This window comes from Lissotriton helveticus, chromosome 7 (assembly GCF_964261635.1).
Source record: "Lissotriton helveticus chromosome 7, aLisHel1.1, whole genome shotgun sequence".
In the NCBI taxonomy this organism is placed as follows: Eukaryota; Metazoa; Chordata; class Amphibia; order Caudata; family Salamandridae; genus Lissotriton; species Lissotriton helveticus.
This window is the reverse complement of record NC_136068.1, coordinates 453,574,022-453,646,110: the sequence shown is the minus strand read 5'-3', so window position 1 is coordinate 453,646,110 and position 72,089 is coordinate 453,574,022.

The window sequence follows — 72,089 nt, the reverse complement described above, 5'->3', positions numbered from 1 at the left end:
TAACTAATAAAAACTACTTGAACACAAACATGTTTTTTGAGGGGTGCAGTATCAAAAGAGGTGTTGGGGTGCACTATGAAAGGGGTGATAGGCGGTACGGAATGATGTGGCTTTGGGGCTACTCATAGTTTTTATACTGCTCCCCTTCCTCCGTGGGGGAACCCCAAATGCATAGGGGGGACTTGGGGAATAGGCCTGTGACAGTTTCTATTACAATCCACAGGGGGGTGCCACACAGACGTACTGCGGTTATGATATTGAAAGGGGCCCCTAGGGGTGTAGAAGGACTGGTCGCATGGATTTCTTGTTTGGTACCCTCTTCTTTATTCACCTACCACAAGGGGGCACCCAAAAAGGGACAATTGGTGTGCTGGTACTGAAAAGAGCTATGTCAGCTAGAGAAACAGAAGGAAGGTGAGCTTGGAGTAACACTTGGAGGAATGGCCATCTGAGCACATTTGGACTCCTCGCAAATAGAGGGAAAGTGGGTGAACAGCCTGGGAGATTTGTGCTATGACATCTGAGGGCATCAAAATTTGCTAGGTAAGGAGGGGGGGGTTGACAAATGAGGCTAGGAGAGCGCCCCTGTGGCAATTGGTTGGATGGGGCTTAGAAAATAATCATGGCATGCAAAATTGGCAGCAGTGCATGGATTGGCAGCATCTGCAGACGTTTTGGGGTGCTCGCCAAGTGATTTGTCCTCCTTAGATTGGGCATATGATCCACAGAGGGAAGGTCAAGCTATATGGAGGCAGATCATGTATATCTGATAACAAGAAGTTTAGTCTGGGCGTGCTGAGAGGGGCAGTGTGGAGTGGTAAGTGGATATGGCAGACCGAGCAATGTGCATCCAACCGGTCAATGGAGACTGAACAGAGGCAAAAGCACCTGGTTACTGGGTGAATGTAAATGGAGGGCCAAGAGGAAGGGTGTTTATGGTCATTCAAAGGCTCGAAAAATGGTTAGGTTACTAGTGGGGAACATATGAGGGGCAATGAGAAGTGGGTATGTAGAGGTCACAAACTATATCAAAGGCACAGAGGTGTGGGGGATCAGGAATCCCTGCTAGGTTTTTTTATGCAGTCTATATTTATTTCTCCAGTGTCTTTCTTTTTTTTATCTCAAATCTTTTTTATTGAATCAGTTTTCACATATACAATGTATACAGTTGTCTTTCTTGGGCTGCTCTAACAATGTTTACTTGGCCCAGTGGTACCGAAGAGAGAGAGAAAAGAGAGAAGAAAAACGGAGAAGAGAAGAAAAAGGGGGGGGGGTGTTCTTATTGCTTCAGATATTCGTCTAGGGCTTCCCACATGTCCTCTTTGGCTGTGTGGTTTGCCGCCTTGTGTTTGGCGGTAATGTTGTCTGCCCCTCGAAGGAAGGTTACCCAGTTAAACCAGCGTTTGAAGGTGGCTTTGCTGGTAGTCTTCCAGTACCCCAGAATGGTTTTAACAGCAGCCGCCAGGAGCACGTCGACTAAGTCCCGTATTTCTTTGGATTGGAGCTGTGGCTCTAGGAATCCGGTGACTATCCCTGCTAGCCCTCGTTGTATCTGGCATCCCGTGATTGTGTCTATTAGGTTGTATACTTTATTCCAGAACGCTTTGGGGCATTCGTATATCATGTGGGCTAGGTCCCCCCTTGCTTTATGGCAGTTCCAGCAGACGCTGCTGTCGCTCGCCCCTACCCTTTCTAGTTTCGTAGGTGTCCAGTGTAGTCTGTGTAGTATCCAGTATTTTGTTTGTGCTAATTGTGGTGTGATCTTGTTTTTGGACGCCGATGTCCATAGTCTGGCCCTCTCCTCTTCATTTAGCGGTCTCTGGATGGTCTCTTCCCAGAAGGCTATTGTTTTGTTGTTAAGAGTAGTGGTGCGTGGTGTGATTATTTTGTAGATCTGCGCTGTTTGGTGGCCCGTCCTGTTTAGGTTCTGTGCATACTGTATGATGGTTGGTTTGTGTTTGGAGAGGTTTGCTTTGGTGATGGCTGCTTTGATTCTTAGGAACTCGTAGAATTCCCTGTCTGGTAGGCTGGTTGTCCTTTGGAGTGTCATGTAGGTGAGTGCATTGCCCCCTACCTCTAGTTGAGCCGGCATTGTGATACCTCTGCTGCGCCATTCTCTGCTGTCTAGCGTTTTACCTTTGTACGTGATTTTGGTGTTGTACCATATTGATTCCCATTTGGTGCCTCTGATGCTTACTTCTAGTTCTTTGTCTAATTTCAGTAGTGCTATTTTTGTGTTTCGTAGTATTGCGTTTTTCGCTTCTGGGTGTCTGTTTGCCGTGAGGGACATGATCGGGTCTGCTCCTCCTAGAATGCCCCTTTCCAGGTCCAGCCATACCGGCATGTATTCTGGTATTGGTGCAACCCAGTGTAGCCCCTGCTTGGCTAGGCATGCCGTTTGGAAGGCCTTGTAGTTTGTGAGGTTCAGTCCCCCTTGCTCTTTTTTTAGCCTGAGCTTCGCCAGGCTTATTCTTGGTTTTTTCCCTCCCCATAGGAACATGTTAATGGCTTTGTCAATTTGTTTATGAAAGTCTATGGTTAGAGTTAGTGGCAGCATGGACAGCAAGTAGTTTAGCATAGGGGTGATCATCATCTTGATTGTCTCTATTCTGCCCCACCAGCTGACGAATTTGGGTCCCCATGTGTCTAGCTTCATCTTGATCTTTTTCAGCATTGCCTCCTCATTGTGCTCTAATGTTGATCTGAGGTCTTTCCCAAAGAGAAGTCCCAGATATTTTAGGGGTTTTGTTTGCCACGCCAGGCCCGACGTGCCTAGGACTGCTCTAGTGGTGTGGCAGTTCATTGGTTTGCATTCAGATTTCTCCCTGTTAAGTTTATACCCTGAGACATGTGCATATTCCTCTATTGTTTGTACAAGTGCCTCTATTGATTCTTGTGGGTTGCTTGTGGTGATCAGGATGTCGTCCGCGTAGGCCGCCAGTTTGATGGTTTGACCTTCTACTTGCACCCCCGTGATCTGCGTGTTTGTTCTGATCATGTGGAGAAGAGGCTCTATTGCCAGCAGGAATAACCCTGGAGACAGGGGGCAGCCTTGTCTCGTCCCCCTACTTAAGGAGAGTGTTTCTGATGTTGCTGAGTTAACCACCACTCGAGCCCGGGGGTTTTTGTACAGGGACATAATCATTCCTCTGTATCTTTCTCCAAATCCGAATTTACGCATACATTGGTCTAGGAAAGGCCACGAGACTCTGTCAAAGGCTTTTTCTGCGTCTAGTGCGATCATTACGGCCTTCTCTGTGCTATTTGCCGTGCGGTTTATTAGGTGGCAGAGCAGTCTCGTGTTATCCTGTGAGAGTCTGTTTTTCAGGTATCCCACTTGTGTTTTGTGTATGAGGGCGGGCAGGTATGTATTTATTCTTGCTGCCATTACTTTAGCGTAGATTTTGCAGTCAACGTTTATTAAGGAGATTGGCCTGTAGTTTTGTGGGAATTGGGGGTCCTTCCCTTCTTTGGGGATGACAATAATGTTTGCTTCCGCCATTGAATCTGTCATGCTCCCCTTCTCTGCACATGTCTGGAAGACTCTAACTAGTATGTCCTTAAGCAGCGGTTGGAACTTTTTGTAAAAGGTCACTGTGAATCCGTCCGGCCCTGGGGCTTTGTTGGGTTTTAGGGCGTCTATGGCCATCCCTACCTCTGCTTTTGTTATGTTTTGGTCTAGCGCCTCACTTTGCTCGCTGCTTAGTTTGGGTAGTTCAAGTTTCTCGAGAAGGCTCGCCCCCCCCGTCCGCTTCCAGTGCTGTGTCAGCGGTGTATAGGTCTTTGTAGAACCTCCTGAAGGTTTCGAGGTTTGTTTGTTCCCTGTGTGCGTTATGTTGTCTGTGTCGGTGATTGCTGCAACTGAGTGCTGCCTCTGTTTGGCCTTTAGGTAACCTGCGAGTGCCCTGCCTGCTTTGTTGGCTGAGCATAGGTTTATGGATTTGTATTTGTTTATCCATGTTGTGGCCCTTTCGCTTAATAATCTGTTGAGTTCGTACTTTTTCTTCGTTAGTGCTGTAAGTGCATTCCTGTCTTGTATGTTTGTAATGTGGTTGTTTTCTAGTTCTTTTATCTGTTCTTCCAGTTCCCTAATATTTTTGTTCCTCTTTTTGTTCATTCTTGCTTTAATGCTTATGAGTTTCCCCCTTATTGTGGCTTTGAGTGCATCTCACAGTGTCCCTTCCTCTGTGTCATTTGTGTCATTAAATTGGAGATATTCTTTGATTGCCTCTTCAATTTCGGTGACGTTGGCGGGGATTTCTAGTATATCGCTGTTGAGCCGCCATCCCCTGCTGGGTACGTCATTGTGTTTCCCGCTTATGGAGAGGGCGATGTGGGCGTGGTCTGAGACTGTTATTGGCCCTATCTCCGTTTTGTCAGTCATGTGTGTGTGTGTGTTTGACATGAGGATATAGTCTATTCTGCTGTACGAGTTGTGTGGTGTTGAGTAGAATGTGTATTCTCTGGCACTGGGGTGCTGTAGTCTCCATGGGTCTGATAATGCAAGCTTTGTGCATAGGTTTTTGAGTGTGTTCTGTTCTTGTGTGGCGTGGCTAGGCCTGTGCGGGTGCCTATCTATGGCATTGTCCATCACCAGGTTCATGTCCCCTGCTGTTATCAGTAGTTCTCCCAGTGGGATCTTGCTAAGTTCGCCTTCTACCTCCTCCCAGAACTTTTTGTTTGTAGCGTTCGACCCGTAGATGTTTGCTATGTGCATTGTTTCCTCGCCTTTCTTGATGCTTGTAACTAGCCTCCTGCCTTCCGCATCAGCTACGCTGTCTAGTATCTTGAATTTCCCTTTCTTGCTTATAATGGTGATCACCCCTCCTTTTTTGTTGACTGCTGGTGAACATGCCGTCTCACTTATCCAGTTTGCCTTAAGCTTGTTTGCATCCTCTATGGACACTCTAGTTTCTTGGAGGACGTATACGTCCGCTTTGAGCCTGTTCAGGTAGTCTAGTGTCTTTCGTCGCTTGACGGGGTGATTGAGGCCTTTGACGTTAAGCGATACTATCTTAATGTCAGTGGTTATCTGTGCTAGGCCTTGAGTGTTTTGTGTGGTCATGGTGTCTCTGTTAAGTAGCTGCTCTCAGGGATGGAGCCTATGTTCGACCTCTGCAGTCGGTGTGAACCTGCCTCTCTCCACCAGTCTTTGGGCCCCCCCCGGGGTCTGGGTTGGGATAGGGAAGTATGGACGAGTAGAAGAAGAAGAAGAAAGAAAGAAAAAGATAGTTGATAGCCCCACCAAGTTATGATTGTCCGCACTACATGGCCTCCCCCCTGCCCTCTCCCCCTCCTCCTCCCCCCTCCCCCTCCCCCCTGTCAATGTACTGTAAACGTGCGACAGCAACGGTTCTCCGCCCTCCGCTCCCCCCGGGTACATTAGATCTTCCCCCCGCACCCTTCCGTGCTGTGCGTTGATAAAAGGATATCACGCTGCTCCCTGAGCTATGGGCCAGCCCAATGTTCTGAGAGTTCTTGTGTTCTTGGCTGGGACTCTTGCATCCTTCATATCGTATTCCCTGAGGTAGATGTCCTTTATCGCAATTCCTTAGTTTTTATGTCCATTTATCATGAGGTAGGTGTGTCCTTCTGATTGAGGTAGCAATGTTCATTTGAGGTAAGTATCTGATCGTTCCCATATCCTGACAGTGTCTATCATCGACGACCTGCTGTACCTTTTTCTCCTGTCTCCGAGCCGTCTGATGAGTCTCTTCTCTTTGCCGTTCCCGGGCTTTTTTGTTCCATCTCTTCTTGGTCTGGCTCCTGAAGGTATCTGCGTAGCTCTGCTGGATCTTCGAACAGCCGTGTGCCTTTCCTGTCTGATATCTTCATTTTTGCCGGTCCAACAAAGCTGCAAGTTATCTTGGCCTTCTTCATCTTTTCTCTTAGTGCCAGGAACGCCTTCCTTGTTTCTACCGTGCTTTTAGAGAAGTCTTGGGTGATGATTATCTTTTTGCCCTTCCAGTTGAGGGGTTGACCCTTACGTGCAAAGGCAAAAATGGCGTCTGTGTGGTTAGCTCTCAGTGGTTTGCAGATGATAGTTCTCGGGCCTTTCATGTGCAGCTGTCTTGCAGCTGGTACCCTATACGCTTTGTCAATTTCGAATGTTCTTTCGAAGTTTAGACCAGTCAGCTTGGGTATCAGTGTTTCGAGTAACGCTGCGCATGAGCCTACTTCATCTTCCTCCTCTTCTGGTACACCTAGGATTCTGATGTTCCCTTTCCTATTTTTGCCTTCTTGCTCCGAGAGCGTTCTCTGCAGGTCGCTGGAGATCTTGGATATGTAGCGAACATCTTTTTCCATGGTGTCCGATTTGTCTTCTATTTCGCTGATTCTTCTTTCCGTCTCTCCTACTCTGCTCACTATTTTGCTCTGGTCTGCACGTATGGCTGTAAGTTCTAGTTGGACGTTGTCCATGGAGATCTTTGTGGCTTTTGCCAGGTCGTTGGCTTCGGTTATTTTTTTTAAGAGCAGGTCCATCGCTGACTCCGTGTGTTGCAGCGTCTTCAGTTTGATTGGCGAACTAGATCTTTCCTAATCTTTTTGATATCACTGGTCGTCATCCCGCCCAGGCCTCTTCTTTCTTGATGAGCGGACAGCCTTCCCTTCTTTTGCTGGTCTGCTTGTTGGGCGCTTTGTGAAGGGCTGGTTTTTGTGTTGGTCGTGACTTTATCCGCCTTTACGGTGCTCCCGAACGTGAACGTGTTGGGCCACCTTATTGTCCTTGTTCTAGTTTTCCCTGACGCCAGGGCTGGTGTCACTTATTGCTGCCACCCCTTCTGCTTGGCGCCGGTGCTTCACCCCGGCCTCCTACAGCGTCTCAGCCCCCACCCGTTTCCGTGGTACCTTCTCGTGCTTCTGGTGCCCTCTGGTGTGGGCTGTTGGGTATGGCTTCCCTTCCTAGGGCCTCCCTGGTGCTCGCCTCGTTCGTTCTGTTCTGCACCTTCCGCCTTCCCACTAGAAGTCTCCAGTGTCTTTCTATCCTGAAGATGATTAGCACAAGCTCCACTACGTTTCTCTTGGCCTCATATTCCTAATTAAGGGCTGATATTTGTGGCCTAAGAATATTCCCAAATGGGGTTCTACTTATATTTTAGGGAGAGGCTCACTAATTGTGCATATTTATGCACCGAATATAGCAAATCCTTCAACCTGCAAAGCATCATATCGCCCTTGGAAGCTTTGAGATGGTGTAAGTGTTTATATTTTGGAGAAATAGTCTTCTGTGCTTCTTCTCCTATCTGAGAACCATGGCGATGCTGTTCCTCTTCTGCATATCTCTTCAAAGAGACAGATGGCATACTCACTCAATCGCTCAGCAGCAAACGTCTATGAGTTGACCCTTTCATCTTGCTTTTTTCCTTCCGTATGTCCCTCCTTCGCCACAAATACAGGCTAATCATCCCTCATTACTCATTCACTCACTAGGGTAGTCTTTCACATCATAGGCCTAGAAAAAACCAACATGAAGAAGAGGTACGTCCGCAAGTAGATTGAAAGCCTCTCTCTGCCCATATGGTCATACTGCTGCCCTCTAGTAATGCACGTGGCAACTGCAGGATAATACGGGGATTGAGAAGAGGGCTGTGCTATGCAAATAATGTCCTCCCATGCTTACTTTCGTCTGAGACAGTCACAGGTTCCCATCATGATCTAGCCTCTGACATATGGCCTTCAGCAGAATTCTATGGCTGACAACATGTCTTAGGCTAGGACTTTTACCACTCGAAGGCCTCACATGGGGACATCACCCTCATTTAGCAGGGTGCCAGATTACCTGCAGGCATATTTTATACAGAACTTGAGATTTCCTGAGTTTGCTTGCTACTGGCTGAGACTGAATGTTTAAAGACCCTCTGCCAGGCCAGGCCAGCTACGCTATCTTGCATTCTGTTGCAGCAGGCATGATTCAGGCCTGGCCAGGCCAGCTACTCTATCTTGCATTCTGTTGCAGCAGGCATGATTCAGGCCTAATGAAGCAAAGGCCTGGCTTTGGACTTTTATGCTTCTTTAAAAATGCAACATGTCTATCTTCTGATTGTACTTAATAAAGGGAGTTGTACCAGCTCCAAACTTTACCCATCATTCCATGAGTCAGAGCTAACTCTAGGCCTATATGCATGGCCAATCACACATGCACCATCCACCCGATTTTAGAGCTCAGCTCACACCAAAATGAATAAGCATTGGTAAATGCATTAGGTTTCGCCCATGTGATTAATAATAAGCTGTTTGCGCAGGTGAAACTTAAAAACAAAGATATCCAATTTGATATGGGAGTTGACTACCGGTACTCAGTTCAGTACCCGAGCAACATAACCTGAAGAGAAAATGTATTCAGAGCAATCTTTATATTCAATTAAAAAAATAACCAGTAGATGGCAGCGTTGTTCAAATCTTCCAATATGGGTGGCGAGTGACTGCAATCTTCACATAGGCTTACAATGAACACTAATATCACTGCTCAAAACAACTTCATAAAATGTAGTTCAAAAACTTAAACCCACATAAAATGTAGAGTGAGACTAAATGAATACTCTTCTCGTCAGGATGAAAAGATCAGAAATGTAACACAGCTGTTTCAATGGTGGAGCCAAGGAAAGTAAACAAAAAAAACTGTTCCTTACAACTGTGAATGGACACAGTAAATCAATGACGGGAACCGATAGGAGCCCCTGTTTAAGATATATTAAATACAAGAGATTTCACAAGCACATTGCAAGCTTTGTGCAGGTGAAACCTAAAAAGTAATTAGCGTAATGGGGTAAAGTCGTAGTGGGATAGTGGGGAAATGGCTGTAACCTACTCACATACTATAAGTTCAGTTCAAATAACTTTATTCGATTCGCATGAATTATAAAAGTGTTCCATACACACATAAAACAATTTTCTAACATTTAAAACCTTCTATACAACAATTGGGGTGAATACATATAGTTCGCAATTAATAACAGATTTCAATTATATACAAAATGTCATCAATATGATCTTCCTATCACAATTTATACCGTTTCCTAATCAACAACACAGTTCTGATGAAGTTAAGCACAGCACTGCAAATTGCAGAAGTAGACAAAGATCGTAAATAATTAAAACCTTGATACGAACAGGTGCGAATTTCCTTTAAAAGGGGCTTAATAAAGCGTGCCCTAATATCTTTATAAAGTGTGCAAAACAGCATAAGGTGCTTTGTTGGGCTGAATTATTACAAGGACAGGAAGTCAGTCTCTCACACCAACCTGCCTGTTTAAGAAAAGCCACAAGAAAGTGCAATGTGCAAAGACGAAACCTGGTTAAAAGGAAACGTGATTGTGTATGAATAGTAAAACACAAATAAAATTGCGGATGAGATAACAGCATATAAGTAAATAAATCATTATCCTGATTGGTCCTTCTTATTTCATTATAATATGCATTTTTTTATAATTAATTAAATATTAGATTGTATACCGTCAGGATTATCATAGTAGTGTCCCAAACCGATCCTATGAAAAGTGTTCTTCACATAACAAAGCCAGGGGATAGACAGGGCCTTTTCCAAATTCATATAATCTCTAATAATCACCTTGGCGAATGATAATTCCCCCGAGATCCACACCTTTCTTCATAGGATCAACGGAGCAATCTGTAGTCTATCTCTAACATAATCCAAACCCACCTCAGAGTGACAACATTTTGTGGGAGAACTCATGGGAATCATCAATAATCTTTTCAAAAATGTATTTTCTAAGATTTGTACCTGGCTGCTTTTTTGATGACCCCATAATCCTGCCCAGTAAATTGCCACTGAGAGGCCCTTTGATCTATATAAAGTTAACATTTCTGCCACCGGCTTATGTCCCAGTTTGCACACAAAGCGTAACAGCCCTTCTATAGTTCTACTGGTATGTTGAACCCTAGCTACAATTAAATGGTCCCAATTTAATTTATTATTAAATACATTCCCCAGGTATGTAAAATTGGGTACCTTATCAATGGTCTTTTCGTTTACCACACATTTTCGTGTTTTAGTATGTTTGGGACCACATGGCATGATACAAAATTTACTAAATGCCATCATAAAGTCAGTAAAAGCAATCAATGCTTTTTGAAGGCTACTGGCTATTAAAGCCATCAAAACCGTACCTTTGGCATATGACAATAAAGAGACCAGCTGACCTCTTTTACTGGGTTGATCCAACTGCTGGTCTAATAAGAATTTCTCCACCCCATTTGTATATAGAAGAAAAAAAAGGGGCCAAAATACAGCCCTGCCGGACACCCTCTGTTGAGGCAATTGTCCTAGTCTTCTCTCCTCCTGGGCCATATTGAATGGAGACAGTGCATGCATGCAACCTGCGTAACAGGGTAATAAGAGCTCCTTCAAAGCCCATTTTCTCCATAAGTGTCCACAGCTTACCCCAGCTTACTGTATCAAAAGCACTGGATAAGTCCATGAAGGCCAAGTAGATCGAACCCCCCCTTGGCCTTCATGTACTTACCCATTATTAGAGAGAGATTAAGACACTGTTTGTTTGTCCCCATTCCCTTCCTAAAACCGTATTGAGTAGGGGACATAAGACCAGCACCATGGGGGTGTGTCTTAGCCAGCAACGGAGGCAGACGTACTGGGGTAGAGCTCCGCCTGGGGCTCCCCATTCCGACCACATATCTCCGTAAACAAACATCCAGGACACATGGAGATTGGCGATGAAGCGCCTGAACACCCTGTGTACCTCCGAGGTGTGTCTTGCCTGAATCAGTGACGGAGCAGTGAATCAGGGCCCTCGGCTGTGTGGTGGACAGATCAGGGCTGCTGTGGGCTGGGATAGAGGCGCAGGAAGGCCTGGGGCTAGGCTCCACCTACAGGGCCCATCTTATGTGTCGCAGTAGAATTACGGGGTGGACACTGTCGGAAATCGGAGCCCCTCAGCGATACGGTGAGTGCATTAGGTGCTCACCTTGTGTAGAGCATTGTTGGCCTACTGCAGCCCTGCACTCTGACTTCCGCGCGGCTGGCGAGGCCCGCGGCTGAGCTGCGCTGCGGGGGCCCTGAGACCGCATAGCTCACGGGACGTGTCCTGGATGCTGTAGGGACACGCTGGCGGCCCGCGTCAGCAGATCTACATACGGGGGGTGCGTTTGGGTCGCCCTACGCTGCTGGAGTGCGTCCTCACCCAGTGCCCTGCCGCGACTGCTCCAGACCCCTGCTGCGGGTAACGGAGGTGTGGGAGTGGAGAGCTACACACAGGAGCTGGTGGCCCTGTCGGGGGTGGCAGCTGTGAGATCGGGCTGCCGGGGGAGATGCGGTTTACACACGCTGTTGATGATTGGAAAGCCGAGGCAGTGCCCAAGCCCGCAGCCTCCCCTGTTGTTTTTGAGACCACAGATGAGTATTAGAGACCACAGTGTGAGGACCCTGCCTACAGTACATAACCCCCACACCTCCTGGAAGTATGTCAAAGACGCTGACAGCTGGTTCCAGTGAGTCCCTCGTTGAGTCACTGACTGGATGAGAACGGCAGATTGGTGCCGCGACGGGTCTGGGTCCCGCAGGAAGAGCGCCCAATTCAGGGATAAGTAATTGAATTATGACCACAGCAACTGAGCAGCCCTGGTGCTCTGGGGCCAATGGGATTATCTGGCAGCCCTGCACTAGAATTTTGAGCGACTGCGCCTTGAGGAGACGGTGAAGTAGGTGCTTGTGGTAATGAGGGGACCCGGAATTGGTTGCATGCCTGAGATGCCCGTGGGGCGTATGGGGCAGCTGCAGAAGAGTAACCCTCATATACTCGCCGGTTTGACAGGTCTGTGCCTATCCTGGAATTGGAGGAACGCTCGCACTCTGGCCTCAGCTGTATAGTCCTGAAATAGATCCTGCTGTTTGTGGGAGCGCCATCCCCGCGATCTGGTCCTGTCGGTGGGCTGACTTTTCGTTTCTATCTGGCTCCAGAGAGGTGCTATGGACTAGGGGTCCCTAGGTAGCTGTTACGCATGCCTTCTACGGGTGAGTTCTCCGTGCAGTGGTGAGTGGATCTTTTTCTGGAACGTCAAACGAGCTGGATATCGGACGGTGAGGTAACAGCTCCAGAGTGACGTCACCCCCAGATCGATGTCGTGGGGCAGGCAACCCACCACAAACGTGCCTGACACATTGACCCCACCGCCGCAAACGCGAGCCCAGACGGGAAAGATGGCGGGAATGGAATCTCAAGCCAATATGTACAGCAAGTTGGCTGCAGTTTTGGCCGCAGTAGAGAAACTGGGAGAAACCCTGAACAACACCCGCACAGCCCTGGAAAGTAAAATCGACAAGGCGGTCATAGATCTGACGCTGCTGCATGCTGATCATCGCAAACTGACGGACCGTACGGATGCGCTCGAAGTCACGGTGACAGAGGTGGCGCCTCGTGTAACATAAGCAGAAAAACACATCCAACAGCTCCTCAATAGAGTGGGTTTCCTTGAAGACAGGGTGGAAGATGCGGAAGGGAGGGCCCACCGCAATAACGTGCGAGTGATAGGCTTACCGGAAGGACAGAAGGGAGGAACCCTGTTGCATACGTGGAATCCTGGTTGCACAACCTCCTGCCGGAACGTACTCTCTCCCAACATTTCATGGTGGAAAGGGCACACCGGGTGACAGCTCGTCCTCTGCCGACAGGATCTAACCTCAGGCCTCTACTGATCCGGCTGTTGAATTATAGGGATAGGGACACGATCTTGCAGGAGACTAGGAAACTGGAGACGTCCAAGTGGATAATCAAAAAAGTTATGCTTTTCCCTGACTATACCTTCAACGTGCAAAAGCAGAGGTTCTTGTAGATGGCAGTGAAGAGGCGCCTCAGGCAAAGCGATTTGAAACACTCTTTATTATTTCCAGCGCGTCTAAGAGTAGTGGCAAATGGGAAAACACATTTCTTCTCCACTTCCGAGAAGGCTGAGGATTGGCTTGACAGGTACTCTCCATCGGGAACAATGTCTGTGACCAACCAGGAACGAGGCAAGCCGTAAGGTGAAGTGCCTCGTCGTCGCCGCCCCAAGGGATGGAGGCAGAGAAACCCAGCGCCCTCCCAGAAGATAAGCCCAGATTTGGAACAGATACTACAGGGTCAACAGAGCGCACTACAGGCAATAGCAAACATCAGCGGAACGCAGACGGAGGACAATAAGTCTGTCACCAGTCTACAAGATTGAGTCAGCGAAGCAGATACTGGTGATTTGTGAGACGATCCCCTTGCAACTCAGGACTCGTATTAGCTGCCGGATGTCACTCCGCAGACGGCTGATAACATTTTCTGATGAACACTACCACCTCCAGCTGTTTGGACTTGTATATGTATCATGCCTTTGCATGCAAGTATATATTTGTGTTCCGTGTATTGTCATGCATTATTAGATGTGAAATGTTTATATTGAACTTTGCTTACTTCCGTGATTGTTAAGAATTATTCTGATATTCTTGTGATTTAAGGCAATGGCACTACATGCGTGTCATATAGTGGTCCTGAGACTCTACATTCAATTCTTTATGGACAGTCTTAGTATAGATTTATTTCTGGATAGGGCTGGGAACCACCCCCCTCATTGTGGATTTGCCATTAGCTGATAGCTTTAGGGCAACAATCTCCATGACTGGTCGGAGACAGGGAAGCCCTGGGGTGTCTCTTTTCTTATTTTGTCATATTCAGATAAGTGGGCACAGCGCACCCCCACTGATTTAGGCAGTTTGCTACATTTACACAAGGTTTGGACGATTGCCTGTTGCACATTCGCCCTTTTGGTATTTTTTTTTTGTGCACATGTCAGATATATGCTGGCTTGCATGGAATGTTTACTTTATTATTCGTTGTTGTTGATTTTAATGTTTTTCTTTTGGCTAGTCATTACATACTTCGCGGGCTGAGTTGTGATGGAAGTTTTGAGATCGAGTGTATAGGATCGCTTTTTGGGACTGGCAGGTTTTTCACACCAATCTCCCTAACCATGACTGGGGCTGGCAAGCTTGTGTACACGACTAAGCTACTAATGACATGGCGCCCATTGCGATAATGACCTGGAAATGTTAGGGGGATTCATAATCCGTCACCCCAATACCTTATCTATTCATATTTAAAGCACCACCACGTCCAGATAGCACTGTTACAGGAAACACACTTGAATGAGTCAGAACTGCTAAGGCTGCGTAGGCACTGGAGGGGTCAACTGTATGCAACGGGTTACTCAGCATTTGCGCGAGGAGTGTTAGTATGGGTAAGACCCAGAACCCCTTTTCGGGTACTAGACTCCCGTATTGACACAAAAGGCAGATACGTCATGGTTAAGGGTGTTTTAGATGGGAGGCAAATAATATTGGCTTCGCTGTATGCGCTCAACACAGAGCAAACAGCCTTCCTGGATTTGATCTCCCTTAAATTAGTCGGATGGCATGACATTCCTCGATATTGGGTGGTGATTACAATAGTGTCCTTGACACATCGCTAGATAGATCTTTCCCTTGCTTGCCAGGCACGTCCACACACGCCGCTGCAAGAGCATTAAATCAATAGGTGGCACATTGGCACCTGTCGGATGCATGACGACACAATAACCCGCATGACAAGGTATATGCTTATTACTCTGGGGCACATAGACTTCATGTGCGTCTCGACGGATTCATGGTATCTACTGATCTTTTACCGGGTATTTTAAGAACATCTTATATGGGGCGGACGCACTCGTACCACAATCCGCATATAGTTGGGATATATTGGGAGGACAAGACACCACCAATTCCCATGTGGTGGTTACAGCCAGATGTACTACTAGATGCGGCATTCCGAGATTCTCTGGCCGCTAATGTGGCTCAATATTTTGACGACAACGCGGGCACCGCCTTGCCCCTGTTGGTGGAGTGGGACGCCCTCAAGGTAGTGGTCAGGGGTCATTGCTTGGGCATGCAGGAGGGCATCAGAGTGCAGTTGTAAAAAGACTTTAATGTATTACAGAAGCAATTGGCAGAGTGTTAAAAAGAGGCAATAGACGAGACCCAGGGATAGTTGGACCCTTGGAAGGCGAAGCATGCACAATTACTAGAGAGGTTAAGGTGCCTCAATTATGCCGCACACTCCGCGCGGACACATCATATGGGGGACAAAGCGGGAAAACTGTTAACATGGCTTGTCCATCAAGAAGACTCACCGTCTCCTATAATGTCTGTGCAAATGACGTTAGGAAACATAGCATATACACATACATGTCACGTTCGAGACCCACTATCAGGGTCTCTACAGATCTCGGACACAAGCCACGCCCTTGGAGTTGCAATCTTAACTGGAACAGATAGTGCTGCCATACCCCACGCCTGCGCAGATAGAAGACCTGAATGCTCCATTCTCTGGGGAAGAAATAGGAGAGAGCATATTCTCATTGTCTAATGGGAAGACACTTACCAGCTGAATTTTATAAACCATGTACTCATATCCTAGTGCCACAACTGCTGAGGATGTATGAGGCCGTCCTCGATATGTCTACTCTTGCGGATACGCAGAATGAGGCCTTATTGGTCTCTCTCATGAAACCTGACAAAAACCCTGAATCCCTAGGATCCTATCAGCCGCTGGCGCTACTTAACACTGATTATAAATTATTTGCGTCACTACTAGCCAGACGGCTCTCATCATTGGTGAAAACATTGGTACATCCAGATCAGAATGGTTTCGTTCGGACCAGGAGTATCTCACTGCCTCCGTCGGTTTTTTCGGGTGCAGCACTATCAATCAATCAATCATAATATTTGTATAGCGCACTACTCACCCGGAAGGGTCTCAAGGAGCTTGGGGAAAGGAGTCCGCTACTGCTCGAACAGCCAGGTCTTGAGTTGTCTCCTGAAGGTGAGGTGGTCCTGGGTCTGCCGAAGGTGGATGGGGAGGGAGTTCCATGTCTTGGCCGCCAGGTAGGAGAAGGATCTTCCCCCGGCGGTGGCTCTTCGGATGCGTGGTACGGCGGCGAGGGCGAGGCTGGTAGACCGTAGCTGGCGGGTGGGCGTGTGGAAGGTCAGGCGGTCGTTGAGGTACTTGGGGCCCAGGTCGTGGAGAGACTTGTGTGCATGGGTGAGGAGCCTGAACGTGATTCTCTTGCTGACGGGGAGCCAGTGCAGGTCTCTCAGGTGTCCGGTGATGTGGCTGTGTCGGGGGATGTCCAGGATGAGTCGGGCGGAGGCGTTCTGGATGCGTTGGAGTCTTTTCTGTAGCTTGGCTGTGGTTCCGGCGTAGAGGGTGTTTCCGTAGTCCAGTCGGCTGGTGACGAGGGCCTGGGTGACCGTCTTCCTGGTTTCGGTCGGGAGCCATCGGAAGATCTTGCGAAGCATGCGGAGGGTGAGAAAGCATGATGAGGTGACGGCGTTGACTTGTCTGGTCATCGAGAGGGAGGAGTCCAGGATGAAGCCCAGGTTACGTGCGTGGTCCGTTGGCTTGGGAGCGGTGCCCAGGGCTGGGGGCCACCAGGAGTCATCCCAGGCGGAGGGTGATGGTCCCAGGATAAGGACTTCCGTCTTGTCTGAGTTCAGTTTCAGGCAGCTGTTCTTCATCCACTCGGCGACGTCTTTCATTCCTTCGTGTAGGCTGGTTCTGGCGGTGTCGGGGTCTCTGGTGAGGGAGAGGATCAGCTGGGTGTCGTCGGCGTAGGAGATGATGTTGAGGTTGTGTTGGCATGCGATGGCAGCGAGGGGTCTCATGTAGACGTTGAAGAGGGTGGGGCTGAGTGAAGATCCTTGCGGGACGCCGCAGATGACTTCGGTGGCCTCGGAGCGAAACGGGGGGAGGCGGACTCTCTGTGTTCTTCCGGCGAGGAATGAGATGATCCACTCCAGTGCCTTGTCTTGGATTCCGGTGTTGCTGAGGCATTGGACTAGGGTGCGGTGGCAGAACGTGTCGAACGCTGCAGAGAGGTCCAGGAGGATGAGTGCCGCTGTTTCCCCGTTGTCGAGCAGGGCTCGGATGTCATCGGTGGCCGCGATGAGGGCGGTCTCGGTGCTGTGGTTGGCTCTGAACCCGGACTGCGAGGGGTCGAGGGATCCGTTCGTCTCGAGGAAGGCAGCAAGCTGTCTGTTGACGATCTTCTCGATGACCTTGGCAGGAAAAGGGAAGAGCGAGATGGGGCGAAAGTTCTTGAGGTCTGTGGGATCCGCTGTTGGTTTCTTCAGTAGGGCGCTGAGCTCGGCATGCTTCCAGCTCTCCGGGAAGGTGGCGGTGTTGAAGGAGGTGTTGATGACGTCCCGGAGTTGGGGTGCGATGGTGGAGTTGGCCTTGTTGAAGACGTGGTGGGGGCAGGGGTCGGTTGGAGATCCGGAGTGGATGGTGTTCATCGTGCGGGCTGTGTCTTCGGTGGTCACCGTGGTCCAGGTGCGAAGGGTGGCGGTGGGGTGCGTTGGTTCGACGGTTGGGTGCGTGGATGGTGTGCTGAAACTGTTGTGGATGTCGGCAATCTTGCGGTGGAAGAACGAGGCGAGGGAGTCGCAGAGGTCTTGTGAAGGGGTGATGTCGTTGTTGCCGGTGCTGGGGTTGGAGAACTCCTTGACGATGCTGAAGAGTTCCTTGCTGTCGTGGGCGTTGTTGTCCAGTCGCTCCTTCAGTGATTTCTTCTTGGTGGTGCGGATGAGCTGGTGGTGCTTGCGGGTGGCGTGTTTGAGGGCGGTCATGTTGTCGGTGGTCTGGTCGAGGCGCCAGGCTTTCTCGAGGGTGCGGCAGGTCTTCTTGGAGTCCTTGAGTTCGTCGGTGAACCAGGGGACCTTCTTGCTTCTGGGTCTGCTGGGAGGGTTCTTTAGTGGTGCGAGGTCGTCGGTGCAGGCGGTCAGCCACTGCGTGAGGTTGCGGGCTGCTTCGTTGGGGTCCGTTGTGCTGGCAGGTGGGTTCTGGCTGAGGGAGGGGGTGAGCTGGTCGGCGGTGGTCTTGCTCCAGCTCCTGTGAGGAATCTGTTGCGGGTGGTGGTGGGTTGTGGTTTTTCTGAAGCTGAAGTGAACGCAGCTGTGGTCGGTCCAGTGGAGTCCGGTGGAGTGGCTGAAGGTGATGTGCTTGCTGGATGAGAAGACGGGATCAAGCGTGTGGCCGGCGTAGTGGGTGGGGGTGTATGCACTTCATAGATGGCCATGCTTTGGTTGCCTGGTGCTTGATCTGGAAAAGGCCTTTGACTGTTTGGAGTGGCACTATCTTGTGGCGGTGCTCAATAAATTCAAACTTGGAGACCATTATCTCAGTATGATCCAATTACTGTATCAACGCCCTACTGTCCAGATCTGTACCGGCAGGCTCTTATTAGACCCTGTTAGAGTGAGGCGAGGTACGCGCCTGGGTTGCCCGATTTCCCCGCTGCTCTTTGCCCTAGCCATGGAACCACTGGCGATGCTGATTTGTAGCACTGGTGTGAATTGGGGCATACCGTTGGGGGATGGGACACATGTGATGTCCCTGTATGCCGACGATTTATTAATATATAGTTGAGATATTGCTGCCCTCACTGAGTCCATAGAAGACGTATTGAGAACCTTTGAAGTGATGTCGGCCTTCGGGTAAACTAGGCTAAATGTGAAGTGTACCCCTTTGACGCGCGCATGGCAGAGTCGGACGTGAACATCAATAGTTCGCGCCTTCCGTGGTACCCTACTTCATTCCGATATTTAGGTTTATTTATTTATCGGTCGCCTGAGGATTTGCTGGAAGGAAACCTGATGAGAGCGATCGCAGCAGTGCAAGCCCAAGTGCAGTTTTGGAAAACACTCCCGCTAAATGTTATGAGTCGTGTCACACTATTGAAAATGATAGTCCTCCCCAAGCTGTAATACTGTTTTTCGAATCTCCTGGTTTACATCCCAGCCAGAATCTTTGGGACCTGGAGAGCATGTCCAGAGACTTTATATGGAATAAGGGCAGGCCTGCGTTGCATTGTGGAAACTGTACGCACCCACCAATCAGGGAGGGTTAGCAGTTCCTAACTTGGAGCTGAACTACATAGCTGTCCAGCTGTAATGTATAACAAAATGGCTGAGTGCCAACAGTTTAGATGACACTGCAACCATGCAACAGCCGTGGAGTCACACGCAAATATGTCATCTGTTTCACCCTGCAGCAAAAGCCCCCAGGCCACCCCAGCTGCATTTAGGATCAGCATACAGATGCTACAGAAGAAGCCTATATCTCACTCGTGCAACGCTTCCATGCGCCCCAATTATACCACTCCTAGGGACGCCAAGAGGAAGGATGGGTACTTCTGAAGAGATTCTCACACTGGCGCACGGCAGGCGTCAACACTTTAGGGGACCTTTACAGGGATGGTGTTCTACCGGAGTTCAAGGCATTATCGGATGACACAGATTTACCGGTAGGGCAATTCTCACTACATACCTCCTTAGTGAGAGCCCTGTCGACATTTTTTGCGGAGATATAACTACAGAGCCCCCAGTGCATGTATTAATACAATATCTGTATGTCATGGGGGCGGGGTCACACATAGTACATTGGCTGGTGAATGCCCTACTAGCGCACACGTTGAAACCAATGACATCCCTCCGTACCCGCTGGGAGACAGACTTTGGTCGACCCTGGACTGACAAGGAGTGGGACAATATCTTGGCCAGCCCCAGAAATATACAGAGAAATTCCAAATTCAAGTTAATGCAAACCTACATCCTACACAGCGCATATCTTCCGCTGATAAAATTAACAGATATTTTAACATCACTACCTCTGTGTGCCCGCGCTGTAGGCAGTCGGATGCAGACCTCCTGCATATGCTGGGGTCTTGCGGCCCCCTCCAAGATTATTAGCGCAAGGTCCCCACATCCCTAGCGCTCTGCACAGACATGGCCTTGCCACTGACCTGGGAGGTTTGTATACTGGGGATTTACGCAAGAACCAAGAAAAACAAAGTAACCTCACGATTTAAGGACTTGGGATTGATAGTTGCGAAGCGCCTGCTCACAAAGAGATGGAAGCATTCTGACCCTCCAACGCTGATCAGCTGGAAACGATCTTGTGTGAATTGGGCCCAAGCGGAGAGCACAGCATTACATAGGGAAGAAATGGCAGGGTCTACGCAAATTCCCCATAGCGCAGTACTGGGATAATATACTTTCCACACTTAATGGTGACACGGAGGACACGCACCAGGTTAATACATAATACGCATACCTGCAGCCATAGTTCCTGGGAGAGGTGATATTAGCGGGAGAGACTTACCACCTGTCGGGGGCTGTATCAAAGCAGTCCTCAGATGTGGTGGACCACATACCCCCCCTTGTCTAGCGGAACATATGCATATACTCCACTGCCTTTCAGACATCTTCACAACCCTGGGCCTTGCTCTGATGAAGCAAAGCTTCGCATATTTTGCGACCTTGCCGAAGTCATGAACCTCGTTTATGTGTAACAAGGTAATAAGTGTACGTCTTACTAATGTTTATATTTAGTTTGAATAAGGATTAAGAAGCTTGCCTATGTGTATTCCTAATGATTTTAATCCGTGTCTGTAAAATATGGCCGCCGCTTGTATTTAGTTACTGCGCATGCGTCAGCCACACTCACGTGTCCTGACGGGTCTGCAGAAGTGGAGGGAAATTTATGCGCATGCGTAATTCATAGCTTTGCCTGCAACGTGGTACTGCTCGTGTCACTGCTCTTGTGTATGTTATATGTAGCTAACATTTAGACTGCATAAGTATATTTTGTAGTGATAAGTTGAAAGTTCAAAACCAAATGATGTGTTTTCATAACGTTATTTCTATGTATTAATTTGTTCTCGCTTACTTTTCCTGTACCGCGGGGAATGGGGGTCTGTTTGTACCGATGAGCCATCTTGGAGGTCCCTTCTGCGCATGATCGCCTTTCCAGGGACCTGACAACTTTGGCTGATGGAACTTAGCCAGCTGGCAGTGATGGGCAAGATGCTCCTGAGAACTGACCTGAAAAACCCAGGAAAACAGAGACAATTGTCCTAGCTCGGCAACAATGTAAATTGTCACTCATATTTCTGCACAGTTTCTCATGGGAACCCCAATCTCGCTAGGCGGTACCCAAATATGTAAATGTAGCATCTAAATAGACTGATATGATTGGTGTGTTACCCAAAGCCTACCTTAGGACCAATCGAAATTGGGGATTCTGACACTTTGCAACATTTGGGGGGTGGTACACTGACCCAAAAGAGTATATCTACCCTGGGTTCACCTAGGGAATTGTCCGACTTGTCTGGTTTAGCTGACCTGTCACTGACCCATCGTACTCAATAGGTGACTGAAGATACAGAGCGCTGCGGAGCACTCTGTCTGAAATTTGACCATAGACTAAGGTTTTACTGAACCTTAAAGTGCTGGCGAAGCACTTTGCTGGGAGTTCGCTGATCCAATCGGAGTCTTGATCGATAGCTGCAGAGAGGGTGGAGCGCAGGCGTTGCTTCCAAACTGCGGGTGTGGTCCTGTCCTGAGCGGTCCTGTCCTGAGGGCTTGCTGTCCTGTCCTGAGGGCCCTGTCCTGATTCCTAATCTGAGGGTATCCTGTCCTGTCCGGGGTGTCCATTCTGCACCTGCTGTCCTTTGAGGGGTATCCTTCCTTGAGGGTTTCCTGTCCTTAACTGACCCGTGGCCAGGGTTTGGTTTTCACACCAGTCTAGGTAAATATTGCTCAAAATTCTTTGAACTTGCACCTTTCTATTTTTCTGTCTTTGCTTCAATAAAGAGACATCTTGCACATGTTGATTTTTCCATGCTTTTGCCGCAACTACTGAAACGTAAAGTCAATTGCATATTTTCTTAACTTGATCCTATGTTATACTACCTTTTAGAAATCATATTTTGCATTGCAGTTTGTCATTTTCTGATATGGTCTAGAACGGCCTTACTTAAATTTTCCAAAGAACTTTTGCCCTAAAATGCATAGCGTTTCTTGTTGCATCTCATATTAGTATTTTCATGATTACCCTGACTTTATTTCTCTATAGTTATGTACTTTTCATTATCTTGATTATTGATTGTCTCATTCTTGTAAACTTAATGCTCAACGAAAACGAACTTTAGATAAAGCTTTTAAACTTCCAGTTGTCCGTGGTCATTTACAAACAGTATTGAATATCTTTTTGGGTTGGTATTTTGCTGCCTTTCCTTTTACAGCTAGCTCCCTGATCCGTTGAGGTCATAGGTACCCGTGTCGGTGGATGGTAAGTCGGGTACGCTGAGTAATAACAGTAGGGAAACACACACAAATTGGTAGAGCCCGTGAAGTCGCCCGATCAATGTATATGGTAAATTGAAAGTATATGGGCCCTGAAGCTGGAAACGGCGAAATTATTGGCTGGGTGACCTCGCGCGCTCTATCAGTTTTTCTGGTAGATCAGAGGATGGTTAGGGACTAGCTAAAGGTTAGGTAGAACTAGTTAGACTAGTTAAGTCGGAAGCTGCTAGTACATTAATGCTGCTATAAGAGCGGCTGTTGCGAGGGAACCGATCACTCTCTTGTGAATACGCTGCTGAAATTCATGAATTGTTGTATTGTTATTATTCTTGTTCTTATATTGTTATATGTATTAATCCATGCATTTGTAAACCGTATTGTTTCTTGTCGTCCGAACTCCCCGGGGAATTGAAAGGGCAAGTGGTGAATAGAATCCATTGTCCTGAGGTCACAGGCTTAAGGAAAGTTAGGTGCAGGTTAGGATAACCGGGAAGCACTAACTAGGGTTTTTCTGAATACATGTGTGAATAAATGTCAGTAACGAGGTTCATTGGCAAAATTCCCATAGTGGCGTAACCTAGTAAGGGTCACATCGGAAGAGTAGCAGGTTCCTCGGAGCTAGGGTGAAAGCAGAGGGGTCCGCTGGGAAACCTTAGACTCGGATATATCCCGGAAAGAAGTGGATGAGTTTAGGGGAATAACAGGTTCACCGATGCTAGAGTGAAGGGTAGGCGGAAGAGATCTGCCCGCAGCGCGTGAAAAGTAAATGGAAGTAGTTTACTTGCAGTAAAAGAAATCTTTCCTGTCTAGACACTTGAGCACTGTGGCGAATGTGTATTTGTTGTAAAATAACCAAGCACTGAGCACTTTAGAAAGAAAGAAAGTTTCCGTTACCTTGTGAAGGGAGGGAGTCAGTCGCGAAGCATCTCTGACGTCACTCCGTGCCGCGCTGGGATTGGTAGAAACAGCGGGCGGGTAGCGGGGCTGGAATTGTAAAGGAGGGGTGAAGCGCCGAGGAGTGAGGACAGTCTCACGAAGGGGCCGCGCACCCATTGGCCGAAATTATTGCAACGCGCGCACCTCATTGGTCGCACGGCGTTGCAAGGCGCATTCTGATTGGAGGTAACTTGTAAACAGAATTAAGCGTAGAAATCGTATGTGGCACTCGTATTGTCCAGAGACTAGACCCGATCCAAGAAACCAAGGGTTCGAAAGGGATCAGTGGAAAGCTAATAGATACGATATCATGTACGGAGCTAAGAGAAAGATGTCCCTTGTAAGTAGGGTAAAGAATTATTTCAAAACGGACAAACCGATTAAGTCTAGGGAGGGCGTTACTATCCCGCCACCGAATACTCCTGCCTCATTCATGATGTTTGACCGAGGGTACAACACCTGTGTGTGGTTGGAGAATTGGGTAAAATACACAAAAGATGACGGAGTATTGGCTTTTCCGTTAGATGGTACTTTTAATGGCAGAATTTTATTTAATTTGAGAACCCGAATGAATGAATTGCATCCCAGACCGAGACTAACGCAGTATGAGGCATTAGAGGAATGGGAGATTGAGGCTTTTTAAAGAGAGAAACCCCGAATGGACAAAGGTCTGACTAAGTGGTACCCCAGGCTGAAACAAGAGACCAGGGATAAAAGGATGAAACAGTGGAGGCAGAGCATGATTGTTGAGGGTCTGTTCCCCATGATGCCAGCAGGTAACCCTTCTGGGGGAGAGAAAAGGACAGAAAAGAGTAAGCATTGGGGAGCCCTTGGGGAGTCAGACGATGAATTGTTAGATGACATATTTACGAGAAGTCCGCCCCCTTATAATGAGGGAGCCCGACCTTCCAGTATAGGAGAGAATCCCCAGCGTCCAGCTATCAAAGAGGAGGAAAGATCCCTATGTAGGGGGGGAGGTGGCCAGGTATTGCCCTATTTTGAGAAGCCCAAACCCCCGGAGGTGAGGACTATATATCCTAGAATGCCCGTGAGCCCGGAAGAAAAATATTCCCGTGAAAAGCTCTTTTACCCCAGACCGCTTTATGAAAACGAAGAGAAGCCATTAAGTTCAGGAGTGCCTTTTTTGCAGCCTCCATATGGGGAGGAGTGCAGGTCATTTGGCACAGGAACTTTGTTCCCGAAACCAAATTATGGTGGGGGTCCAAGTGAAACGCATCCTACTGCCCCGAGTCTTACCCCTCACCTGACCCCACAGATGATACCTGACCGGACATTAGGAAGAGTACTAGATGAAAGGGAGCAAGAGGCCCTAGCTAGACAGAGGACAGAAATAATTCAGAAGATCTCCCAGTTAAATACCAGTCCTGAAGCTTTGACTATTCCGGTAACAATCGGACCAGTGGTTCCGTTGTACGGGAATAATCAAGGAGGTCTGAACCCTCCAGTTATGAACCCGATAATGGCCCCGCCGAGGCAAGAGCCCCTACTGATAGACGATCAGTCCAGTGAGTGCGAGTCCGAAGTGGTGTTCTTGGATCTACCAAACAAACAGACCGGAAAGGGAGTGCAGAAGAGGCATAATCCTTTTGATGCGAAAGAAATTAAATTAGAATCAGCAACAGGGACTAGGAGTATTTCCTTGGTAACGCCAGAAGAGATTGAAAATTGGAGTCGTGATTTAGAAAAACAGGCTCCGCAAACGAAACCTTTAGACCTCTACAAGCTGAGGGTAGAAATAGAGGAATTGATGGCAGGAAATGTGGGGTTAGACAGATTAAACACCTATTCTGAAGAAGAATTGCTGTTCATGTGTAAAAGCCTTACCCGGAGTACTAGGGTGCTCCACGAAAAACTGACCGACACTGCAGCTAGTATGGGGATAGATATATCGAGATCGAAGCCCTTGCAGAATCCATACCGAGCTGAGTTCTCAGATAAGGATTTAGAGAACTTGAATGTATCAGGGAGGAAGTTGCAGATTAAAGAGTTGCTTGCAGTTTTGCAAAAATGGGGAGACGTGAAAAGGTGGAAAACGAGGTGGGCACGTAAGAAAGATGAGGCCCGATCGAGACAAGCTACCCCTGAGTTCCCTCTGAGAGAAGTAGACAAACCCGAAACATTATGCCCCATGCGGGAAGTACCAGGTGGGAGGTATGTGCACGTTCCATGGTCCAGACAGGATATTGTGTCCTTTACTAACGATTTCCCGAAACTGCGCGAGAAGCCGGTTGAATGGTACCGGCAAGTGGAAAGGTTCATAAAGGTGCAGAAATGCCTGTGGAAAGACCTGGATGGGTTTTTCGACATTGTGGCCCCAGTCGATCTATGGACCGAGTGTAAAATAGCTATAGCCTGGCCCAGTGAGGAGTATACAAGAGATAAAGAAACAGGGGAACCTTCGAAGGAAGTCATGAGAAAGTATGAACAAGTAATTCAGCACTTGAAACTAAAGGTGCCAGCTAAGGAAACTGATTGGACCAGGATAGATAGAACAACGCAGGAAAGAGAGGAGACAGTGCACTCCTATTATGAAAGGCTGTTGCAGGTGTTTAAAACATACAGTGGTATAGATAACATCGAGATGAAGGACATGACGCACTTCATTTACAGGTTTGTAAACGGTTTAAGACCAGAAATTTGTCAGTGGATAAAAGATAACAAAATCTGTTGGCACTCCAAAAAGGTAGACGAGGTCCTGCGGTACGCAAAGTACTGCGAGGACGAGATGGCAGAAAAGAAAAAGGCACTCAAGGAAAAGGTCATGTGGGCTCAGGTGAAGCTCGCAGAACAACAGGAAAAACAGTTGAGTAATATGGTCAAAAACACTCAGAACCAAAGTCCTGGGGGTGGGGGAGGAGGTAAGCCCCGGCCCAAAAAGAGCAGGGAGGAGGCTATGAAGAAATTTCCCTGTCACCAGTGCGGAGAAATTGGACACTGGCGTAACGAGTGTCCTTATTTGCCTGACGATAACCCCAAAACACCTGATTTAACTCCACAGACGCAGAAAGAAAGACCAAGAAAGACTCAACCACAGGTAAAAACGGTTCAGGTGCCCCGAGCTCCTAAGCAAGTACATAGGGGAAAAGGCGCAGAGGGTGATGAGATAGAAGTCTGGGAAAGCAATGAGAACAGAAATGCAGCAACTTCGCAGTATCTGTTGAACGATACCTTCCTTTGTGATGACCAATACTGACGGGGCCTGAGAGGGGAGGACGAGGAGTGCGTACTTGGCGCCTCCTTGCCGGTAGACCAGTCCGGACCATACATTGAAGGAAAGGTTGACGGAAATGATGTCACTTTTCTGTTGGACACTGGCGCTACCCCTTCTACTGTGAGAACAGTGGACGTTCCAAACCTACCCCTCTCGGGAGAAGCCATCCAAGTAGTAGGTGTATCTAATCAATTGATTAGTACTCCTGTTACCAAGCCCATGGAGATCTCAATTGGAAACTTTAAGGAAATGCATAGATTTGTCGTTTGCGACCCCAGTCCAGTGAATTTACTGGGACGTGATTTGCTGTGCAAAATGAACTGTACCATCTTTTGCACACCAAAGGGTGTTGAAATTCAGACCCCAGATGAAGACGGCATTTATAAATTAATGTTAATCAGACCTGACTCAGAAATTAAATGAATGACCATGCAAGATTTGCCCAAAGAACTCCAAGAAGCAGTGAAGCCAGAGGTATGGGACTTTACTGGGAAAGATGTAGGGTTAATGAAAAACGTAGACCCCATCCAGATAGCAATCAAGGACAATGCAGTATACCCCAATACTAAACCCTACAGGATGAATGCAGAAGTGAGAGCAGGTGTCACTCTGGAAATACAGAAATTGCTAGAAGGAAGCATCATACAGGAAGTAATGAGTAGCCCATGTAACTCACCGATTATGGGCATCAAGAAGCCTAGTGGCAAGTACAGAGTAGTGCAGGACCTACGGAAAGTCAACAAGATAGTAGTCCCCTGCTGCCCTATTGTCCCGAACCCAGCAGTGATTCTGTATCAGATTCCCTGGGATGCTGAGTGGTTCACTGTGATAGACCTGTGTCATGCATTCTTTTCCATTCCCTTGCATCCAGATAGCAAATTTCTTTTCTCATTTGCCTTCAATGGTCACGTGTATGTCTGGAACAGGGTCCCTCAAGGGTACACAGAGAGCCCCTCTATCTTTAATCAGATCTTGAAAAAATGTTTGGAAACTTTGGTCTTACCTGGAAACTCTGTCTTAGTGCAATACATAGACGACCTCTTGGTGGCGTCTAAAAGTCATAGGGATTGTGTGATTGACACCATTGCCCTCCTGAATCATCTGAGTGAGAAAGGACATAAAGTGGCCCCTGACAAATTACAGTTCTGTGCAAAATCAGTGAAATATCTGGGGCACCAGATAGAGAAAGGGGTCAGGAAAGTGACGTCAGAAAGAGTGAGAATAATACAAAAGATGCAGTTACCCCGTACTCAGAAAGAGATCAGAATGTTCCTGGGTGTGATAGGATACTGCAGGCAGTGGATTCTGGGATTTGCAGTCCTAGCTAGGCCCTTGATAAAAATGACCAAGAGAGGAACACCAGATATTGTAGAATGGGATGATGAAAGCTTAACAGCCTTCACCAAACTGCGAGATTGTCTGTGTACAGCCCCTGCATTGGGAATGCCAGACTATTCCAAAGAATTTGCCCTATTCTGTGACACTCGTGATAATTGTGCATTGTCAGTCTTGACACAAGATCATGGCACAACGAGAAGGCCCGTGGCATATTTCTCTGCCACCCTGGATCCAGTAGCTGCTGGATTACCAGGTTGTCTGAAAGCAGTAGCTGCTACCTGCGCAAGTTTAGAGCAGAGTGAGTCCATTGTCATGGGACATCCGGTAACTGTGTATGTCCCACATGGAGTGGTAATTTTACTGACCAGAACAAAAACTCAGTATCTCACCCCTAGTCGGCTGACTAAATACGAGAGGATTCTTGTGGGTGCTGCAAATGTAAACATTGTTAGGTGCAGTATTTTGAACCCTGCCACCTTACTCCCCGACACAATGGATATGGAAGGTGGGGTGGATGATGAGCATGATTGCATTGATTTAACAGAATTCAATACCAAGCCACGTCCAGACATTAAAGAAACACCATTGCCTGTGCATGACAAGGAATTATTTGTGGATGGTTCATGTCTGAGACATGAACAAGGAGGCCTGAGTGCTGCCTATGCGGTAGTCTCCTTAACCAAAATTGAAGAAGCAGGTTATCTATATCACATAAAGTCTGCACAAGTAGCTGAATTGATTGCTATGATAAAAGCTTGCCAAATTGGGAAGAACCTACGCATAACAGTGTATACTGACAGTCAGTACTGTTATGGGGTTGTGCATGACTTTGGCCAGTTGTGGCTACAGAGGGAGTTCCTGACTTCATCAGGTACCCCAATTCGAAATGGAAAAGTTGTTCAAGACCTTTTAGAGGCAATCCAGTTACCAAAGGAACTGGCAGTGGTGAAGTGTGTTGCTCATAAGAAGAGCATGGACACTGTATCACTGGGAAATGATTTTGCTGATCGAGTGGCCCAATGGTGCGCCAGAGATCGGTATATCGTAAATCCAAAACGAGGGGGGCCAGGAACCAGCTGCCAACTTCAGGTGTTTGAAGAAGTGCCTACATGGGATGAAGTGAAAGAGTGGCAGCAGGCGGCACCTTGGCAAGAGAGAGAGAAGTGGAAGGAAGATGGGTGTAGACCAAGACGTGTGGATGGTGTCATCTTGGGCCCAACTGGTATGCCTGTGTTACCTAGACACTTACTTAGCACAATGGCGAGATTGATACATGAAGGATCACACATTGGTAGGGACGCCATGATTCTAGTGTTCCAACAGACTTGGTACAGTAAAAAGTTCAGGAAAGTAGCAGAGTCCCTCTGCCAGAGGTGCCTGTCATGTCAAAAGATGAACCCAGGGAAGAAGACAGTGGTGGAACTGGGAAAAATTGGGAAGTCCGGGGGTCCCTTTGTGAGAATACAGGTTGATTTCATCACCATGCCCCGTTGTGAAGGGAAGCGATATGTCCTTGTCATGGTCTGTTTATTTTCAAAGTGGGTGGAAGCTTTCCCTACTCCCCAAAATGACGCAAAAACAGTAGCTAAGTGTTTATTGAAAGAACTGATACCTAGGTTCGGGGTTCCAGTCACTATTGAATCAGACCAAGGCTCACATTTTCATAATGAAGTGATCGACGAACTCTGTAAGGCCTTTGGAATTTCACAAAAGCTTCACTGTGCCTACCGTCCAGAGGCTTCTGGAGTAGTGGAACAAATAAATGGAACTATCAAAAACAGACTAGCAAAACTGTGTGATGCATCTAAATTGACCTGGGTGAAGGCCCTGCCCCTGGTCCTGATGGGACTCAGAAGTGTTCCTGACCGCAAGACAGGCCTAAGTCCCCATGAAATCATTATGGGAAGAGTGATGAGACAAGCATGGGTGCCAGGAAGCAAACTGTTGAGTATTACTGATGATTTGGTGCTTGAATACTGCAAGAGATTGGGTGACCAAGTGCGTTCTATCTCTCGCCAGATCGGAGAAGACGCCATCCTCAATCCAACGACTCCCCTCCACAAACTGGTCCCGGGGGACTGGGTGAAGATAAAGAAACATACTCGGAAGAGCTGCCTGGAGCCAAGGTGGGGAGAGAAACGTCAGGTGATCCTGGTAACTACCACAGCAGTAAAGTGTGCAGGGGTTCCACGCTGGGTACACGCCAGCTACACCCAGAAGGTATTACCAGACGAGGAGCCTGAAGAAGAAAGGCGTCCAGCAGAGGACTCTGCAGGAGCCAGACCAGAAGTAGCTGATGACGTACAGCCCAGTACCAGTCGAGCTGCAGGATCAGCAGATGTTAGCCCAAGAATAGTTGATAACGAACTACCAGGAGCCCAGCCTGCTGAAGGGGTCCAAGAAGCTGAGCCAGAAGTAGCTGAAGAAGAGCTGCCGAGCATATGGCCAGAGGAGTGGATTCCATTGATTGATCTCACTGAAGACCCCATTCGAACAAGTGAGCGACTTTGGGAAGGTAGAGAGTGGACTAGAGAGGAAAAGCAAGGCACAGGCGAAGAACCTCAGAATCTTGAGATTCACATCAAAACTGAGGAAGGATAAGGTCAGACAGGGACAGAACAAGTGATTGATACAGAACAAGTGGATAATACAGAGCAAGTGCCAGATACTGAACAAGTGAAGGATACAGAGCAAGTGATTGATACTCCTCCACTGACTCCTGATATCGGGAAGGGACAGACTAGACATAGCGTAATAGTTCGAGCAGAAGAAAGTCCAGAGATCAAAGTGCTTGAACAGGATCAGATAGGATTAGAAGAACGTGTTCAGGAAACAGAAACAGAGACATTTGAAAAGCAAAAACAAAATTCTCCTGAACAAGGCCAGATTAGTAACCAGGCAGAAGAAATAGATGCTAGCCCTGGAAATAGTCAGATAGAAGAGGAAGAAACTGAAACAGAATTGCCACAAACTAATGAAAACAAAAGGGCAAGAGAAGAAAACGAAGTCCAAGTACCAACTACAAGACTCAAGAAAAGAAAGCACATTGAGCCTGGATACATAAAGAAATTGAGACTGAGAATAAAAACGGTAGAAGAAAAACTTGCAGAAGAAAGGAGATGTGCTCGCATAGCAGGACAACCAGAAGACACTTCCAAAAGAAGGAGTGATCGGATAAAAAGACAAAACAAAAAGTACAAGTCACCTGAATGGACACTTGTGTTAGAAGAACTTGAAGATCTCGATATCACTGACGTAAGCGACGGAGAGCCCGTCCCTGAGTACTCTGACGAAGAGGAAGAAGAGCCACCGTGAATTTGCACAAAGTAAGATACTTGTGTAGAGACACCAAGAGGGGTTGAGAAACTTCTTCTGAGCCAAAAATGTCTGATTCAAACGTGAATGGTAGACCTAGTCGCAGCTGTTGCAAAACATGCTGCAAGGTATGTGTCTGTAGTATAGTTGTCCTGATATTACTCTGGATAGGACTAACAATTTTCATTCCCTTTGCTGTAAGCAAAGATACTAATATTGTCCCTACTGAAATTGTAAATACTGACAGTGAAGAGCTGACAACACAGAGTGTAGCAAGACATGAGAGAGCACTGAGACAAACAAAACAAGACTTAGAAGCATCAGATGAGGGAGGACTACATTATCATGGAGTTAAGAACAAGACACACTTAAATGTTTTCGCAAACTTGTTAATACACTATGTAGAGACTATGGAAATTGAAGATTGCTATGTCTGCATGAAGCTACCTACCTCTGTAGCTGAAGGCGTGACATACCATCACTTGCCACTGACATACGGAATTTCCTGTAGCATTTTAGCTAGTTTATTTTACAAAAGAGGACCGTTACAGTACTATTACTCTAATAATGATGTGATCTTTTCTGAGCTTCCTATACGTGGGAACTTGAATCCTGTACATACCAAAAGTGACGCAATACGATACATGGGAGATTACTTCCTAACAATAGGTAATATCGACATAGCTGACGCACACAGAGATAACTTGACTTGTTCTTTGCATGAGCAGGAAAAGATGTTCCTAAACATGGCAGAGAAAAGGAGAATTAAAATCCAAAAGAAGGCTAATGACGAAAGTCAGAAAAAGCCAAGATGGGCAGAGAACATGGAAGGCACCTCATCTGGTCGGGCGGGTCCTGCTCTGTTGCTGGATTTTGAAAAGAAAGGCAAGCTATGTCTTCACCGCGAGAAGACTAGCTATTATAATAACATTTTCATTGGTTCCAGTGAATGCGAACATAATTACAAGGTAATTGGAGGTTGGGGTTTCAAAAAAGGGTCAGAGCCTGTGTTTCCTGGAATTTATTATATTTGTGGGGACAAGGCTTATTTCAAATTGCCGGATCACTGGTATGGAAGCTGCTATTTTGGCATTGTCTTCCCGAAAATATACCATGTGAATGGAGTTGCTGGAAGCAGTAAAAATACTAATGGCTTAGTGCGTAGTAAAAGAGAAAGTATAGGTGAAATTATGGGTAGTATTTTCAGTGCACTGATACCTGGAGTGGGAGTGGTTCTGAACACTCACAGAATTTGCAAATTGTCCACTATAGTGGATGTGTTGTCGACTGAGACAGCTCATGGATTTCTGCTGGTCAATACCGAAATGGTTGCGATCAGATCAATGGTTTTGCAGAACAGACTTGCTCTTGACACCTTATTAGCAAAAGAGGGCGGAGTCTGCCAGATGTTGAAGGCGCAACATTGTTGCACTTATATTCCGGACAAAAGTGTGCAGCTCAAAAGATATGTAAGAAACATTACTAATTTGGCAAAGGAACTCAGACCACTCGAGGTTGATAGTGCCTGGAAGAGACTGGTAGATGGTCTCTCAAATGTAGGTCATTGGTTCGCTAGTATAGGTAAAGGCTTATTGCTCAAAGTACTGATGCCAATTGGAATTATAGGTCTCATCCTATTTTTCATATTTGTCTGTTGCAAATGCCGCAAGCACACAAAAAGGTATGAGGTGAATGCGAGAGAGGTAAATACAAGAGGAGTGAAACGGAGTGTGGATGAGCTCGAATTAGAAGAGATGAATAATCAGATCTATAAAAAGGTGAAGAATTCTCACCCTACCAAAACTGAACGAGAAAAGCTGGAGCGATTACTAGAAGAGATAGAATTGTATAAAGTGTGAAAGAAAAGTTGGCATCTGGTTCCATTTATTTGTGATGATAGTAAATATCATCAAAGAGGGGATTGATGAAGCAAAGCTTCGCATATTTTGCGACCTTGCCGAAGTCATGAACCTCGTTTATGTGTAACAAGGTAATAAGTGTACGTCTTACTAATGTTTATATTTAGTTTGAATAAGGATTAAGAAGCTTGCCTATGTGTATTCCTAATGATTTTAATCCGTGTCTGTAAAATATGGCCGCCGCTTGTATTTAGTTACTGCGCATGCGTCAGCCACACTCACGTGTCCTGACGGGTCTGCAGAAGTGGAGGGAAATGTATGCGCATGCGTAATTCATAGCTTTGCCTGCAACGTGGTACTGCTCGTGCCACTGCTCTTGTGTATGTTATATGTAGCTAACATTTAGACTGCATAAGTATATTTTGTAGTGATAAGTTGAAAGTTCAAAACCAAATGATGTGTTTTCATAACGTTATTTCTATGTATTAATTTGTTCTCGCTTACTTTTCATGTACCGCGGGGAATGGGGGTCTGTTTGTACCGATGAGCCATCTTGGAGGTCCCTTCTGCGCATGATCGCCTTTCCAGGGACCTGACAACTTTGGCTGATGGAACTTAGCCAGCTGGCAGTGATGGGCAAGATGCTCCTGAGAACTGACCTGAAAAACCCAGGAAAACAGAGACAATTGTCCTAGCTCGGCAACAATGTAAATTGTCACTCATATTTCTGCACAGTTTCTCATGGGAACCCCAATCTCGCTAGGCGGTACCCAAATATGTAAATGTAGCATCTAAATAGACTGATATGATTGGTGTGTTACCCAAAGCCTACCTTAGGACCAATCGAAATTGGGGATTCTGACACTTTGCAACATTTGGGGGGTGGTACACTGACCCAAAAGAGTATATCTACCCTGGGTTCACCTAGGGAATTGTCCGACTTGTCTGGTTTAGCTGACCTGTCACTGACCCATCGTACTCAATAGGTGACTGAAGATACAGAGCGCTGCGGAGCACTCTGTCTGAAATTTGACCATAGACTAAGGTTTTACTGAACCTTAAAGTGCTGGCGAAGCACTTTGCTGGGAGTTCGCTGATCCAATCGGAGTCTTGATCGATAGCTGCAGAGAGGGTGGAGCGCAGGCGTTGCTTCCAAACTGCGGGTGTGATCCTGTCCTGAGCGGTCCTGTCCTGAGGGTTTGCTGTCCTGTCCTGAGGGCCCTGTCCTGATTCCTAATCTGAGGGTATCCTGTCCTGTCCGGGGTGTCCATTCTGCACCTGCTGTCCTTTGAGGGGTATCCTTCCTTGAGGGTTTCCTGTCCTTAACTGACCCGTGGCCAGGGTTTGGTTTTCACACCAGTCTAGGTAAATATTGCTCAAAATTCTTTGAACTTGCACCTTTCTATTTTTCTGTCTTTGCTTCAATAAAGAGACATCTTGCACATGTTGATTTTTCCATTCTTTTGCCGCAACTACTGAAACGTAAAGTCAATTGCATATTTTCTTAACTTGATCCTATGTTATACTACCTTTTAGAAATCATATTTTGCATTGCAGTTTGTCATTTTCTGATATGGTCTAGAACGGCCTTACTTAAATTTTCCAAAGAACTTTTGCCCTAAAATGCATAGCGTTTCTTGTTGCATCTCATATTAGCATTTTCATGATTACCCTGACTTTATTTCTCTATAGTTATGTACTTTTCATTATCTTGATTATTGATTGTCTCATTCTTGTAAACTTAATGCTCAACGAAAACGAACTTTAGATAAAGCTTTTAAACTTCCAGTTGTCCGTGGTCATTTACAAACAGTATTGAATGTCTTTTTGGGTTGGTATTTTGCTGCCTTTCCTTTTACAGCTAGCTCCCTGATCCGTTGAGGTCATAGGTACCCGTGTCGGTGGATGGTAAGTCGGGTACGCTGAGTAATAACAGTAGGGAAACACACACAAATTGGTAGAGCCCGTGAAGTCGCCCGATCAATGTATATGGTAAATTGAAAGTATATGGGCCCTGAAGCCGGAAACGGCGAAATTATTGGCTGGGTGACCTCGCGCGCTCTATCAGCTCTTATACACTCCCCCACTGCGGGGACAGTTACGCGCAGCCCTATACTCAACCCAGCGAAGAATATTACAATTCTAACTCAATTACAGCCTTTTTTTTATTTCTTTGTTTCAATAGATTGTTAGGAGATGATTATTGGAAAGCAAATGTCTTATTGGTGTACCTCCACCCTCTATCCTTCCTTACTATAGCAGAGTCTTATCAAAGAGGTTCTAAACGATTGTGCGTAGATTTCCACTGTGTCTTCTGACGGCGTGGAAGATATATATAATCATACTGTTTGAAATCAACAATGATGAAACATGGTACTAGCAAATATCAGTGTTTGCTAGAAACACTGCTGTAACATTTGAACAGGAGAACATGCCGCTGCATAGTCTGCGATTTGCTGTATTTAGGAAATTAACTTTGCGACATGCAATACCTGGGCCTTCATAATGCAAAGCAACAACCTACGCACAGATGCCGTTTGTAATCTGCAGATATACATGCTGGTTTTTTTAATGTTAATTATTTTGTGTTATCCACTGTAATCTGAAAGAGAGCAAAGATTATAAGGAACAATGTAACCAAAAAGATATATAAAAAAAATAATAATAAGACCAGCGCCATTGGTCCATGATTCCAGGCGAGTAAGAATTACCCTCCCAGGACTTTGCATGTAGCATCAATTAGAGAAATGGGCCTATAGCACACAGGGTCATTCCTGTTACCTTTCTTATATATCGGTACAACCACTGCCCCTTTCCATGAACTGGGGATGTGGCCCACAATCACTGATATAAAAACATTTACCAACAGTGGTGCCCATAATTGTAGATTGATTTTAAACAAATCCAGGGGCACCCCATCTGGTCCTGGGGGTTTTGAGGAACTGCCCTTCGTCAAAGCCTCTTCAACCTCATCAAGAGAGATAGATAAACTGAATGATTCGCAGTTTCAGAATGAATTACTATTTTATCTCTTTTTGAAAAGGATGTTGCAGTTCGTGTTGCATCTTCTTCTCCTCTCGTCCAAGCATCTCTCGGGCTCTTCTAGGAAACAGTTTCACTCATTTTCTTCTCACATGAATATAATGGTTGACAGACAATAATATGTGAGTGTGCAACTTTGTTATATTAGTCTAAACTACATATTGGCTTTTTATGTTCAGGACATCTTTTCCAATGAATGGGACTACATCTATAACCTTCTAACAAAGCAAATGGTATGTTAGCTAACAATGCGCTATGTAGAAATTGAAAAATCTGCAGTAATGAGGAACATTATTTGCATGACTTCATCTTTTGGAAATAAATCAAGGACGTTAAAAAGAGGACACATTCAGTTTATGTGTTGTATTCTTTGTGTGATTATTCTTCATAATTCTACTAAACGATAAGGTCTGCACAAACTGTCTTTGTATAAGTAGAAACATTTTGCAGAGTTATGCAAAACATGTATTTAATAAAACATGATAATTTAAAGGTCAATAATTAAACATGTTATACGTGCTTCAGCACATTTTAGTCAAACTACTGGCTGAGCAATGCTCAAGTCTGCATATTGCACATATATTTTAACTATATTTTTTGCGGTTTCCTAAGAATGCTTTGCCACTGTCTCTTAACTCCTCCCCCCTCTCATAACTCTCCCCCATCTTGCTCAACTATTTCCGAATTTGTTTTTGATGTCTCACTGCTTCCTCTTGATTTTCCAGTATATATTCAATGAATGTCTTATTGTTACCTCTGTTGGATTTCTTCATAATTGAGACTCCTGTCTTCTCTGTATGTGTAAATTTAAAGCACAGTAATACCTTTGTGGGGAGCCTTCACTGACAGCACTCACCATTTTACTCTTGGGGACTCCATCCCCAGTATCCCTAGCGCCAGGAGGCGCCAACGCAGATTTTCCGCGCCAACGCAGATTTTCGGCGCCAGGAGGCGCATAAAAGCGGCCTCGGGCTTCAGCAGCAGGGGGAGCATTCATGGACAGTACTCGCCACTTTACTCTTGGGGACTCCATCCCCCAGTATCCCTAGCGCAGGAGGCACCAACGTGGATCTTTTACGCCAGGAGGCGCAAAAAAGCAGCCTCGGGCTCCAGCAGCGCGGGACGCGTGCGGGGGTGGCCAAGCCAAGGTGCAGGTTCATCTGTGCTACTCAGCGTCAGGAAAAGGCAGGGCTGGGCCCCCCTCTTTCAACTACCAGCAGTTAGGAGGCCTGAGGTGTGTGCCCATTTATACCACCAGAAACTGATAAGAAATGACTCCAAGTATCCACCATGGGGAAACGCACAAGGACACTATCTCTGTGGCCGTCACTACAAGCATTGATAGCATGTTAGAAAGGGTTGTTAGTATTGTGTCTAGTGAAATTGAACTAACTGAGCGGCATTTGTCTTTGGGAAGTCAGGCACTACTGAACTGTCCTATAGCAGTCCTGTTTTTCCATTCACAGTCATTCATGTGCCTGTCATTACACCTCGCACCCTCCTCCCTCTGGGATCCGGTTCTAACAATACAGCTCTTCCCAATGGTAGCCCCAAGGGAGATGATATGGCTGAGCCGCAGTTATACACGAGCACACTAACGCCAGTTGCAGTCCCAAAGGAAACCTGGGAAATCCACCAGCTCTAAAAGGAAACAACCTATCCGTTCTAGTTAATTTTGTACCGATCTGAGCTCGTGGATACAGTCCCCACTGGATGTTTGTATCCCAGAGGTTGCACCAAATGGAGAACCAAGTTGTTCTATTAGCACACAGACTGAGGTTGCATCTTCCACATCTGAATATGGTGACTCTGGGGATATCTTCATTAACACTGTTGTGGACACAGTCTTTCCACAAATTAAATAACTGATAGACAAGAACTTTACCTGCCTATGGAAGCGCTTAGATAATCTGGACATTCTCATGAAAAAGATGTGACAACAACAAGAGGCCACTCAGATTGTTGCTATCACGAGGGAAGGTTTGTCTCCACTAACTGATGCTGGGTCCAGTTGTAATTAACTGATTTCTACTCTAACTCTGCCCAAAGGCCCCCTAATGAAAGTTCATGCATAATATGTAGTAAAGTTAAGGAGTGCTTCTTACCTAAGCTCAATGTTGTGCCAGAAAATCCTCCCATTTTTATTGGTGTACGAAATATGTCCAGGATTGTTCTTAACGTGCCCTTTATCCCCCACTGTGAACCTGTGATCAGCTTAGCTGGTGTGAATCCAAAGCTAGGCAGTATACGCAATAGCGTCCCTGATTCCCTGAGCCCAACACAAAGGTCCTTGGATTGCCACCAGAAGCATGCCCCTAAGTTCTGGTGATGGCAGGGGTACCAACCCTTAAGAAAGAACAGGGGGAAATTTGGGATCAACTGCATAATAAATGTGTAGATTGGCTATCCAAACAAAGCAGGTTCAAGGTGTCAAACATCAATGATATCATCATGGTACGAAGAGTATGGTGGGTGGGTGCGTCACCTAAGAACATAGAGGGGGGCCTGCATAGTGATCAATTTTCGCAGTCCGTCTACGGTCAGATCACTATTGAAGGCACAGGAGGATCTTACCATCAACCTCACGCACATCTGGTCATTGCCATTGGGCTACTTCTACAAACCGATCCCCGGAACCCCAATAAAAGACGTCCCTTTCCCAATTACACACAGTAGGTTCTTAGCACTGTCTGATTTGGATACTTAGGATTGATTGTCCCCATCACTGGTAACCAACGAGATTACCTTCATACCCAATGCCCATATGTATCCATTAGAGCCACATGAGCATGATACCCTAATTAAGGCCACTACTGATTCAAATCTAAACATATTAAGTTGAAATGTTGCTTGTTTAGAGTCAAAAATAACTCAACCAGACTGGCTAGAAATTACACAACAACAGGACATTCTTATGTTTCAGAAGACCTGGGCCACGCAAGATCTATATATCGAAGGGTTTGGATATTTTAATACTAATGTCCCAATTCCCAAGTTAGGCCGTCCATCTGGTGGCCTTTCAATCTGGATCAATAGCTCTGCGGGAGGTAGTGTCAAGCTTTTAGACACAAAAATTGACAACTTTCAAGCGCTAATATACAAAAGGGGGGTATCCATTTGTTTACCTAATTTTTATAATAACGGTTTTCATTCTGCACCCAATGCAAATTTTATTACCCTGTTTAACTTTATTACTACCTTATAACACTGTAACAGATTTGATAACATAGCTGGCATTTTTTTGGGGGCGATTTTAATGCCAAGATTCCTAGGGAAATTACCCCAATCACAGGACCCAGTAATAAGGCGCATTTGTGTAATAGGGGCTTGGAATTATTGGACCATTTGGGTAATCACAATTTAATCAATGTGATGCAAATTGCTGCAATAACTAGTAATAAAGCCCTTCTGAACCAACATTCAGATGTAGGGCAGTGCCACCACTATAGATTAAGTTTTTATTTCCCCCACCCTTGAGGATTGCCCAGTGAAAGCTGAGGTTGTTTCGACCACTCATGGCGACCACAACCCTATCAAAATAGTATTGAGAATCTCCCCCAAGCCGACATATAATAATGAGTGTGGTGCTAGGAGCTTGACTCCCTCTACTGACAATCTAAGATTGGTCTGGCGAGGAGTCATGTTTTCCATGATGGTAAGGGACTACCCGAGACCTTTTGACTCGTTTCTGTCATTACAGGACCATAATCATGAGGTAGTTGGTGTTTTTTCCAAACTCTGTGAGGGTATTACATCTCTATTATCCAAACCAATTTTGGGAGCACAACATGGACCAAGATGGTTCAACAGTGACGGTTCATCAACTAACCCGACAGTCGCGGTGTGTAACCCTTTCTTCTGCTCATGAGAAGTAAACAAACTACACACACCCTTAATCGTTACCCATGGGACAGCAGATTTAAAATAACTTTGTGGTATCCCTTAGTTAGTGCTGAACTTCGCACTCCCCTCACGAGGGAAGCGGAGATAGGTATAGAGGATAGCGCTGGGAAGAAACGGAGGCAGATAAAGGGCTCTGGGTCACACCGTCCGTTCGTCAAAGAAGAAGGATAGGGTCAAGACAATCTGGTGCTGACCCATGACGCAGGAAAAACAAGATGGCACCTTTACGTGGCATGAGGAGAGCAGCCACGAAGATACGCGCTGCTCCACACGGGTGCCCTGCAAAGATAGACCTACCCCCAGGTAAATAATAGCAAAAGAGGAAGACAAAAGATTTGTTTACCCGTTTTGCGAACTTTTAGCCAACTGGACTGAGAAGAGGGACCATCATGACTGGTCTTGGCCTAGTGAAGGATCGTTTGTGCCTGAGGACATGGCAGTAATGGAGGATTGCATCAGACATGAAAGAGGAAATCCCAACTGGAATTTCCCCTACATGCACCAATGCAAGGTGGGAACGCTATGCTGAGGATAAACCAGCCCATCTATGATGCCTTCATACAAGTAGTCCGGTATAGCAATGTATGAAACAATAGCACTCTCTTTGGTAAACCAAATGAACTATTAGGTCCTCGGATAACATTCAAACAGTATATGTAATTATTTAGATACTCTGACTACTCCAAAATTGAAAACCTCTCCTCTTCTTAGTGGAAATTCACAGTAAGAAGGTTCATGGACAATAATCTGTCCGGAGCTTTCACACCACAGCAAGGCAGTAGCCGACTGGCGACGCTACCGATCCAGTGCAAAAAAAGGCAGGGTCTATATGGGTGTCTCAATCTATTGCTGGACTCCAACTCAGGGGGAGAGGCACCTGATGCCTTCACAGGTGCAGAGAGGGGAGGAGGAGAACCAGCTGTGGTCCCAGTCGCACTTGGTGGAGGCTTGGGGGACTTACCGCCCAAAGCTACACAGGGGCCTAGCCCGATCCCCTCCATGGGCGGAGCACTCCCCACCCCCTTAGCGGTTGCCTCATCTGTGTGATTCATTCAGCAGTGTCTGCAGGGGACCAGCTCCTCCTCACCACCAGGTAGTCTTCAGCAGCAGCCTACCTCTGGGTGTCATAGGGTGTGTTGGAGCCCCGATGTCTTGCCTGGGCTCAGTATGTGTCCTGTTGGGGCCTCCCCTCTCCACAGCTCCTAGCCACAGTCACGCAGTCCAAATCTTGGGAATTTAAGAGACTGCAACTTCAATAGCCGAGATCACCACAGCGTCGGCAGTGAGGCAAGCAATAGGGGTCTGTTGGTAAGTCACCTAAAACATACCCGTCTCTGCGGGATCGCCCTCACCGCAGCAGCCCGGCTCGGCCACTGAGACTCCAATAGCTATGGTCGCACCCCTCTGGGGCCGCAGGTGCCCCGCAGGTGCCACCGCGTCCAAGGCGGCTCCAGTCTAGCTCGAGCCCAACTGCCACCATGGTTTGATGTAGCCACCAGATCGATCTGGCTGCCGCAGGATTGCGATTGCGGCTGCCAAAACATGGATGAGCTGCAATCCACACCAGCAGGATGCTGCGGGTGTCAGCCACCCCTCTGATCCACCTCCAGACTGTGATGTATTCCTATAGGTTCTGTATCGATCCCCCTATTCCTGACCCTATTCTGGTTAACGAGTTAACTAGCAGCCATCCCGTGATGCAGAAAGCCCCCATGATGCAGGAACGTGTTATCTGATTAGGTCATAACGCTTGCCATCTAATTAGACAAGCGATATTCCTCCAGCCCCTGATAAGGCATACAGAGTTCTCAAAACAAATCAAACCTATGACAGACCTGGGAAAAACCCTGCGGCCATTGTTTTGATTTCACCGAGAACTTCAGCAAAAGAATGTGCTAACGACAAGGTCGTATGACATCCTTATTGACGTATCTATGTCCATCCTTACGTCAATCTCGGCACCTTAAAGGTATAAATATTACCGATATTGCCCTATGCAAACACACGCGGTGGTGACGAGATCGGAGCAGCCAGACTTGCCGAAGCCCAGAGCAGAGCAGACCCCGCTGGCGCAGCCCCGCCTTCCTGACGCGCTGAGAACGAGACGCTGTTTTCTCCTGCCGAGAAATCCAGCTCCGGCGCTTCCGGGTAGCCCTCGCAGGCAGCCTGGAATATCGAGACCAGAGACGAGAGATACCATCCCTCATTCATCCTAGACTCCAGGTACAGAACTGAATAACCCCTTGCAGAGAATTCTTTAGTCAGTCACTTGGCAAAACAAACTTAACTTAAACTGATACTTTCTACTCCCGCCCACGTATTAGGCTTAGGTCAGGTACATCTGGGGTAGGCGTAGTTAGAAACACCAGTTGAGTACGATTAGTCAAATGTATAGGTGTATGTATCTATTTTATCCATTTTAAACCATCATATGGCTTAGAAACCATATCAATGTTTTTACAGTATTATTTTATACTTCTGCTTTTAATGTATGCACTTTACTTAACCATAAGTATTGCAATAATATCGATCCATTTCTCTTGTATGAGAAAAGAGACTGATCAATAAATAACATCTTTTATTGAACACGCCCGTCTCTTCCTTTTCTCTACAATCTGGTGAGACTAAGAATGCACGTACTGACTGAGTAAAATAAGTCGTCTTTTGTTTTCACACGACTCTAGAGATACACTCTTGATTAGGGGAGAGCAAAGTTGTCATGTTCTATGGTTGTCAGAAACTAAATCCCTTCTTGTCTATCCAGGGAGGTTCAACTCCTCCTTGCCTATTCGAGAAAGTTTCTAGTGAACTCTGAGCTAGCTGGCAAACCCAAAACTTTAAGTCTAATATCGACAGTAGTAGACCTAGTTAACGTCTGGTCTAGGCCTATACTATTGAAGGTATTATTCCAATGCGCAGAGCCTATTGGGATAATAGGAACTACACTACATGGCGCCCAACGCGTTTGGATAAGGCGATAAAACTAACGTAAGACATTTAGAGTAACTCAGTCGTGCTTTTTCACTCAGACCCCTTTTTTCCCATAATACTCCAAAGACGTCTGGAGTGGGTGAAAGGTAATATCCGCCAGACCTCGCAGGAGGAAACTCCTATGTATGGTTCTTGGTTTAGTCAACGTTGAAGGATACACTGTTCCAAAATATTGTGCATCTAATCTTTGTTTCCATAAGAACAAGATCTGCAAACAAACAAAATAACCTTCCTGTCGGTAAAATGGTAGACAGTGATGAAGAAAGAGAGACAGCTAGATTAGCAGCTGAACTAGTAGCGGCTGATAATACTATGCAAGACGCAGACCCGGATATAATACTCATCCCGGTCAACACAAGAAAATCTATAACTTTAAAACTTATAGAAAATGGACTGACACCTAGAGGTGGCACAGTCATATTCGCAATTGAGGCACACGAATATCGGCAGACAGAGGTATTCTATTCATGGATACACTTTCCAGCAGCGAACGCTGTAACAAAGCACTTCCACTATTACAAAACAGAGGATCCTCCTAATGAATACACTCCTTTCGAGGAGGTGGAAGTACCACTTAAATTTCAAGAGCACCTGCTCTTGTTTAATGGCGCCCTAAAACATAATAATCACATCACCAGGCTCGGTCCATTAGGTAGACCAGGAGCAACGTGGCCGGTCCTAGCCGGATACACACCACATCCAGACATCGAAAGAATGCCTGCACCAGAGCTTTTAACACAGCTAAAACAATTAATAAAAGTACATAGACAATTAGTCCAATATGTAATGCGGACTTCAACAATTCAACCAGCAATTAAAATTCCACAGCTGACCCCTCATCAGGGGAACACAAATAAAATTACACCACAGAACATACAGTCCTGCCTAGGTAAAGTACCAGCTAAACGGGAACAAATACCATTCTGGTTAGCACAAAAAATCACCCAAATAGAGGCGGTGTTTCCAGACACCACCCCGTTAGAAAAACACAGGATTCTGACTATCTGTCTTCCAATGGGAATCGCACCACACGTGGAGGACTGTGACACTTGGGGTACAGTCTTTGCTTCCATCTACACAAAAACGCACGGTGTTCCATCCATTTCGGTAATACCAGATGTGCTAAAACAAATTCAAGACGAATACTTTCCAGAACCCGCTTTAACTCTTGGTATGAAATTACTGAAAGACTTCAAGCAGGTCTCGGCTATATTATTAGCCAACATAAAGGGAGAAGCAGCAAACGTGTCGATCCGCCAGAGGTTAAAGGAGACAGATATAGCAGACCAACCAGCTGAAATTGCAAGAATTATAGAAAAATCCTATGAGGAACTAGGTAGAGATAGTTTAGGTGGAATACCAGTAAAACCACAACTGATTGAAAGTCCTGAAAAAATATTTTTTAATAATAATTCAACATCACAAAAAAAGAGCTGGGATGGAAACAAACAATCCAATCCTAAAGAAAAGAAATTCCAGTCCAGAGGAAGGTCTCCTCGGCGGAGAGAAAAATCCCCGAACCAAAGACACAGGTCACCCCAAAGTGACCCCTCTGGGAAAAGATATAACCTTAGAAATAGGGATAATATAAAGAAGCCTGATAGATATCAAGACATTGATACACGTCCCTCTCAATCTTTTCAGACTTTCTCGCAGAAATCGGAAAGAAGAGGACGATCAGAACAAAGAGAAGAGCACGCCAAGTCCAAAGACAAGGAACCTGCTCATCTAAAAAAGAAACTACAATTTCCAAAAAAGAAGGTAGCCAGTATCAAGGTAGTTAACAATGCCGAGAATACTGAGGACACAACTGAAAAACGGAGAATGGGCTCAGACAATGCTAGACAGCGCAGCAGAGGTGAGCATAGCTCGCAAAGTCCTTATGAATCATCTGGAGACAGTGGACACGAATGAATATCTTCAAGTGGAAACTGCAGACACCAGAGTTAGCAAACCTCACAAAATATATGAAATAACTTTACGTATAGAAGGGGATAAGACTAGAAAAATAATGGGCCTTTTTTGGGATAATCTCTCCAAGGGCTATGACATCCTTCTAGCTGAAAAAGATTGGCCACCAGAGTTTGTCAGGGAGTGCCCACATGGCGAAGAAATAATTATGCCTGCCTTCTCAAATCATATTCCAATTCATAAAAAATATACACTTGCAAGAAAGTGGGCAGTAGCTCTAGCTCCTGCTTTATATAAAAATCATGTAGGATGGGATGAGGACTCTCCTCCTCACAAAATCCAGTTAAAATCACAACCTACTGCACAAAGACAGTACCCAATTAAGCAAGAAGCTAAAAAACAGGTAAAAGACATCCTAGATCAATTAGAATACCAGGGGGTGATTGAAACTTGCACCTCACAAATGAACAACCCTTTGTTTCCGGTCTCCAAACCAGACAATTCATATCGTCTAGTTTTGGATTACCGACACCTTAACTCATGTTGCAAAACTTTTGCAGTGCAAAACTCGCATAGTGCTGCACTAATGAATAACATAGTGCGCAAAAAATACAAAACAACATTAGACATCTCTAATGGATTCTTTTGTCAAAACATAGCACCAGAGAGCAGATATTTGTCTGCGTTCTCAATAAATGGCACTCAAAAACAATTCTGTCGGTTAGCCCAGGGGTACAAGAATAGCCCAGGGGTATTCTCAGCGAGAGTAACAGAGTTACTACAAACATATGATGACGAAGCATTATCTTATGTCGATGACATATACCTAACAGATGATGACTTGGATACTCACTTGAAGAGAGTGAACACCATAATACTTGGGTTCGCAGCAGAGGGTTACAAATTCAACTTTAAAAAATCTAGAATTGCCCATCTAACAGTCCTGTTCTTAGGATACGAATTATCAAGTGAAGGCAAAAGCCTGGCTGACAATTTCTTAGAGAAATGTGACGTACTCCAAGCACCTAGAACACTAAAAAACCTACAGTCAATTCTAGGCTTCCTAAATTTTGGAAGAACATACATTGCAAATTACGCAGAAAGGGTCAAACCCCTTTATGATCTAATAAAACCAGATTTTAAAAGAACCAATTGGACTCAAATACACACAGAAATTTTGAGATCCTTACAAACAGACATGTTAATTAAAACAAAATTAGAAACACGTGATAACACACGCAATCTTGTGATTCGAGTCATCTCAGGAAGATGTGGATTCACATACCTGACCTCTAATGAGGGAGAAAAGGTACCAATTGCATTCAAATCACAATTGTACACAGAAGCTGAAAAGAAATTCAGCAATAAAGAAAACATTGTTCATGCAGTTCAAACCGCAATAGCTAGAGAAAAAGATCAAGCGGACGGTAGACACATCACAGTCAGAACAGCAGAATCAGCCTTTGAGGCATTAACAACACCGTGTAATTTACCAACAACAACATTGAATCCGGAATGGATACAATGGGTGAATTCAATTACAACGGACAAAGTATACTACTACTTTGATCCAGAACTAAAGGAATTGAAAAATCTAGAATATGAAAGAACATTCCCTCTGCCTATCGACATTCTGCCCTTACGACAATACGCTTGTGTAATCTATACAGACGGACATGCTCAACCCTCCGTTTGGGGAGAACAAGCATACAACCCAACATGTGAGATTACAAAAGAAGTGTGGCGCGGAGGTAAACTAAGACCTCTATTAACAAAAACACACTCAGTAGAAACTAATTCAGAACAACAGACTGAAATAATAGCATTGAAAATGGCGCTAGATAATGCGGATCGCGAATTCCCGACACTCATAGTGTCCGATTCATATTACTGCGTCAAATCATATAACAACGATTTGCAGACATGGATTCAAAACGGTTACAAAGATGACACAGATGCAACAATAAAGCAGAAACTGCTTTGGGAACAAATAGCTCTTTTACAAAAAGAACTACCAAAGACTCACGTGACACACTCACTGAGTCATCAGCGTGATGGCGTTCACGTTGCAGGGAATTCATTGGCTGAGACAGCCACAGCGGTAGCAACTAAATCGGCTTCCGTAGCTCGAAAAAAGCGTACAGTGAAGTATATTGACGGTGAAACAGTGCTGGCGGTGAAAACGTCATCAAAAGGCGACTGCTCATCGCTACAGATCAACTATCCACTCAATTATACATACATAATCGATGCAAACTCCGTCCCTTTTGCTCGAATCCCTGGAGTGGGGGATAGAGTGATTCCAAACATGGACAGGAGAACCTTGTTAATAGCAGACGCACATATGGGCGAGGGTCTCAGACACCACAAACTAAAAGACTCTCTGGAAGAATTACAATCAAGGTACTGGTGGCCAGGCATGAGCCTGCATCATACCATGTTTGTAAAGAACTGCCCAAACTGTAACAGAAATCGCAGTGGTGAGAGAAACGGTGTAATACCGTGTCGTTTCACTCCAGAAAAAATCAACAGTAAAAAGCAAAGCGTCCGATTAACATATACAGGCTAGTTTCCACTTATAATGTAGGTCACCAGCACTCGGCTGACGTCTGGACTGTTATACAAAGATTTGCGAGTCTAAATGGCATATACGCTAGAAGCATGCTACGTTTGACCATTGTTTTCACTCTAGCCCTCCAGCCTGAGGGGAAACATGGCCAAATGAGCATAGCACAGCGGGACTCTTCTCACTTCCTTCCTGAGGGATACGGGATGGTGTAAAGAAAAAACCAAGGCATAACGCTATCTATAACAGAAAGGATATTAGGTTCGGGAACTGGGTGGGTCAAACATCTAATAAGTGTCCAACGTAGTCTAAATAACCTGCCAAGAAATTCTCTGAAGGGATTCAGTCCGTACGAATTATTATTTGGAACTAGGATGTTAGTCTTAGACCTCGACAGTCAGACTTCAGTGGTGAAGGAAAAATGCTTCGATATCAAAGATCGGTTGGCTATTTTGCAGGACTTAAACGAAACAAGAAAAGACCTGAGCAACATAAAGTTGAAACAGCAGCCAACAACCACTGAAGAACCACCACCTGTCCCAGCAAGACCTGTCTGGATTCCAAAAGTCGGGGATCTAGTCAGAGAAAAGATCGCGGTAAAGAAGGAATTTGGGCCTTCTTACAGAAAAGCAGTTCCTGTCTTGTCTATCAACGGGACAAGATCAGTTGTACTACCGCCGCTTGCTGGTAAAAAGGAGAACCGAGTTGTATCCATCGACCTGGTAAAACCACAATCATGTGGCCGATAACAAATAGTAGGCCAAGTGGACTCCCGAAAAGTAGTAGAACACCAAGATTTGCTACAAACACAGAGGTTCAATCTAAGAGGCTAATCACATTCGAAACGCCTACAGAACTACAACAAGGACTAAGCAACAATGCAATGGAACTTAGACCTCTGAAAACCCAAATAAAAACATTTAGCAGAGACACACCAATCTATACTGAAGTAACAAACGACTATGCAAGAAACAGTAATCCTGAAACAATTGGAACAATTGACAGAACTGCATCCGGCTACTTCATAAACTTCGATGATTCCTCTGAAGGCTTCACTGAATCAAAAACACAGCCATCAACAAAAACCTTTAAAGATAAAGTTAAAGTACTTTTGAAACAACTGAAAGAAACATATCTGATTTCTCCATGGATTGAATTTTGGGTGGGTTTTGGTGCATTTATCCTCATACTTTGGCTCATCATGGTACTAACTTTGGGACGCTTCATTGAGGGAAAATATGCTAAAATGGACACAGCAAGTCAGAAAATCAACTTGATCCTCAAACCACACACATCTTCACACGTCGAGAAAAGAGAACTTTCTTCAGTCAACTTCACAGCCAATCCTATACCGGGTGGGGTAGCATGGGACAACACTGACTACGAAATTTATGGTCCGGTTGAAATCCTGAAATATCCACACCAAATTAAGATCTCGTTGAGTGACTTTGTAAAACCAAGCTCATTTGCTGATGATTGGGACTTTGAAAGTATAAATAATATGATGTCTGACTTAGTGATGTCTGCTAAATTTACCAAACATGATTATTTGCAGGGTTCGACAAATTATGATAGTATGTACTGTTATAACCACTATGGTAACCATTTTCTACATAGATCTGCACAACCTAGAAATGTTTTAAATTATAATCAATGGGAACATTGTGCAACCCCTCCAAAAGGAAGCTCAAGAACCGTTTATGACAAATATTCATACTATTCAGGTTTTAACACAAGTAATGCTGAAACATTTTATTTCAAATTGTCAAATAAGACAGGGACAAAGACCATGATAACAAACACGAAATTGATATATTCAGACTCATTCTTTGAACAGATGAATACTTTTGGTTTTGATTATTGGGACAAAAACGTTGAAGTAAAGAGTGTTTGGGGTACAAAAGAATGGCAAGTACAGGGTATAGAATCTTTGTTTAGAGCCTGCATGATCCCAGAACAAATTATATTTTTAAATGACACTGTTCAACAAACTACCTGTCTTGGACTAGCCAAAATCAAAGACTTAAATAAACCGTCTATTCCAAAACCAACAATGAACAGCAATAGCTCTACAGATGAAGAGATAGACGTAAATTATGTATTGAACCAAAACAGAACACATCCTGATTGGAAAAAGTGGTTGATCTGGCCCACAGATACTAATAACTGTCAAGACAGATTCCTGAACAAAACACAGGGGTTCAAAATGACCAGGCCAGTCCCTAGATATTCCCAAAGACAACACCCAGGAATAATAACCACCTACAGTGTGGGCAAATTAGGCCTTCAATGGCTACAAACTTCCACACTGGCAGAAATTAAGCAACACCTAACTTTACTTACTGATGGTGCTGACTTGCGTGATTTCATTATGGGACCGCGCAAACAGCGTCAGAAACGTTTCATAGCAGCCTCTGTATATGCAGCATACAACGAGGCCTGGAAGGTGACTCAAATTGAGACAGCAGAAAGAATACGGGAAATTGACCGTATTAATTTGGAAAAATCACTTTCTGTAGTGGACAATGGGTTAATGACTCTGTCCTCCAGAATTTTTTCTCTGGACAGCATTGTGTCTTCAGCAATCGACATATTATCGCAAGACTTACTGTTGTTACAACACGGTCAGTCTCAATTGCGTTCTATTGTACAGCTAGGCTGGACGTTACAAAATCTGCGTTCAGGCTATGTGCCTTGGCGTTTAATCAACACAACGTCACAATTCAATATCTTTAACCTTACTGATAAACAAATCAGTATGGCACAAAAGGGTGCTGATTATACAATCCTGAGCATTGAGAAACTCGAGAGATTACCAGTGACAATGTCAGAACGACCTGTCAGTGAATGGATAATACATGGGATAATTAATATTTCAATATCAACCTTCAGGTTTCAATACTGCCAAAAATATATACAGGCTGGCATGTACGAAAAATTGGGAAAAGGGTACATTAAAACAACATGGAACTTGCCCTATTCACATGCATGTGTCAGTAATAAAGGACAGAAAGTGTTTCTTAGTGGCAATAATTGTGCGATGTCACTGAGCGGTACACTTCTGTGTAATGGAATTAGTTTGCATGGAGCCTGTGAAGGGAACTCAAATAACCTTTCATGTCACCAGCTAGGCGCACCTGCAACAGAGATAGAACCATTCTTTCAAAGACTCTATAATGGGAGTTACATTCTAATTGTGGACCGCAGATGCTGTAGTCTTATGCCCGGGACTCCTTATCTCGTAACTACGACTGCGAAGGTCAAGTGCTGTGGACGCTTATTGTTCCCCAGCTCCTTTCCAGACAGGGAGGCAAGGGCATGGCCCAACTTGAAAATTACTTCTATTCGAATAGATACTTTAAGCAGAATGAAAACAGTGCTTCTTCAGACGCCGACAAGGCTCACGTCATCAAAAGAAACGTATGATCTCCTAGTCGCAAGGACGACTGCAGAGATTCATTCATTGTTATCAACTAATTCCCCCATACATTTCGCAGAAATCATGAATGAAATCTTAAATATTTCTGATACCAGTGGAGTCTCAAAAGTATTTAAGACAGTATTTTCGATGGCATTAACACCATTCAAAGCCATACTGGGTATTTTTCCAGATTTCGTCCATTCGATTTTTGACGGACTTCCCCTCATTTTGGGACTAATTGCAGGAATCCTATTCCTAGTCCTTATATTTCGTTATGGCAAACCATATCACAGACAAAACACCTGCGACAAGGGAAGAAACAATCCTAGCCATTGGATACCGGGACCGGATATCAAAAATCCTGGGACTATCCCGGCTTAGAGACCTGAACATGACTTGGTTTCTTTCTTTTCGACCAATGTGGCAACGATGTGTTTTACCTGTATTGCGGTGCTTGCTATGCGGAGAAGAATGCGTGTTAGACACCTGTCTGACGCTACAATCGGATGCGCCAATGGATGCAGAAACATTGTTGAGTCCAATAAAGGCTCATGCTTTGTGCTGCCCTCAACGGCTACCAATCCTGATGACGGCATTCGTGGAAACTTCACCACTACGATTAAGGGGTAGTGAAGTTCAAGATGAAAGCAGCATTGATCAGGTACGACCTTCTGTCAGCAATTCTAATCAAAACGTCAATGGAGACAATCATGCGCACGAATGCATGGTTACATCTTTTTCCGAGTTAGTGGAACTCTCCCAGGAAGCTGTTGACAGCTTTTTCGACAGTCTAAATGATATGATGTTCTCACCAGAGCAGAAATAGAGACTTTTGAGCAAGCTCGCACACGGCGTTCCCTGAATTTGGCCTTCAGCTAGAATAGCAAAATACCATGAACAATTTCCCTCCAGTTCACGGACAGCAATTTTTTTCAGCAGCCCCAAAATATTTGTACATGTTTTTCGGGACACTTATCTTCTGCTTAAAGTAAGAACTATTCTTAGAGAACTAAAATTTCTTATTTTAGATAGTTTATAGACATTAGCTGCCCGCTGGTATGTTCATTATTATTTTATTCTGTGATGGAATGGTCTCGAACCTTTTTTCTGTATTAAGAGCCATTTCATGTGTAAATTCTCATATACAAATTAGTGATAATGTATAGTTATGCGTGATTACTTTAGCATTATTCTACAGCTTGAGTGTATATATTACATATGAATGTTTTTTTCCGTATATTTGATAATTTCAAAATGCATTTATGTATTTTGGGGTGGTAAGGTATACACAATACTCTACAGTATGTTTTACTATGCATAGATTCGTAAATATGTCCATAGTTAGCGTGGAGTGGGTGTGATGTATTCCTATAGGTTCTGTATCGATCCCCCTATTCCTGACCCTATTCTGGTTAACAAGTTAACTAGCAGCCATCCCGTGATGCAGAAAGCCCCCATGATGCAGGAACCGTTATCTGATTAAGCCACACTACGGCACAGGAACGTGTTATCTGATTAGGTCATAACGCTTGCCATCTAATTAGACAAGCGATATTCCTCCAGCCCCTGATAAGGCATACGGAGTTCTCAAAACAAATCAAACCTATGACAGACCTGGGAAAAACCCTGCGGCCATTGTTTTGATTTCACCGAGAACTTCAGCAAAAGAATGTGCTAACGACCAGGTCGTATGACATCCTTATTGACGTATCTATGTCCATCCTTACGTCAATCTCGGCACCTTAAAGGTATAAATATTACCGATATTGCCCTATGCAAACACACGCGGTGGTGACGAGATCGGAGCAGCCAGACTTGCCGAAGCCCAGAGCAGAGCAGACCCCGCTGGCGCAGCCCCGCCTTCCTGACGCGCTGAGAACGAGACGCTGTTTTCTCCTGCTGAGAAATCCAGCTCCGGCGCTTCCGGGTAGCCCTCGCAGGCAGCCTGGAATATCGAGACCAGAGACGAGAGATACCATCCCTCATTCATCCTAGACTCCAGGTACAGAACTGAATAACCCCTTGCAGAGAATTCTTTAGTCAGTCACTTGGCAAAACAAACTTAACTTAAACTGATACTTTCTACTCCCGCCCACGTATTAGGCTTAGGTCAGGTACATCTGGGGTAGGCGTAGTTAGAAACACCAGTTGAGTACGATTAGTCAAATGTATAGGTGTATGTATCTATTTTATCCATTTTAAACCATCATATGGCTTAGAAACCATATCAATGTTTTTACAGTATTATTTTATACTTCTGCTTTTAATGTATGCACTTTACTTAACCATAAGTATTGCAATAATATCGATCCATTTCTCTTGTATGAGAAAAGAGACTGATCAATAAATAACATCTTTTATTGAACACGCCCGTCTCTTCCTTTTCTCTACAATCTGGTGAGACTAAGAATGCACGTACTGACTGAGTAAAATAAGTCGTCTTTTGTTTTCACACGACTCTAGAGATACACTCTTGATTAGGGGAGAGCAAAGTTGTCATGTTCTATGGTTGTCAGAAACTAAATCCCTTCTTGTCTATCCAGGGAGGTTCAACTCCTCCTTGCCTATTCGAGAAAGTTTCTAGTGAACTCTGAGCTAGCTGGCAAACCCAAAACTTTAAGTCTAATATCGACAGTAGTAGACCTAGTTAACGTCTGGTCTAGGCCTATACTATTGAAGGTATTATTCCAATGCGCAGAGCCTATTGGGATAATAGGAACTACACTACAAGACGGTCTTGGCCAGAGGAAATGGGACTGGGCATTTGAAGCCCCGCAACCACTGAGATGTGAGCCAACCAGCGCAGGCCCACCCTGTCATTCCAAGCTGCCAGTGAGTTCAGCGCCACAGGCCTCCTCTAATTCTAGCTCATGTGGGCCCTAGCTGCTGCCCCAGAATAAGCGATCTAGGGGCTTGTTCGGACTCCTTCCGGCCCAATTGGGCTACCCCTGGTACAGCCGCACTTAAGTGGCGAGCAGACCCCGCAAGGCAGGCACATTCAGAGGACCTTCTTCAGGCAGGCCCTGACCGCTTCATGTCTTGACACCGCTGCCGGGTCTCTCCTCTCGGCCATACCCCCAGTAGGTCATAGGATACTACCAAGGCATCTCAGCATCCCAGTGCCGCTACTCCTCTTCATCGGGGTTCCCAAGAGGTACTGGAGGCGATATGGAGGCGGCAAGAGGCTAAAAAGCTTGTATTTAAGCAGGATGGTGGCGGATACAATTTCAGGCTACTGGAGATTGCCTAGAGTGTGTCCACCATGTTGAACTACTAAGCCAAGCACCCAGCTTACGGGCCTTTTAACTGCCTGAAACACTGGTTGCACTTCAGAAGGTCGATGCCGTTTATCTCATACCAAAATTGTCCAAACATAGGCCACAAGGCACTCACACACTTCTGTCAATCCACACATTAGAATCAGTCAAGAACAACTTGTCACTTCTTTTCACTTCAAATTCATGCATAAGATCAGGAAAACCACGTGGTACAAGCACAACTCTGATCACCACATACAACATATATGGAACCTTTGGGTGTTAAAACGGTACTAATGAGCTGAAACCGTTGCTCATACAGTGTTAGGATTTATAAAAGTGGCAATAACATGAAGTATTACCATCACAAAAAGTGTCATATTATGCAGCATCATTTGCTTTTTACTGCTGCCTGATTTATTCAATGCAGTCACATAATTTGGTTTTCCCTGAACTGTGGGAAAAACATTATTCTGAGAGTAAAGCTCAGTTAATTAATATGGAGGTGGGTGAGCCAACAAATTAACAGGGTCAGCCGAGTCGGAGCCGAGCCAAAGGTCTGGCTCAGAGCCTGTGCACATGCTGAGCCCAGAAAACGTTTGCCATGAAAATCATACACCAAACCACTTAAAATATGAATCTCTGCAAAATTTCCAAAAGTTTATTTCTTTAACATGTAGACGTTTTGCCTTTAATACATCACATTATAGCACTGCACTAAGAAGTATTTATTAAAAGTGATAGTTTTTAAACATGAACTTAGAACCATTCCTGTCCTGAGACTTTTCATGTTAATTATTTATGCAGCCCACACCCATATAAATAGAACAACATTATGGACTATTTAATGAAACACAATAGGTTTTGTCCAGCTGGTACTCTGAACTCATGTATTTGAAGGTGCTTTCATATGCAACAGTGGAGGAAAAAAACGGGTAAAATTAAATATTGCCATAAGATCACACAATCTGGGTAAGTGGGGACGCCATGATTAAGCTTAATTTTCTAGTTTCACTTTGTACAAATCAGTAACTAAATTGGTATTTATTTCCCTTTCCTTTTTACCTCAGATGTGAATGTTTTCTTTGTCTTTTTTGTGCATGAGAGTAGAGTGAGGGTGTCAGGCAGAAGCCACATGAAAGCTTGGCTTCTAATGTGACACCAATCTGAGCCCAGCTTCACGTTCGAACCTGGATGAGCTTTCAGTGGTTAACCCATCTCCAGGGAAATGATTACTTCAGATACCTGCATGTATTAACGGTTGGTGCACTGGGGACAAGTGACTTGTGTGCTTATAGACCTATGCGGTCCCAGCCTGAGAGTTATAGCAGTTAAAAAATGTATGCACACAATATAAGCGAGACTGCCAGAAAATGTGCAGAAAGACTCAAGGCTGCATGGCCCGTCCGTACGGGCTGACGGGCCACCCCTCCTCACCTTTGTCCACTGGAAAAAAGAGTGACAGTCAGGCTGAGAAATGATCAGCCTGACAGGCACTGTTCTTGCTCTGGCCAGGCAGCCAGGAGCTGTACAGGCACTAAAACTCAGGCTGCTGGCTGCCTGAGCTGAACTTTTCCAGGCCAAGAATTTCACAGCCCTGTGGGCATAACCTTCCCAGCCTGGCAAAGGTGCCTAAAGGTCTTCTCCCTCATGACAAGGGGGAGCTTCACTGTTTACTTGAGCCTTGGACTTGAGCACTTCAGTTTTAAGCCATGAAGTGCAGAGGACCCAGTGCCAATCAGTGAAACTTCGTTACAGAGTGGCGTGGGTTAAGCAGTCGCACTGACTTTATCCCACTCTGTGAAGAGTGAGGGACTACTGCCTTACCTCATTGGCTGACCTTAGGTCTCATGAGATCTTTGAGGCTTCTCTCCCGGAGAGCTGCACTGAAAGTAAGTTTTGTTCCTTAATGTTTGCTACGTGTGTGTATGTATCTATGTGTATATTTGTGTGCATGTAGATATATATATATACATGTATGTATGCATTTGAGCGAGTGTTGTGAATTGTGTGTGTCACCCTCCCTGCTACATTTACTGGCCTCCACTGATTCAAGGGGAAATTTACTAACTTTTTTCACCAGGTTTGCATCACAAAAAAGTGATGTATATCCCGCACAAAGTGTTGTGCTATAATATACTTTCCAACACACATCCTGATTTGTATTGGAAAGTTACCTAACATGACAGAAAATAGAGCAAAGTGTTACTTTGCAGCATGGGTACATTCCATCTGTTGTACATGGGCATTCTCATTAGACGTGGGCAAGCACATAAATTAACAGGGAGAGCCGGAGCCAGAGCTGAGCCAAGGGTCTGGCTTGGATCTCAGAGCCCATGCACAAGCTGAGCCCTGAAAATATCTGCTATGTAAATCATACAACAGACATCACGAAAATATATGATCAACCCCCAGATTGATGAAGGCCCTAATCTGCGAATTCTTAATTGCGAGAAATATCGAATCGCAATTTAGAATTCGCAGAATGGGATTCATGAAATAATGCGATAAAATATAGCGATTTGCAATCGGCTGCAAAAGCCGATTGCGATTTTCATTAAATCGCAGAAAAATCGCTAAATCGGACATTTTCCGTGTTGACATTGCGATCTCGCTATTAGCGAAATCGCAAATAGCGATCTCGCTAATAGCGAGATCGCAAAAACGGGAAGTCGCATTTCGAGCACAGTGATGACATCACAACAAGGAAGCAGGCAGTTCCCTCCCTCATTCTGAATACTGAGGCTGATTTGGAAGCAGCCGTGCCCCGAGCTCCACTCTACAACACCTCCAGCTGTGATACAGGATACACCCCACTGCAGCAATGTCACAGGAAGCAGCAGGGAGCAGTTCCACTGGGAGAAAAAGAAAACTCAAATTCTCTGAACAGGAGCTAGAACATCTTATTGAGGGAGTCAGTAAAGATCACGATAGACTGTTTGGGAAGGACTCCCGGAGGGTGCCAGAGGCCGACAAACGGCGAATTTGGTTGCGCATCCGCGCAAAAGTCAATGCTGTTGGAGTCACCCAGCGATCAATCGACGACCTCAAGAAGAGGTGGTACGACCTCCGAGGTCGTGCCAAGGAGAAGATCGCCGAGAGGCTGGGTGAGCGTGTGGCAACAGGAGGGGGAGACCCAACAGTCCCTCCCAACACCCCATTGGAGGACCTCGTTGAGGACACCTTGCAACCTGAGGCATGCGTGGGGGTAACCCGGCTGGACTCCTCCCGACCCACCCAAGAAAGACAAGGTAAGTGCCATGCGACTGCGACCCTGTCCCCTAACAATGGCCATGACCCTAGAGCTACCCATTAGAAACCCCAGTCATGAAGACCATGCACACCAGCAAATCCCTATTGCATTGTGGGACATGTAGTCTGACCACAATTTACATTCAGCCCCATACAGCCAGATATGTCCTAATAGAGTCAATCCAACAGCCAGGCAGGGAATGCTAGCCAGCATGCATGTAGCAACCTTACATGTGCAAGAAACATTTCATCAATCAACGTCCACTTTATATCACAGGTGGCGCTGAAGATACCAGCAGCGACAGTGAGGGGCTGCAAATTGTGGAGAATTCCATGGATTCTGAGGGTGACGCACAGCCATCCACACAACCTGGTCCATCAGTGCAAGCACCTGCGCCAGCAGCCGTACAACCACCTGCAGCGCCAGCCGCCTTACAACCACCTGCAGCACCAGCAGCCTTACAACCACCTGCAGCGCCAGCAGCCTTACAACCACCTGCAGCACCAGCAGCCCTACCACCACCTGCAACGCCTGCGACAACAGGCGCACCACAACCGCCAACTCGGAGACCCATGCCAGTGGCAACGGCAACACCAGCAGCCGCCAGGCCACCAACACAACGCACACCTACTGTGCCCACCCAGTCCAGCGGACAGGTCAGGGAGCGGCGCCAAAGTACACCACACGCCGGCAGGAGGGGGATGACTGTGCCTGTGCCGGGTCTCACAATAGAGCGACGCATGCTGCGCGTCCACCAACAACAAGCACAACACCTTGCAGCAATACATCTGCAGCTGCACAATACAGCCAGGAATGTTGGCAAGCTGTCCGACCGGATGGAGCGCATGACCACAGCAGTTGAGGCAAACACAGAGGCCATGCTCACCCAGCGGGACCTCAACCGCCGCCGCCACCGCCAGCTCCTAACACGCCTCTCGGCGTACACGCGCTCCAATTATATAATTGGCAACGCAACTTCCCAGGTGTCCCGTAGATCATTGGCCATGCAAATTCAGATGGTCCAATGCTGCCAGGACCTGGCACGGGCACTCAAGCAGGCAACCACTGCAGTTCAGGCTCTGCAGGCAACTGCCCACCGCCAGGCAGGAGGGGAAGACGCTAGTGAGGGCACAACTAGCCACAGCAGCCTGTCTTTGCCACCAGTCAGAGTTCCCCGCCGCAGCAGCAGGCCCACTGCGTCATCACGGCCAAATCAGGATGAAGATGTGGAGAGGAGAATTGGAGCCTCGGGCCGGAGGCGCCATTGATATTATACTCATCATGCAGGGACATGCTGATGCTAAAAGCATGCCCCCTAACAAAACATTAGATGTATGAAGCAATACACCTCCAATGTATCTTTTTGAAAATATGCAATATTATTGTGAAAACAACAATAATATTTATTCAGTAACAGTACATCAGACTCATGTCATTATTTCAATTGTCATGCATGAGTGAAGTGTTGGGTGAGGGGAGTGGGGGGACTAGAAAAAGTTATTAGTGATTTGGTTGCGTCGTCTGTGTCCTTCAGCAGGATTTTCCCCAGGTGCATGACGCACATGTGGAGGTGGGCGGTTGTCCCCTTCAGACTCACTGCCAGATATCTCAACAAGTATCCTGCGCTTGGTAGCAATGTTGTGCAGTATTGCACACACGGCAACAATGCGGCAGCAGACCTCAGGATCGTATTTGAGGGCCCCACCAGTCTTATGCAGTATGCGGAAGCGGCTCTTCAATAGCCTAAATGTCCTCTCAATGCAATTCCTAGTCGGATGTGTGCTGCATTATAACGCCGTTGCTGTGGTGTTGCAGGGTTGAGGTAAGGGGTGAGTAGGTACTCACGGAGACCGTAGGCGCTGTCACCTGCATGAAAGGAGCAGACTGTGAGTGCATGTTCTGCTCAGCTACATGATCACAGTGTATTAAATGGGGGCATGTGTACTTACCTAGTAGGTGTCCTACGCCAAATTCTGCCCTGGCCAGTCGTGTGTGAATGCCGCTGTGCCTGAAAATGAAGGAGTCATTTGTGCTCCCCGGGTATTGTGCCACTATGTCGGTGATGTAAGTCTTTGCGTTGCACACCATCTGGATATTGAGGGAGTGGTAGTTTTTCCGGTTACGGTACATGTACTCCGTTTGTGCTGGTGGGCAGATGTGGATGTGCGTACAGTCAATGCATCCGATGACTGACTTGTGGAAACTGGGCAACGTTGTAGAATTGTACCTTGGTGTCATTCAAGTCCTGTTGGGTGGTGGGGAATGAGATGTAGTGGTGAAGGCGGCTCAGCATTGCCTCCAGGAAACTCTTTAGGCAGCGGGACATGGTGCTCTGGGATATCCCCCCTGCAACAGCGACTATCCCCTGGAAGCTTCCGGAAGCCAGTAGGTGCAGGCAGCACAAGACCTGTACATGTGTGGGCACGGCATTGGTCCTCCTTGTTGGGTGCTGCATCAAGGGGTCCAGGTCCCGGATCAGCTTCAGGATCATTGGCCCATTCAGGCAGTACTTCGAGTAAATTTGCTCCCTTGTTTGGCCCAGCAGGGTGACCCGCAAGCGGAATATTCTCTCCTGGATCCTGCGCCTGTTACGTGCTGCAGCCTGGAGCCTGCGCCGCCTAACCACCATGTAAAGTCCTGGCATTGTGAGAGTCCTCATGCTACTACTTTGTTTCCTTTATTGTGTTTGTTCAGGTCAGCACCTGTGGGTCGTTAGGGTTTTTTTTTCCTTAATGGTTACCACCTGCTTTTGGTTCTCCTTAAATTGCACCTCGCAAAAAGCGATTTTCCGCTATTTCGCTAATTGCGACTTTTCATGAATATCGTTTGCGAATAATTTGCGAAATCGCTAACTATTTTGCAGATTCCAGTTATTATCGCTCTTTGCGATTCGGTATGGGGTTCTTCCATGATTCTGCAAATTCTTTTAGCGAATTCGCAATTTTTTTTGCGATTTTATAAAAACGCTAAATTTGACATGATGAATTGCTTTTCTGTGAATTGCGATCGCAATAGCTAATTCGCAGCTATTGCGATCGCAATTTTGCATCATGAATCTGGCTGCAAGTCTCTTCAAAATTCATGAGAAGTACCTGTTAAAAGTGATAGTTTTTTTTTACTGTAACTGGTAGTCTAAATTCACATATTTGAATATGCTTTCATAGGCGAAAATGAAAAAAGAGTTTGGTGAAATAAAATATTTGCCTAAGATCACACAATTTAAGCAGGGAAGTCATGTTTTAAACAGGTTTGCTCATCTTACTTTGTATAAATCAGCCAGTAAATGGTATCTATTTGTCTTTCCTTATGTTAAGGCTTAGTACTTTGTTCTACCGTTTTTAAAATATAGCACAAACTCGACCCAGAGGTATTGGAGTGCTTTACAGCAGCACCAGTTACACACGATCACACGTATTGTTTATCGGCATAGTTAGATTAAGTGATTGGGGCAGAATCACAAGATCATGAGCCAATGCTGAGACTTGAACCTGGTTCCCCAATTTCACATTGCCAGCGCTGACTGTAATGCCACATCCTGGGTAGAGGGAGGGTGGCACGGCTCGTTCTGGGCCCAAGGTTCCAACAGGAACTCAAGATAAGCCAGAGCCAGGCTTCAAGTCAGACTCTGCTTTGAGCTTTCAGTGGCTATTTCACCTCAAATTTCTATACAACTATCCATTGTTTTTGATGCAAAGCCTTAGTTAGTAATCCCTTCCATGCTGATGACGGCCCCCGGCCGTCATGCATCGCGGTGGGCGTGTGCTGATGACGGCTGGGGGCCGTCATGAACCCGCCCACTCAATAAAACTGCCGCACAGGTGCAGAATCGCGCCCGCGCCCAAGGGGTTAAATAAAAGGTAGATAGGATTTAGTGCCAAAAATGTACATCTCCTCGAGGTAAGTATAAAGAATGAGTAAAGTTTTCTTTTCTCTAATCTTTTGAAAGTTAACAGCATACATACAGTGGTAACAATATTAAACTATGTTAAAGCCTAGTTTTTGTACAGAAGAGTGCCCTTCCAATACATAAGCCTATGCTTAACATCAAGTACACCCATGCACCTAAGTGCATGGCTGTCTGCATTGGTGCAAGGCAGTCAAAGGTGCACTGTCACGTGTAGAGATAAAACAGACATCGTACCTTAGTAGATCTAGTGCTGTTCAAAAATTACAAATTTGCTACTCAATGTTTAAATTCCTACAGTGCTTTCAAAAATAGAGTTTTTTTAGTACAACGCATTTGGACTGCACCTAGTCGAAACCTCTCCACAGCTGATATCAACCTTAAGAGTCCCTTTCAAAAAAGACTAAGTGACACCAAGACACTTCAAATTGTTGTGTGAGTTAAAGCTTGTACTGGCTCCAGAGGACCTTAGATTTGCTTACTAACCAAGTATTACCCACACGCATCTCATTTTGCATATTTCCCTATACTGAGTTTCTGTGAGCATCTCACAAGCTGGTGACACATTTCTCATTGTTTCAAGCATCCGTGACGTAGGATACTCTGTGTTTCACATAGCAAGCTTTATGTGTATGTATGAGCTGTCACACACACACTGTATCTTGTTTTCGAAGGCATCTCATATACTGGGCATTATGTATCTGTTTCTTTCACATCAGGTTTTTCACATTTGTGTCAGCATCTATCTCTAATACACACACACACACACACATACACACACCCCCCCACACACACACACAATGCATCTGATTGTGTGAGCATCTCATACAGAAGGCATATTTCAAGTATTGTTTGCCTGCTTTTTGAGCTACTCAGTTTGTGAGCAGTCTTTCCTCATGGCAACCATCTGCACTGATTTTCCCTGCAGAGTAGACAGCAAAAGCTTGAATGTCTTTTATTGTGTTTCATAATTTGCGCTGCGTTGAATAGTTATAGTGCCTCGATTTCCACCTTCCATCCACAGGACAGCAAGTAATACACTTCAACTGTCTGTGGTAGTATCCTCACACCCTCTACCCCCTGTGCAATGCTAAAGCAAATGGCAACAAAATCATGTGTTGAAAATATGATTGACCATAAGCACACAGGTTTTCAGTGGGTAGGCTGGGAATAATAATAATAATAATAATAATAATAATAATAATATATTTTCCTAGATTCACATTGCCCACAGCACTGCAGTTATGGAGGAGTAGGTTCTGATCAAAATACCCAGAGATTGCCCTAATGGACACATGTTCTGTTGGGAGCCCTGTAAAAATGTTAATGAAATGTTTATTACATCATACTTTTATTAAAAAAGCAGAAGCTGGGATTAGGAATCGTATAGTTCTTTGAATAACATTTACACAAAGGACCACATCTAATGGAGTGGTGCTGTCTGCTAAAGCAGCGAATTGCCAACTGGAGGTCTGATCAAGGGTTTTTAATAGCATTGCTTCTAAGCTCTTTCATTCTTTGAAACGCAGATTGTGAAGCCTCTGGGGTAGTAGGTGGTTACTGAATGATGGATACTGTAAGAAACTGGCTTTTTGACTGAGTGGGTGAGAATTCTTCTCAAGCATTGTGAAGAATGGTACGGAGTTCCTCTCAAGTGGTTGAAATAGATAATAGGAACCGGTAGAAGGGTCTCAAAGGGGACCTCTGGTGCAGGGGCGTAGGAGACACTAAAATTCTGGGGGGGGACAGGAACCTTGTGGACTTTCCATTGACCCTATACAAATCACCGCCCGTTAAACAAATACAGTCGCATGGTTTTGAAGTAAAATATTGAGAAAAGCAGGCATGTAGTCACCGTTTGCATGTGTGCTTTATTGTTATTTACATTCACATAGTAATCTGACCAAATGTTAAAAAAACATGTATTTGAATCTTGCATCTTCATGCACCAAGCAAAAAAGGTCGCTGACTTCGGGTGAGGGCGTCATGTTTGTAAGTGCATTACGGTTTGAAAAGTACCTGCTGCTGCATTCCTGGTCTCCAGCAATTTTCAGGCAACAATAAAAATGTGAAGGTAACTTCGGTGATTAATGATCTTTATTGAGAGAGATCGGAGGTCTGACTACTGTAAGTTTTGAATCATGGTAAGGTAGCCACAATGTGTTAATATGCCTGCTGCAAAGAACGTGTACCAGGTAGATTACATAATGCATATCATGTAAATAGGTCAGTGAGTTACTGCTTTTGTCTGAGAGATTCTTTTGCTATTTGCAGTTTATAAGTCAAAATCCTAACCTTGAACATTGAGCTATTAACCATCATCAAAGAGCTGCACGAAAACTGCAAGGTATAGATTAGAACGTTATTATTTTTACCCAGTCTTTCATTATCCTAAGGTTGGAAAATGGGTTCATTAGGATGGAAATCAATTTTGATTATTAAAGAGAACCCCCAACCATGGTGTTATGTTTTTACTTCTGGGTTTGTGCTTCTCTAGTGTTGCAAAGCCATCTGTGCCCTGGGCACTCCCCAGCTTTTTGCTGACTTGTACTGGTGGTACCTCACTCTGACTGACCCTGGCCTCTGACTAACCAGGCCCAGGGCCAGTGCTATGTTGAAAGAGACACTTACAAATACAGTAAAAACAACTACATACAATAGGGTGCACTATGGGTTAAGGTACCTCCATGATTGACATGACCTCTCCTATACGGACCTAGTACATAATAGGGTATAGGGATTGAAACTACCTTTAAGTCCCTAGTTTATATATTAGGGCATAGTGGTTTAGAGGCCAGCAGCCCTTCCTGCACTTGCATGTGTGCACTGCTGTAGCCTGAGGTCAGTTTAAAAGCAGGCCCGTGTTGGAGGACTGCTTTTAAAATGCAAATTGAATTGTGTCCAATCTTGACTTTTGTTTTTGGGGCACTTACAAATTGATAAACTACAATGTTGGGGCATGTTAGGTATCCCCATGGGTTCCCCTAGGTGTCCAAGGGGTTAGAGGTCAGGTATCTACAAGGAGGACCCTTATAAAATGAGTGTTATATGCCCTGGGTTAAGTGAAATTGCAAATTTCACTGCCTACATTGTAATATAGTGCTTCCCAAAATCAGCTTTGGTGCTAGGAGCACTGTGAAGTGTGGATCTGCAATATTTTGATATAATCAGAACCCCTAAAGTCTTTCCTATGTATTCTAGGGGTGTGGGGGGGGTCCTGTAGGTATATGGAGGATCTGTATATGAGCCATGGTATTGGAGAAATTGGCCTGTTAATTTTTCCATTGCAGATCCCCAGCCCATAGGTTAACATTGCAAGAGGTTATTAATTAATAACTGGTGAAAGGAAAGCCATACAACTAGGATTAAAGGACTCAGAAGAATGTTAATGATAAATACAACATTGTGGTATTGTTGAATTTATTCTAAAATGTAGAGACAAGAAGTTATAAGACTTTCTTGTCTGTAAGCCACATTTCAGCCCTCTAGTGCCCTGCCTTGATTTGTCAGAGGTAAGTGGATTGGACTGGCTGTTTGAAGAGGTGAGAAATGACCCCTAGAGTTAGGAGGCCTGTCTGGGAGTCGAGGTTGCTGGGCATAGGAATGCCAGAGCCAGGGGGAGGAGTAGTAAACAATGCTCTTCAGGAGAATGAGACAAGCTGGAAAAATCACTTTCATTTACACCTCCCCCACAGCCGGATGGGGGGATTAAGGAGGAATTCCCAGATGTAAGGGAAGTGGACCTAGGTAGATGAAGCCATCCTGTAGACTGGTTTAGTTAGTTCTGCCCCCTCTGCTGGAAAATCAGCCATGATGAATTTTGGAGAAATTCTGCTCTCTTTGGGAAAATAATGCCACACTTAAGAGGATGTGGTCATACCCTGGAGCATTGCCCTGCACCTCATTGGACGGGAGTGTCCTCCTTTTTGACTCAGAGAACTTGGAATAAGTATCTGAAATGGACAAAGCCTCTCAGATGATGCTGCTTCAAACTTGGGAGAAAAACTGTCCCTGCTGAGGAGTTTGATTTGAACCAACCAGGCCCTGGACTGAAGATTGTGCCTGTTGCACAATCTGGAATTACAGTCCTATGGACTACCTTGCTTCAAAAGGACTAAAGAGGGAACTCCCTGCAAGCTGAAGGTTAACAGAGCACAACTGGACCACCAAGAATCCCCAGCCTGGAGAACTACCAGTGAATTTGAAAGGGTTTGTCCAAGTGGATTGTGGTAACTGAAGTCCATTTCAAGGACCATCTTGGAGATTCCAGACCCTTGGAGTAAGTTTTGAACACTTTGAGACCCTTTGGAAAACTTCAGGAAGAAGTTCCAGAGGTTTGGAGAAGTTTGGAGCAACTTTGGTAAAAAGCTCCATAAGTGGACCAACTCACTCTAGCCAGCCAAGTCGACAACCATCAACCATGAGTTGGCCTGCCGTCCAGATTCCTCCCGCTGAAAAGCTCCAGGGGTCCGACTTCCAGAGTTTGATCAGGCGTAGGCGGAAACCCAAGCTGGTAAACCCTCACCGAATCCGGCCTAGTGAAAAGCATTGAGGGACCCTGCAAGAAAAAGCTCTGCAAACATTTCTAATTCTGAACTTGGAAAAGGTGACCGGGCCAACCATGACAGCCAAGCCACCCACCGTCAACTGTGTGCCAGCCTGCATCCCTAGCTCGTACCGCTGGAAAGCTCCGGAGGTTGGACTTCCATAAGTTTGACCGGGAGGTCGTTGCAAGGGAAGTCTGCGAACCCTCACCAAATCAGGGCTGGCTGAGAGCTTCGACGGACCCCGTGAAGAAAAGCCCCAGAAAAGTTTCTAAGTCAGAAGGTAAAAACTTTGACTGAGACCTACCGAAAGGAGTAGCCCTGCAGGGCTTCATTGTGGTCGTCCTGAAACTTTGACTTGGAGCAGGTCCAGCGTGACCTGATGTACCAAAAGGGGATATACTTTCTATGCGCTATATTGTGCTAAATTGTTCAAAAGTCATATTCCCAGTTCCCTACATTGGATTTTTTCCATTTTAAGAGAGAAAAATATTTTGTATTTTTATAAATTGGTGTTGGATTTTTATTGTGTGTTGTGTCTTACTTATTTACTGAATTGGTGTTTTTAAATGCTTTACATACCTGCTCACAGCCGAGCTACCAAGGGTTGAGCATGAGAATAATTTTCGAAGACCGGTACGGAGCTATATATTGAGGTAGTGTCCTTATTGCCGGGGACAGATATACATGTGCCCCTACTATTAACCCACTTTCCAACATCCATACCAAGCGCTCTTAAACAATACTGTCTACAAGTATGGATGACATGTGACTCCTACACCCTGTAGTTTTATTTAACATTTCCTATACACAGATTTAAACACCTATGATTGACTGCCTCTGTGTAGTGTGAATGATGTAAAGTGCCTACACCCTGCACTGGTATGAGTGGCACTATATAACTAATTAAATGCATCTGAGAGAGTGGTTATGGAGACTTGAGCAGCACTATTAAAGGGTGGTAGTGAGGGAATCTGTGGCGGAGCTGGGTTGTTGAATACCAAGGCTGTCTATCTGATGTCATCTCCTGCCTCCTTTATCCACCAACATACTCTCCCTCCACATTATCTCACTCTTCCCGGTTCTTTTTAATCTTTGCTTTCTCCTTCTTCTCTGTTTTCCTTATTTCCCTTCCTCCTTCTGCTAACAACTCTTGATGCCTTTCTCTTGTTCGGTTTTACATTCTGATGGTTTAAATAATGTACCAGTCTCTAACAAAGAATACAGTTACGCCTCACCTGCAGACACCAACTTAAATTAAGCATCATTAGCTTGCAGCCCACAAAGGAAAGGCCAGCGGGGCTATTCTGGCCCTTTCTGCATTGTATATCCTTCCTGAAGAGCAGATACACCGTTTTCTCTCCTTTCTGCAAGAAACAAGGATCCCAGCCATCTCCCTTCCCTATGGAAGGGAGAAGTGTGCCTGGCGATCAGTCTCTCCGACTGCCTGGAACCACCCGCCATTGTAATATGGCGGGCAGTAATGCAGTCATCAATGGCGGTGGGTCTGTCAACGACGCGGTGATGTGGCAGTCCCACCACCATTATAATCACCCCCTAAGTTTAATGTGCATGCAAATCCAACATTACCAACCCCTGGTAAGTTGCACTACTAGTGCTGAAAAAGTCCAATGGAGGTACCAATGGACTAGGTGGACTGGCCTCAAGGGTCTTGTTACCTCAGTGACAGAGTCACTGTCGCTCTAGTGTGTGCTTCTTCGTATGCCTGCTCGCAAGACTAGAGGTGAACTGCATGGACTGTGGTGGACAGGCCTTCAAGGTTAACTCACACTTGCCACCGTTAGGGTCCACCTGCTGGTGCTAAAACACCAGGGCTTCTAAGGTCTATCGGGCCTTCTAGGGTGTAGCATCGGAATGAGCTCTGTCAGGAGTGTGGTCTGGTGGACTGGTCATGAAGGCTGAAAATGGTGCTCCAGTTCCAAATTTGGCAGCTCTGGCCAGAGTGCCACATCCTCTCCCCTACTGAACACCATACTGCCCCACTGGGAGAAACTGGCACTGCCTTCAGCTACAACCCAATTGTGCTGAGACTCAATTCAAATTGTGCATTGGACAAGAGTCAAATGCTGCCTGAAAAAAAGTAACAACACCCTGTAAAATGCAAACACTGAATGCAAGGATGAGCAAAGCATGTGAAATGTAAGCAGGAACAACGTGGTTACCTTAACGGTTTTAAACTCATTATTCAGAAATCAGTAAGTGATTTTACCAGAAAATGTCAGGACATTACTACAGAATCAGGAAGGGACCCGTTTCAATGTCCATTGCTTATATCCTTACAACATGTAAGCAATTTGGTTTAGAAAAGACCAAATCCCTCAACACAGAGCTGCGGTACACATTTTATAGGCTAAAATAATGAACACAGTTGAAAACGCTCATATTAAACGTTTTCCACTCCACCCCTCAACCAGGTGTTGCAGTCCCTTTATGAATGGTGCACTTCCCCACCCTGGGAAAACAATGTTGTTCAAAGAAAGAAGATCAAAAGAAAGTAGCACTTCACTGGAAAACTCTGTAAAGCAGCGCTAAGGTGGATGGGTGTAAATAACAATCTGGCCTGTCTGCTGACCACTCTGTATTGCTTTATTTGGTTATTTAATTATTTTTCTTATTTTGATACTTTTTCCTCTCCGTCCCGAGGTTGTACTTTGGAATAGAACCCTGTCAGAAAATGAGGACATTTCCAGCCAAAGTGTTCTGCTCGTTTTTGTATCCATTTCACGGGGGAACACATAAAGAAAAGGAGAGGCAGGAGAGAGTATGTGACAGCTGTCTTTTGAAATCAGCACTTAAGGATAATCGAGACAGAGACAGAAAGAGATGGAGGAATAAAGAGAAAGAGAGGGGGAGGAGGCAAGCTACCAGAGCAGAGCAGGAGAAGCAGGTACTGTCCTTGCCTTCTCTGGGCATGACGGTAAAGAGTTGTTTTTTTCCTTCTCTGCCCTTCCCAGACTGGCCAAGCCTTACTGCAGAATAACAAAGGGCAGAGCGCGGGTGGCCTCTTTCACTGCAGGCAGGTGAAGTCACAGGTCAAGTACAGGGCCATTAGGTAGCGCTTTCACGCGCTAATGGCCCTGCGAATAACAGAAGGGAGAGGGGAAATTCTTTTGTCCCCTCTTCCCCCTCACCCTTGTCCCCCGTGTCCCCCCCACTCCAAAATCTGGGGGGGATATGTCCCCCGCGTCCCCCACACTTCCTACGCCCATGCTCTGGTGTGTGCAAGAAGGAGGAGGAGGGGGAATTCTCCTTTCGGAACTAGGGCTCTTACACACCCAGCAAGCTAGGTGTCATGCTTCATCATTTGAGCCTGCCCCTCGTCAGGTCGGCGCTGCAATCCCTGACGGGCACCCGGAACCGGGGCTCTTTATCGGGGATCTTCTGTTCCTGCCGGTGGGTGCAGTGGGGGTGAGGGGCCTAGTGAGTGTAGATGTAGGGAAAAGTGAATTAAAATAGGTCAGTTAGTCCTATCCAAACTGTATTCCGTAGGTAAACTGCCTAGTTAAAAGGTGGAGAGGGGCCAAACCCAGTCGCGATGTGCCTAGTTGTGAGGGCCCTACTCTCAGATGATCAACATGTTTTGTGTTTCCACAGTCATTAAAGATCTAGCACTTCTTCAGGATCAAAATGCCATACTATCCACACTGGTAGGTAAGTGTAAAACTACATTCTTCTCAAGCAACAACTACAATCCTGGTCAGGGTGAACCACAAAAGTCACTAAATTAACCTGTGCTTAACCCTCTATAGCTTGGCACATAAGCAGTCAGGATTACCGTAGAGAAACTGTGTCAAGTATTTAGGCAGCCCAAAACAGTTATAAAGTGAAACCACAGCACAGCAAACCCCACACTAGTGTAAATAATAGAGTAAAATGTACTAAATAAAATCTTCTTTCAGATTCACTCATGCATGTAAGATCTCCTTGCGAATGGGGCCACCATCTTTACACCAGCTACACCACCCTCTGTTCCCCAGATGATATAGTTCCTGTGGCATCCTGGTCTTTTCCTCTCCTAAGGCCATCTCACAGAATCTCCACTTTGAACAAGGCGATGCATCTGCAATGTTATTGTCTGTCAATTTACCAATGCTACTATTGTTTGACTATCCATGTTAAGGCTAACTCCTGTTTGCTGGAGCTGTGCCCCACAGCATCATTTCCTCTATCCGTGTAATAAATTGCAGGAAACCAATGCCTTTTTTCTTCGGTCACCTGCCATCTCAAAATAATCCAAAGCCTTTGGAGCCCATCACTTCTTTTTATATTTGTACCTTCCGCAATTATGCCTCCTGAAGAAGACCACACAGTCATTCCTTTGAAATCCATTACAATGAAAATCCTTGCACACAAATCCCTGCTCAGTCCAGCATTTAAAATAACTCTGTGATGTGGTAACACAGCACCCAACATCATAAATCTCAGTCTCCTGAAAAATACCTTCCTTGTTCTCACAATTAAGTGTGGGGTGTAACCAGCTGTAGCGAAATTATAGCGAAACTATGCAGGATTATTCGAGCAGCATAGCCCTGCGTTTACTTCTATAGCGCACACTGCACCCTATCGACCAAAATGAACCAGAGGATCCATTGTGCGCTAAGAAAATAGCACTATATGCAACAGAACAGGAACAGCAGCCACCTCTAGGTCAGGTATTTTTTCCCAAAAATAAGTGAACAGGTCTAATCGCATACTTTTCTGTAATTTCGCACCACAAGAATAATGTAAAATTCCTGAGGTTACTTCATCTTAATAAATATTTCACTCTGGCCTACTGACAAGCCTGCATCATATTACCCCACCAATGCAATGGCATTGCCCACTGACACATACATAACTATTGTCTCCTCTGCCCCAATGTAGTTCTACACAGAGCAATCTTCTGGCCAAGACAAATTATGACTACACTTGATTTTGCCTTCCTGCATTTTGGGAGCCACTCATTTGGGAGATAATCAAACCTGATAATGGCTGGTGTGTAAAGGGCCTGAAACTGTATCTTTTCGCCCCCAACCCCGTTTTGCAAGTTCTCCATAACATGTGAACTGTCTTTAGTATACTTCAATCTGACCTCCCACCTCCTCATACATTGACCTTGATAACTCACATGAAGCCTTTAGTTAAAACCCCATTCCAGTGTCTTCACTGTGCAAGGATTCGCCTTCAAGTGCCTCCCAACCCAAACTGGGAGGGATACCGCAGAAAGGGTTTGTATGGCGTGGGCTGTTTACTTGCTGTATAGATTGTTGAAACAGGTCTGGTTGGTTTCAACCAGTCAAGTGGCAATTCCCTATCCACCTATCCCTTTTGCTTCTGTAGATTCACAGCCAGTCTGGCCTGAAATTCCACATCATAGCAAAGCCATGTGATACCCCCATTACCTAATTGTGCTCTCTGTATGATGTCCATAAGCTTAAAATGTGTAGCGCATCACCCGGGGTGGTGTTCGCTGTACATGCTACTGTGTATTAGCCAATGTTTCATTTTAATTGACACCCTAGGTTACTTTATCAAACTCCACTCCAAATTTGCACCTTCCTTTTACTGAATTTCCTGTTATAAAAATGTAAAAAGATTGACAAATTCCCATTTTTATAGTTTCTCTTCTGTAGTTAGTAGCAGATTAATCCATACTGCCATGTTGTTCCTATATATGTTAACCTATTATCTTTGCTTCCTCTACTCTGTCCTCATCACCCCCTGCAATAGTGACATTAATGACTTTGGATTATTTACCCCACCAACTCCCTGTTCCATAGTTCATCCTCTTCAATCTTCCCCTCCCCCCACCTGTAGGTGCCTTGCTCATCATTATTCTTACCTCAATGCAAACCGTATTACCTGGTGAGACCATGCTATCTTACAAGTCTTATTCTTAACTAGATTGGCTCACGACACCCAGATTCCTACCATCTGTGATAACATCCTGCTTGTATCGAGGGATAGATGTTTCTTGCTTCTCTTAAACCTGAAACTCATGTGGCTAACGCATTTTTTCTGCTTTCACCCAGCTCCACAATCTCACTATCCTTCAACTCTACTTCTTCTCATTGTAATTCGTTTCTTCTTCATGCTCCCATGAATTACCCTCTTACCTTGCTCTCATCACACCCATGCTCGGCAGTTCCCTAATCCCACATTCCTCACCACACAACCACCATCAATGTTCTGTGTTTTGGGGATATACTGGTACTTCCCCACCCCTTTGGGCTGGCACCCACAAATCACTCCAAACTAGCCAATTTTTGGGTGATTTGTGGGTGCTTGCTGGAAGATATCCAAAATGGGAATCTTCACTAACCTCAACTGCCAGAATTGTTGCTGTTTGTCCTCCCACACCTCTCAACATGAGGTGTGCCATACCTTGAGGACCCAATGGCTGCACTGGGACTTACCTCTAACTTTTGTAAGTCCTCACC